Genomic DNA, 62320 nt, shown 5'->3' on the forward strand with positions numbered 1-62320 from the left:
CACACCAGTTGCAACACCATGGTGTGTGTAACACCCACACCAACAGATAGACTATAGACAACTACGCCTACGTGGCCTGCGCAGTGCACACACCAGTAGACAGGTAGCTATGACACCATGGTCTTGTGACACCGACTACGGTCTATTGTAGCTATGACTTAGTGGTCTATGCATCACATCAGTAGAATGCAACTATGACTCTCGTGTTTGTGAAGCTGATGCAGTAGAATATAGTAATGTAGCTGTTGTTCCTCTATTATTATCTCCACACTAGTAGCCCTAACAGATGAATACGCTGTTTAACACGAATCTCTATGTAGCTGTGATTCTAGTCATGTATGTTTGTAGTTATAATGTAACTATGACTTTAGGCATATGTGACACCATATTAGGAGGGTCTGTAAAAATGTAGCAATGACGCAACAACACCATGCGTAAACGGCAGTTACCCTCGAGTTACCTGAAGTCACCGTGAAACCTTGTAACGCCACCGGCGATGGGGTTTAGCTTGTGTGGACCTCGCCTTACTGCATACCTAGAGATGAGATTACATAATATCTTTAGATCTCGCGGGGGGGGGGGGTTGTTTTTATAGAAGTTGTTAATAGGTGGTTGTTTTTATTTTTACTTCAATGGCCGTGATGGAGACTAACTTAAAAGAAAGTTTGGCATAGATGTTATCTCAAAGATTTTTAGTCGAACAAAACTAGAGCAAGAGATGTAGTAAAGTTACATTGATGTACGTATAGAAGTATCAGAAAAACAAACACAAATAGAAGTAAACTTTCGTTATAAATTATATTTTTACATTTACACGAAAACCTCATTTCGACAACTTTATTTCATGTTTACTTTGTAAAGATTTTATAAAGCACTTCTGCGTTGTCGAATATTTCTAATCGTCAAAGTGAAACAAAATTACTTTTGTAATTTTAGATTGAAAGAAAACTAAAACAACAATTGAAGAACCCTTATCACGGATATATATAAGCGCTTAAACAGGCCACAACAGTACACTAAAGCCAAACACAGTAGATGTAATCTTAATTTTCACTACTTTTTTTTAACAACCGCATCGAAGCAAGGAAATAAAAACTATAAGCGTTAAAACGTTATAACGACGAGGTAGTTAAAAACGTCGTCTGCCCTCTCCAACAACATTCCCGACATACCCAGCCCATTAAATCCATGAGCAGACGACCGCTTGCAGCAGTCGACAATGAACGCCAGCATCAAATCGACCATCATCCACCTAATTTCTTTTTAATCTCCCAGCCCCAAAGCCTTAAGCCGTTTTTTTTGTTTTATAACGCAGGTAGCTTTAACACGTCAACTGGCTGTAGACATTTTTGTTCACCAACCTGTGACTTGCATGAATAACTGCTACAGTCACTGTGTTGGTACGCCGGGACTCTAAAACCAGTTAGTTGCTGTAGTTGTGTTGCTGTGTTCAAGGAGTTGTAGAAGTGTCTGCGTGGTGGTGATGATGTAATTTAACTCGAGTCGATTTCTGAATGAGAAATTGTTCGATTTTTATTTGCTTAAACCTCAGTGCAGCTGTCATTTTCATTTATTGGATTTTTATTGATAGTTATGTTGTATGCATTGTTGAAGTCATTACAGTTGTATAATGAAAGTGCTGATAGGGTTAAATATATATTTTTTAAACTATATTTATTTATTCCTTGTAAAAAAGGCTTACATAGTTTAATAGATAAATAAGTCAATTGTGTTGTGATAAATTGTTCGCATTTTTTAGTTAATTAAATTCTAGTAAATTCAGGGTCTGATATTCATAGCGTGTTGCCGTTGTTACTTGGTTAAATGCAGGTTAGATTGTGACAGCTTGATGATTGTGTGTTCAAAAAGGTTGTGTGAATGTGTGTGCATATTCAAATCGGTTGTGTGAATGTGTGTGTATGATTAAATCGGTTGTGTGGATACACGGGTCAGTTTTTGTAATGGTTTAGTTGGATTGTAGTTGAGTTTTTAAATAGGTGGTAAAGTGTTTTGTTGTAGTAGTTGTATAGTGAAATGCTGGTTAACCTTTGTGTGGTGTTGTGGTAAGTGGTTTTGTTACAGGAATAGAATACCATCTTGCGTGTATTCGAATAAGATATTATAATACGATATTAGAAGAATAGGTCTAAAATAAGGTCATAAGATATACAGCCTCATGTACAATACTCACTAAAACATTTACCTAGCCGAACTATTTTTACTTGTGATCGAGAATCCTATGAATCAGGAGTGGGTCTTGACCTCCGCCGAATCCCTAAGACCAAGCCACCGAACCCTTGGGTTTCCATAAAAATCAGATTTTAAGAACCTCTACTCTAGTCTCACATATGATAAGTAAACACTAAAATAGATCATAACCCTTGCTTTAATTAACAGAAGACCTTGCTTTACCTAAATCCTTACCATAAAACTAAATAATGACAATAGCAAACTAACCCACTGATTACATTTTCTTAAAGAAAAGAAAGAAAAAATAATCTCCCCTTCGTGTAATTAAGCTCCACTTTTTTTTAAAGAAAACCCCCGCCTTGAGATTTCCGAAACTGCGTAACGCCGTTAAAACGACAACACTTTGTAATCTCCCCTTACGTTATCGGGTAAGCTTTAGTTGTCCTAACTGCTGATACAGTCATGCAAATGAGGCTACCTCCCCTTATCGCCTAGCCAGGTACGACTCGCCGGTTGTGACCAAATTAAAAAAAGGAACTTTCGATGCTTCAGTGTGCACAAAAGGCGCGCTATTTCCTTTAATGTGTCTATTTGCTCGTACACTGTGAACGTTTCCCGTTGCTGTGTATATAGTTGCAGTTTGTGTGTGACAAAATGAACGGGCATAGTCTGTGGATTGGTGGATTTTTTCAGTGGATTGATCGTTATAGTGGATTAATGAACACGATTTCGGTGGGTTAGTTGTGGATAGATAGAATATTTCGGAGACGTTTATTGATGGATTATTAAAATGGAAATTGTGTCGGTAGTTGTTTAGAATTGTGTATATTTTGTTGAAGGTATTTTTAAAAGTTGGATTCAGTGTCTATTGGTGTGTGACGGTTTCCAGGAAAACGGAGGGTACTGGTAGGTTAATGGGAGCTGACACGCCTTACACATTGCTAGAGATCGTGGGGTAGGGGTGTGTAGGTAGGGGGTCGTGGGGGGGGGGGGGGGTAATATGAAGTGAGATTTCTCAACTCGGGGGGGGGGATTATATTTTATTGATAAGGCTTACAATTTATGATAATCAATACAGTTGTATAGGGACGGCGTGGTCTAGCGGTAGAGCGCCTGACTGTTAACTCTGCTTCATTAATTGCCCCATGGACCATCTGGTTTAAAAAGGGAACTTTTTATACTATAGGATATGTAGGATACTGTCAGATAGCTGTGGCACAATAGCAACTCGTTTATATATATATATATATATATATATATATATATATATATATATATATATATATATATATATATATATATATATGTATATGCGAACAAATAGTTAGAGTAATGTTTTGTTTGTAGATTAATCCTGTAATCCACTAAGTAATCCTTTGATTAAAGTTATGACCCACATGTGTATAGCCCTACTCGTGTATCACATGAATCAATTTTCCCACAACACACGATGATAGTCCGTTTAGATCTGTTTAGGTCTAGGTGAGATGTTGCTCCTCATGGTCAGCTCGTCTTCGTGGTGGTTGTGTCATATGGCGGGATATGTCGATGTCATTTGGTGGACAATCTGGCGGGATATGTCGATGCCATATGGCAGGCTATGTAGATGTCAACTGTTGAGCTATGTGGATGTCATCTGTTGGGCTATGTGGATGTCATCTGTTGGGCTATGTGGATGCCATCTGTTGGGCTATGTGGATGTCATATGACAGGCTATGTAGATGTCAACTGTTGAGCTATGTAGATGTCATCTGTTGGGCTATGTGGATGTCATCTGTTGGGCTATGTGGATGTCATATTGTGAGTAGTATATAAGGTCCCTTTTGGAGCGAAGGCGCAGGCGCAGGGTGAGGGGAGCAGGAGCAGGAGCAGGAGCAAAGGCTATATAGTAAAATACTCGGATGCGGATGTACAATGACATATAGCAAAATACTCACCCACCTGGGTGGAGTGGGTGATGCGGATGTACAACGACATATAGTAAAATACTCCCTGGGGGAGGTGGAGGTACACCGACATATAGCAAAATACTCACCCAACTGGGTGAGGGTGGGTGAGCAGGATGTACAATGAGATATAGTAAAATACTCACCCACCTGGGTGAGCAGGTGGGTGAGGGTGGGTGAGCAGGATGTACAATGAGATATAGTAAAATACTCACCCACCCTAGGGTGGGTGAGCAGGAGCGGGAGTAGGTCACTAGGTCACCACCGGTGACCTTGTGACGTAATTAGTAACATTATGACGTAATCATTGACCTAGTTACGTAATTTTAATGAGTTTTTAATTAGTTTTAATGAGTTTTTTTAAATTTTAATTAATTTTTTAATTAGTTACGTAATTTAATTACTTTGTTTACTTTTTAATTATTTTTATTTTGTTTTTTAAATTTTATAGTTGTTTATTTATTTTGTTTTGTAATTTTTATTAACGAGTTACGTAATTTGGTTTTTTGTTTGTTTTGAATTAATTTGATGTTAATTACTTTGTTTGTGTTTTGTTTGTTTATTTTTAATAAGTTTAATTAATTTGATTTTTATTTAAATTTGATTTTTTAATTAGTTTAATTTTTTAAATTTTAATTTTGTAATTTTAATTTATTATTTTTATTAATTTTTATTAACTAGTTACGTATTTTGCTTTTAATTAGTTTGATTTTAAAATTTAATTTGTTTATTTCTTTTCTTTGTTGTTTAATTTGTTGGTTTGTTTATTTACTTGTATGTATGTTTAATAGTAAACGGATAGGGGTGTTGGTGGATGAGAGGGGGAGTAATGATGGGGTTTGAGGGTAGGGGTGCGTTAGCGTGTACTTTGTGAATAACATACATTAACAACACCTGTTACTCGCTAATGGCACCCGGCACGTATCGATTCACCAGCAAAGTTTTTCTTTTTGTGAGGGACCGTACACTGTCCGAGTTAATTTTGGTCACACCCACTGGACCATCATCAACTTGATAGCCCACCTAATTAAATTTTTTGACACCCGTCATTGATTTATGTGGGTTCGCGAAGCGATCCCACCGGGAGGTATGGTAATTAACGCGAAGCCAGCGTTAAGTGTGGGAACATCTGTTACCACGTTAATCGATTTTACCGATCGCTTTGTTAGCTCCGCGAAGTACATAGGTCATTATGCAACAGCTGTTGTGCGACAGCTGGTGGTGTAATTAGGCCGATCAACCGTATAAATGACCGCGAAAATTTTGTTTTAATCACTTCAACTTCGGACTTCACACCAAACTTCACCGCGACTTATCCAGCCTGAGACCTCTGTTGACTCCTGAGACTAACCCACGCCAGCTTTACCAACCATCACATCTACCTAACCCTATACGGACCACATCTTTTGTGCGTGTTTATTCTATTAAAGGTAAGGTTAATATTACTTTTGTTTTAAGGGCGCTAACCCCGTTAAAATCAAATCTTATTAAATACGTAGTCACATGTTTTTAATTTTGTATCGTACACCGAGGTAAGGTGAATAGTACTTTTTTGTTTTAAGGGAGATAACTCTATTAAAATATTTTTTAAATATTTTCTAAATAAGTACTCACATGTATTCCTTTTTAGTGTACAACCAACCCCTCGACGCAGCCGATCCATCGACTGATCTATTGAGCTACATATCCATCCCCGTTCCAGCCACTAAACTAAACGTTCCAGCTACATCCAACTACACAACCCCAGATCGAACTTAGACGTGCAAACCCATAGGTACGTTTCATTTTCAATTTAGTTTTAAGTATGTATTTTATTTTATGCATTTTATTTTATGTATTTATTTTATTCTACAGCCAACGACCTACCCAAGCCTCCAACTACTAGACACTTCATCAATAAGGGAAGCCGCCCAAACAAGCAGCCACCCAGCCATGACTCGTTTCACATGCGAGATCTGCGACCGAGTGTTCACCCGTAATCAACTTTTCATAAGGCATCAAGAGACAGCACATGGTCGAGGAAGACATCCCTGCACAACTTGCGGGAAAGTATTTACACTACTTTCCAATTTGACAAGACATTGTAAAACAGCACACACCAACCAAACATCACCGACCGACACCCCATCAGCAACCAACAGACAAACACACCAACCCACATTGGTGATCGACACACATACTGTCCAACTCCCATCAGCGAGCCAAACAGCTCGTACCGCGACCAACACTAGCCCCTTAAAACGACAAAGGACGTATGACGACATATCAAACAACAAACGCGTAAAGACTAACAATGACAGTAACATTAATTCACACACCACTATTTATCCTGTAGACGACCTTAGGGGAGATGCAGTAGACTTACACCCGACCACAGACAAAGCTTCACCCACATGCCTTCTTACAGACATTCCTGACTTTATTAAACATAATCACGCCATTAATATGTTACTACAGGATTCACAGTCAAAACCCTACACAGACAATTTCTCCTTTTTTAGATGTTTAGCCAGACATTTAGGGTCACCCACAAGAGATCTTAGAATTCCAACATTACATCTCGCGAAACAGTGGCAAGCACACCAAGGTCTCGGGACCTTGGCTAATTTTAGTGGGGTTAGGTTGGTCGAAATTCCCCTCTTAGAGTCCTGTTTTAGTGTAAATATTGAGATTTTTGAATTTGACGAAAACCAGATCCTTTTTCCGAAACTTAGAAGTAATGATAGGTTTAGGGAGACCATGTATCTTTTAGTTTTTCAAAATCAGTTTATGTACATTAATAATATAGGTGGGGCGGGTCACTCTTTCGCGTGTTCTGTGTGTAACAAATTATGGCCCACCGTTAAACAATTAAACAGACACGTGAAAGGGTGTAATGGGGGGAAACCCGTTGATAGGTATAAGGGAGGGGTTTATCAGACACACCAAACAATCTGGGAGTTTTTAGCGTCCTATGGGGTAGTTGTAAATAGTAACTTTGTTTATCCCTTCCGAGCAACTTACGATTTCGAATGCTATTTCGACCATACCGAGTTACCCCCGTTAGGTAGAGTTACAAAAAGCGTAGCCAAACACGTGCCTTTGTCTTGCTCTGTCGCCTCAAACGTAGATGGGTTCGTCGAACCCATCTGTTTTATTTCGACTGGTGACCCTCAAGAATTAGTGACTAGAGTTATTGACAGACTCCACATAATCGCCGAGGCAGCTTATGGCATTTTGAAAAAACAGTTCGAGCCTGTTTTTAAGCAAATCAGGAAGTTATTTCCACCTAAAGCTAGGGGTAGTGATAATAAGTCGAACGACAAAGGGTTTGATAGCTTTCTTAGCGGTAGATTAGACGAGTATTTGCGACAAATGCCGGTTATAGGGTTTAATTCAGGAAAATATGATATAAATCTCGTTAAGCCGTATTTTATTCAGTACTTTTTAGCTTATTCAAACACAGAAGAGGGGTTAGAGGAGGGACCTAGAGCTAGTTGTAACGATGACGAAGACGACGTAGAAGATAAACAAACACCGTTTAAATATGTAGTTAAAAGAAATAATAATTTTATGTGTATATCAACAAATAAATTAAAGTTCTTAGATATAGTTAATTATCTAGCACCAGGGTTTAGCTATAGTAAATACCTCGCCGCATATAATGTTAAAGAGACCAAGGGATTTTTTCCGTACGAATATGTCAAAAATTTAACCGTCTTAGATGAAACGTCTTTACCTCCGCATTCGGCCTTTTTTTCATCATTAAAAAATTGTAACATTTCAGACGAGGAGTACGCGACGTGTAGCCAAATTTGGGTAGAGAAGGGGATGCAAACGTTTAAAGATTATCTTATTTGGTATAACAATATCGATGTAAAACCGTTTATCGAAGCGCTCGAGCAGCAAACTAATTTTTACAAAAATTTAGGGGTTGATATTTTTAAAGATGCAATTTCTGTCCCAGGGGTAACCTTAAAATACTTATTCAAAACACTTCCCGAAAACGTTTCTTTTTCTTTGTGTTCCGAGCGCGAATCAGAGTTACATAAAACAATCCGAAATAATATCGTAGGGGGCCCCTCCATTATTTTTCATAGACATCACGAAAAGGGTGAAACGTTCATTAGGGGGAATAGTAAAAAGGTGGTACAGGCAATTAAGGGGTACGATGCGAACGCGCTTTATTTATGGTCTTTAATGCAAAAAATGCCGACGGGATTTCCGATTATTAGAAATAGTGAGGAGGGGTTTAGACCGCGTAAAACGAATCATTACGGGGAACAGGCTTTTCAGTGGTTATCGTGGGTTTCAAAAACAAAGGGGGTAACTTTAAAAACCGCGTTTAACGGGGGCGAAGTTAGCTTAGGATCTCGCCATATAAGAGTAGACGGGTGGGACGCGAACACTTGAACCGTTTATCAGTTCCATGGCTGCCTCTTTCATGGACACCCTGACTGCCCTTTAACTAAAGACAGAACAGTAAACCCGATTAGTAACAGACCCTTGACTGAGTTATTTAAAAAGACAAACGAAATTACGAAGTACCTTACCGAGACTGTTGACGTTAAAGTCGTAGAAATGTGGGAATGTGAGTGGGGGAACCAGAAAAAAATGAACCCAACTATTAAAGACTATTTAAACTCTATTGACAAATCACAAAAGACACCGACACCGACCTATGGTAAGAAATGGCCCCTGACTGAAAAACAGATCATCGATTCTGTTTTAGACGACTCGTGTTTTGGACTGATAGAATGCGACATTAAAGTACCGGATAGTTTAAGAGCACATTTTAGTGAGATGACACCTATTTTTAAAAATACGGACGTTACGCGCGATGACATCGGACCTTTTATGAGACAATACGCGATCGATAACAACTTATTAACTAGCGGTAGACGGACTTTAATCGGTAGCTTTACAGGGGAGAAAATTTTATTAGCGACACCCCTTTTAAAGTGGTATTTAAATCATGGGTTGGTAGTCAGTAAAATTTATCAAGTCGTTGAATATAATCCAATTGCATGTTTTAAGACATTTGGGGATACAGTTTCAGACGCGCGAAGAAAGGGGGACATAGACGACAAATACGCGATAACTAGTGAAACAATGAAATTGTTAGGAAACGCGGCATACGGTAAAACTTTGACGGATAAAACACGACATGCGGACATGACCTACTGTAGGGCTAGGGATATAGGGGATTGTATTAATAATCCGCGATTTAAAAAAATGACAAAACTTACCGACGATGTTTACGAAGTAGAAACGTTAAAAAAGAAGATAGTTTGGGATCTCCCTCTTCAGATAGGCTTTTTCGTTTATCAGTACGCGAAACTTAGGATGTTAGAATTTTATTATGACTTTATAGACAAATATATAGATAGAACCGACTTTCAGCTATGTGAGATGGACACTGACAGTTTATACTTAGCCTTAAGTACCGATGACTTGTTAAAAGCCGTAAGACCGGGACTAGAACACGAGTTTTTTGACATTTACGACAAATGGTTCCCCTCAGAAGTATGTGACTCACATAGACCACAATTTATAAGCGGCAAAGGCACGGTAGATAGTCATTGTCTAGAGTGTAGGGCTAGGAAAATTTATGAAAAGAGAACACCGGGGTTGTTTAAATTAGAATATGAAGGGGATGGGATGGTATCTTTATGTAGCAAGACGTACCACTGTTTTGGCGAGTATAATAAAACATCAACCAAGGGATTATCTAAAAATCACAACACACTAGGCAAAGAATCTTTCATGCAGGTCCTCACAACAAAGGAACCAAGTGGTGGGACAAACACAGGGTTCAGAGCATACAACACGGGGATATATACTTACACCCAACACAGAAACTCACTTTCTTACTTTTACATTAAAAGACAAGTAGACGCAGACAATGTGACAACATCTCCCCTAGACATATAAGACCTTTTAGTTTACCAATCGTGCCTTTAATGAGACTTTAATGTAAATATGTAAATAAGACAGAACCTTGACTGTATGCTGATGGGGTTGTTTTTATTCAATAAAAAACTTATTATATAAACGGTCTTTTTTTTTTTTTTTTTTTTTTTTTTTTTAAATTTTTGATGTGAGTTATTGTTTTGTTACTTGTCCCTGAAAGTTATGTAACTCGGTATCCTGTATAAGATGTATGACTGAAATCAAAATCAACCATTTAAAATACTGGATCCGAGTTGGAAATAGCCCTTTACCGCTCTGATCGGTGCCCCAACCATTATCACAATTCGCCCTTCCCCTTCCCTTTGTCAGCAACCCCTTCCCCCTTCTCCCATCCAACCTTGCGTCATCACACTAACCTCAATACCAACCGATAGATAAACACACCGTACCACTACCCACACTATTCCTTGGACAGACAAAGTAACAGACAAACATTTATTCAACTAATGTCACAACCCCCTAGAAACCACTCCAACAGACTGGGATACATAACTTGTAGACACCAATCCCCAATGAATATCCCCTTCCTAAACACATTGACATTTACTCTCAAAAGTGACAATGTTCCCATCCAAACTTTTAAATCTTTTCATATACAAATAAAAACATCCACATCCAACTTTGAAATCTGCCTCGGTGAAAACTTCACCGACCCTAGGATGAACACGACCCCTTAATCAATAAAAATTATTGATTTGTACTTTAGAGTGATTAGATTGAATGATATGTATGCTAACGTCAAATCATATTTAGTTTATACATCATTATTTTGGTGAAATTTAAATGTAGACATTTTAAACTGTGTGTCATTTGACACGACGTACTATAACATTGTTGATTTTTAAAACTTGAAGTTTATAATCTTAAGCAAATTTACCACCCCCTTACCACCACCTTACCACCCCCTTACCACCCCCTTACCACCCCCTTACCACCACCACCTTACCACCACCTTACCACCACCACCACCTTACCACCACCTTACCACCACCTTACCACCACCTTACCACCACCTTACCACCACCTTACCACCAGTACCTTACCACCACCACCTTACCACCACCTTACACACACACGTACACTCAAACACACACACACACACACACACACACACACACACACACACATGTAACAACTTTGAAACATACATCGGTGAAAACTTCACCGACTCTAGTATAAAAACCATCCACCAACCCCTTCCAAAACATAGGCCCTACATGTAACAACTTTGAAACCTACCTAGATGAAAACCTCACCGACCCTAATATAAACTCGGCTGCCATCAATTCCAAGAACATGTATGTGCCAACATGTCTCGGTGTTATCAAAACTCCCCCGACCCTAGTGTAAACTCTGCCCCTAACAATTCCTAAACATACATGGTCTAGCTTCGAACCCTGCCTCGGTGAAAACTTCACCGACCGTAGTATAGACTCTACACCAACCCCTTCCAAAACATCCGTGTACCAACATCAATCGGTGAAAACAAAATCCTTCCCACTCTAGTATGGATTCGGCCCCTAACACTTCCAAAACATGCCTGTATCAATTTTGTAACCTGCCTCGGTGAAAACTTCACCGACGCTAGTTTGAAACCTACCAACTCCAAAGCATGCCTGTAACAACTTTGAACCAATCCATGGTGAAACCAAAACCATACCAACATAGTATAAACTCTACACCTAACAATTCCTAAACATGGATGGTCCGAGTTCAAAACCAACCTCGGTGAAAACTTCACCGATCCTCGTATAAACTCTACACCAACCAACAACAAAACATGGATATACCAACTACATACAACACACCGCTCGACCCGGGTCGATCAATACTATTTCTTTACTCGATGAAAAAACCTATGATACTGTCAGTATAACTGTTAGTGAAAAGCACGGGACCCAACCGGGGGAAAAATCAATTAACGTGGTAACAGATGTTCCCACACTTAACGCTGGCTTCGCGTTAATTACCATACCTCCCGGTGGGATCGCTTCGCGAACCCACATAAATCAATGACGGGTGTCAAAAAATTTAATTAGGTGGGCTATCAAGTTGATGATGGTCCAGTGGGTGTGACCAAAATTAACTCGGACAGTGTACGGTCCCTCACAAAAAGAAAAACTTTGCTGGTGAATCGATACGTGCCTGGTGCCATTAGCGAGTAACAGGTGTTGTTAATGTATGTTATTCACAAAGTACACGCTAACGCACCCCTACCCTCAAACCCCATCATTACTCCCCCTCTCATCCACCAACACCCCTATCCGTTTACTATTAAACATACATACAAGTAAATAAACAAACCAACAAATTAAACAACAAAGAAAAGAAATAAACAAATTAAATTTTAAAATCAAACTAATTAAAAGCAAAATACGTAACTAGTTAATAAAAATTAATAAAAATAATAAATTAAAATTACAAAATTAAAATTTAAAAAATTAAACTAATTAAAAAATCAAATTTAAATAAAAATCAAATTAATTAAACTTATTAAAAATAAACAAACAAAACACAAACAAAGTAATTAACATCAAATTAATTCAAAACAAACAAAAAACCAAATTACGTAACTCGTTAATAAAAATTACAAAACAAAATAAATAAACAACTATAAAATTTAAAAAACAAAATAAAAATAATTAAAAAGTAAACAAAGTAATTAAATTACGTAACTAATTAAAAAATTAATTAAAATTTAAAAAAACTCATTAAAACTAATTAAAAACTCATTAAAATTACGTAACTAGGTCAATGATTACGTCATAATGTTACTAATTACGTCACAAGGTCACCGGTGGTGACCTAGTGACCTACTCCCGCTCCTGCTCACCCACCCTAGGGTGGGTGAGTATTTTACTATATCTCATTGTACATCCTGCTCACCCACCCTCACCCACCTGCTCACCCAGGTGGGTGAGTATTTTACTATATCTCATTGTACATCCTGCTCACCCACCCTCACCCAGTTGGGTGAGTATTTTGCTATATGTCGGTGTACCTCCACCTCCCCCAGGGAGTATTTTACTATATGTCGTTGTACATCCGCATCACCCACTCCACCCAGGTGGGTGAGTATTTTGCTATATGTCATTGTACATCCGCATCCGAGTATTTTACTATATAGCCTTTGCTCCTGCTCCTGCTCCTGCTCCTGCTCCCCTCACCCTGCGCCTGCGCCTTCGCTCCAAAAGGGACCTTATATACTACTATTGTGGTCTATTTGTTGGTAATTTCATACGACGGGCTATGTAGTGGATATTTTCTATGATCATATGAGGTTGACGTAATGGTTAACTTACCTTGTTGCCTACACTGTCGTCTGATCATTCAACCACTGGCCTGTCCCTAACGTATTGATGACTGTCTGTTTATGCTACCTTATGCGTTATGTGTTTCTTGCTCCATGCTAGGGGAGGTGGTGTGCGAGTGTGTGTGTATGGGGTGTGTGTAGAGAGAGAGAGAGGGGGGGGGGTATTTTGAAACAATTGTTGGGTACCCAACTTGTCCTAGTGACGTGTTGATTAATTAAGTCGACTAGCCGTGGTTAGTGTTCCCAGCATTACCTACGTGTAGCATTAGTCTACCCAGCGGTCTCCAAACTTTTCAGCCCGAGGGCCGCATTAACTATCAAATTTCAGTCCGGGGGCCAGTTTCTTCCAGGCATGCCTTTGATTTTTCTGGGCAAAATTCCTCAGCCATCACCAACGAACGTTTTTTCCGTGGACAAAAAGATGAGAGGACCTCGCGGGCCGCATCTGGCCCGCGGACCGTAGTTTGGAGACCCTGGTCTACACATACATATTTTTAAAAAATCGTTTGCGTAAATTGTTAACTGTTCTCACTGATATGATGAGACCATATGGATGCTGTTTATCGTCACGGGTCTAGAAATACTAAAGAGGGTTATAATATTATATTAGACTGTTACGATTGTTACTTTGTGTTACAGTAACTATTTCTGTTTCGATATAACCTGTAAGGTTGTATTGTTAACAGCATTTTCGTGTGCACGAATATATATTTTATACAAGACTAGTATACTCGGCTTTACTGCAAAAGTTGAAAAAATCTTGAAATCTCCGTAGGTTTTATCTTTAATGAGATTAGATGCTCATTTAGATCTGAACCACAATCAACAAAAGACGGTCACCACGTGACATAAAAATTCCAACCTCAACTTCCCGTTTGATCACGTGTTTGTCCACGTGATGACCCAAGATGCAGCCAACCGTGACTGATTCGCCTGATGGACTCCGTCAGATCCTCTGGCTTTTACATGCTCGGTGATTTTATGGCGGGATAAACGTCGACATTTTTTGACATGCTCTTTCATTTTATGGCGGGATAAATATGGACTTTATTGACAAGGACAAAAGAAATGTTTTGTCAATTTTATGTTACATCTTACATGTTTGCGTTACGCTGGGGGTTTTTGTTGTGGGTATAGGTCCACGTAACGTAACGTTCTATCACTGGTGATATTTGTTGAGGGGTGTAGGTCACGTCACGTGACGTAACGTCCGATCACAGGGGATATTTGTTGAGGGGTGTGGGTCACGTCACGTGACGTAACGTAACGTCCGATCACAGGGGATATTTGTTGAGGGGTGTGGGTCACGTCACGTGACGTAACGTAACGTCCGATCACAGGGGATATTTGTTGAGGGGTGTGGGTCACGTCACGTGACGTAACGTAACGTCCGATCACAGGGGATATTTGTTGAGGGGTGTGGGTCACGTCACGTGACGTAACGTAACGTCCGATCACAGGGGATATTTGTTGAGGGGTGTGGGTCACGTCACGTGACGTAACGTAACGTCCGATCACAGGGGATATTTGTTGAGGGGTGTGGGTCACGTCACGTGACGTAACGTAACGTCCGATCACAGGGGATATTTGTTGAGGGGTGTATGTGATCATAAGTATCGGGGACAGCAGTCACTGTAAGAGTTAGTCACATGTTGGAGTCAAGGAAGACTCCATGTTGGAGTCACAAAGTTTGACCGACGCCGTAAATCTGAGAGGTCAAAAAGTGTAACGGGGTGAGAATTTTAAAGATAAATCTCGGAAAGGATTGGCGGATGTGCAACCGGTGTTCAAATGTCCTATTTATAAAAATTTTCAAAAGTCGATGTTGAATTGTCCACTTTTCATTAGTGCTGTTAAAATGTCCCATCTACAACAGCTGCTGTTAAAATGTCCACTTTATAAAAGTCGCTGTAAAAGTCGCTGTTAAATTATCCACTTTACAAAGCGACGGTTAAAATGTCCAACTAACAACTGTTACTGCTAACACATGCAGTAAAGTAATTTAATTTTTATTCCTCCCAAGATCTATGAGATTGCCTTCAGGCCGAAACATTATACAGCAACAGACCGTGGGAGTTAGAGGGTTAATTTGCATAGCTTGTCTGAACTAGTACACACGATTTTGTACTAATTCACCAATGGCTTAAGGGAGGTTATGTTGTGTTTGGGGGGGGGGGGGGGTTGAACACATCTAAGTAGGCCATGCACCTGAAGCGAAATGCTGAACGGGACAGTTAGGTAATAGGTTCAAACAAGTTTGTCTTGGTCGATATGTTGTACTATCTTTCACTGTGGTAGAATTGTGTACTCTATCAATATGTTGTACTATCTTTCACTGTGGTAGAAATGTGTATATCGATATGTTGTAGAAGTGTGTATATCGATATGTTGTACTACCTTTCACTGTGGTAGAAATGTGTACTCTATCGATATGTTGTACTATCTTTCACTGTGGTAGAAATGTGTATATCGATATGTTGTACTATCTTTCACTGTGGTAGAAATGTGTATATCGATATGTTGTACTTCCTTTCACTGTGGTAGAAATGTGTACTCTATCGATATGTTGTACTATCTTTCACTGTGGTAGAAATGTGTATATCGATATGTTGTACTACCTTTCACTGTGGTAGGAATGTGTACTCTATTTACTCTGGTATAAGCTAGAGATACACGGGGTAAAATCAGGTGTTTTGCTATGGTACAAACATGTGTTGTACTATAGTTGAAATAGGTGTTGTACTTTGGTACAAATAGATGATATACGGTGGTACAAATAGATGATATATGGTGGTACAAATAGATGATATACGGTGGTACAAATAGATGATATACGGTGGTACAAATAGATGATATACGGTGGTAAAAATAGATTATATATGGTGGTACAAATAGATGATATACGGTGGTACAAATAGATGATATACGGTGGTACAAATAGATGATATACGGTGGTACAAATAGATGATATACGGTGGTACAATTAGATGATATACGTTGGTACAAATAGATGATATACGGTGGTACAAATAGATGATATACGGTGGTACAAATAGATGATATACGGTGGTACAAATAGATGATATACGGTGGTACAAATAGATGATATACGGTGGTAAAAATAGATGATATACGGTGGTACAAATAGATGATATACGGTGGTACAAATAGATGATATACGGTGGTACAAATAGATGATATACGGTGGTACAAATAGATGATATACGGTGGTACAAATAGATGATATACGGTGGTACAAATAGATGATGTACGGTGGTAGAATAACCAGAGTTTCTTCCAGACTTTTTTCTCCGGGGGGGGGGGGGCACTTGAAATTTTCGGAAGGGGGGGGGGCGTTAGACTTTCTTCGGGGGGGGGGGGGGGCGGCGGACACTGTTAATTAAGCCCTCGATTATTTCGGGGTTAATCCAATGCCTGTATTTGATCTAACCCTAACACATCCACTACCAAATATTTCACCACATTTCTTGTGTATCGTTTCACATAACTCTTGCTAACATCAACGTTATAATCAGTACGTTATATTTGAGCGAATGTCGCTTTATTTACCTATGCCTGTGTCAAGCCCACCCCCCAACCCACCCCACCCCACCCCCACCTCTACCTATACATAGCTTAAAGCAAGTTATTGGTTTAGCTAACTAGGCCAAATTTCTGGTGAATGATTTTTTTCCCTAACATCTTCCTGGTTCAGTCTTGTGTTAAACCCCGGTCGTTCTGGCAAATATTTGTGACGTCAAGTTTTAGTTTTACTTTCTTGTGTCACCCCCACCCCCTCACTCTCCCTCCATCCCCACCCCCCATCGTCAACATTATCACGCGCCTCCCATCTATGAAAAGAATGATTGTGGTAAGTTCCAAGCAATATTCAAAGGGATGTAACCTTCAGCTGTTCAAAGTTATGGTGTATTTGTAAAACATAAGTAGACACTTTTCGCTTCAGGGTACCCGGTAGCCAATGGAAGTGTCGGGATTAAGGCAGCCGTTTAAAGTTTGTTTAATCACAAGTTTAGTTTAGGTTAGAGTTTGTGCTTTTTCATGGTAATTCCGGGGGGGGGGGAGGGAAGTATGTACTCTTGTGTAAATGGGACGGCGTGGCCTAAGCGGTAGAGCGCTAAGCTGCTATCCCGAAAGTCTCGAGTTCGAATCCGGGTCCAAGTCAGTACAACGTCAATGAGTCCACCCAGCTCTGACGGGTACCTAACTCACGTTAGGGAATGTAAAGACGGCATGGCTAATTGCTGACCACTCCTTCCCTACATATGCCGAGGTCAAGAAACATGAACTCTACTTCATCTGCCCAATTGATCGTTAGGTCTAAAGAGGATTCTTTTTTTTACTATTTTATCGAACAACCAAAATATAAACCTATAAAACACTACACATTTATTCTTAAATATAATTGTGTCTACACTTTAATCCACGTGCGTCGAGACTCTCATTAACCTAAAACGGTGATGAAGCTAAACATTGTAATGCAACGAAACAACCTTAACCCTAACTAAAAATACTCAAACGTAATAGCTTTAACTGTTAGGTGTAAGCGAAGATAGGTTTTAAATTATTGTTGGTGTATAGACAAAATTTGCTTAATTGGTAATTGGTTATTCCATAAATCGGGGTACGGCTAACGTATCAGGAACATAAACCAACGTGACAACTATTATAGAAAGGCACTCGTACTGTGCGCACTCTGCTAGGCATCGATGTCAGCATTTCCAAATGTCAAGTGACATTTGAGTTTATCGTTTGCGGCTAAGTACGGCACGACAGGAAGTTATCGATTTCCGTGTACTGCTGGAAATGTGCAGTTAAATATAGCCGAGTTTGTCATTTCCTGAGACACGTATAGAGACACTGCAGCGTTTAGTTTTTGTTTTGTCAGTAGTCAGGTCTGACGGGAGGGGGAAGGGGGGTGGGGTCTAAAATGAGGTCATATAAGTAGTCGTCGTAGGGTGACATTCCACTGCCTGGTAGATCAATACTGCAGTGGTGCTGTTTCAGTGAAGGTGTCTGGTGCATCAGTGGTTCTAAAGTTGGTGGTGTCTGGTGGTCTGGTGCATCAGTGGTTCTAAAGTTGGTGGTGTCTGGTGCATCAGTGGTTCTAACGTTGGTGGTGTCTGGTGGTGCCTGGTGCATCAGTGGTTCATAAGATGGTGTTATCAGGTCTAAACCTGGTTTTTATATTAAAACTGATAAAGTAGATTTATCTGATTCACAACGCTCAATCGTGTTAATTAAGAACCCACTCATTATTTGCGAAAAATACTTTACCGTAAAGTAATAGCTAAATAAAGCAACAACTGATTTTAATTTTTTAACTAACCATCTCTGTCTTGTAACCATCTGTCTAAGTCGGCGCATTTGCCAACTGTGAATGTTTTTAATAAATCTTAAATATTTCATTTCCTATTAGGTTTTTTACGATAAGCAGCCACGATAAGACGAAAGCTGACATCGACAAACAGATTATTAATTTAATCGTTAAAAACGAACGTAACGTACGAGGGTATGAAACATTTACCATAACGCCGTAGTGTTGAGCATTAAAGCCGGATGTAGCGAGTAGCACAACAGCCGAGTGTAGCGAGTAGCACAACCGCTGCATCTAGCGTGTAGCACAACAGCCGCATGCACTCCAACCAAAAAAGAGCAGCCGATTCTCTATTTCATTCATTTCCCGATTGATTGCGTTATCGATCTATCTCAGGGTATTTTTTATCACCGGCGTGACGTGATCAGTGGTCAATGGTTCGAACTGCCTGGAATGTGGAGCCAGACCCTGGTGCCAGAGATCTTTAGTCCACTAGTACTTGTGCTGGTGGTAGGTTCATGTCTAGGTGGCGTCGATGTAGGTTCGTTGGTGTAGGTTCGTCGGTGTAGGTTCGTTGGTATAGGTTCGTCGGTGTATATTAGACTTAAGCCCAGGTTTAGGTGGATGTGTCACATTCATAGTACTTTACCTCAGGAGAGTGAAACATTCATAGTACTTTATCTCAGGAGTGTCACATTCATAGTACTTTACCTCAGGAGAGTGTCACATTCATAGTACTTTACCTCAGGAGAGTGTCACATTCATAGTACTTTACCTCGGGAGTGTCACATTCATAGTACTTTACCTCAGGAGAGTGTCACATTCATAGTACTTTACCTCAGGAGAGTGTCACATGCATAGTACTTTACCTCAGGAGAGTGTCTCATTCATAGTACTTTACCTCAGGAGAGTGTCACATGCATAGTACTTTACCTCAGGAGAGTGTCACATTCATAGTACTTTACCTCAGGAGAGTGTCACATGCATAGTACTTTACCTCAGGAGAGTGTCTCATTCATAGTACTTTACCTCAGGAGAGTGTCACATGCATAGTACTTTACCTCAGGAGAGTGTCACATGCATAGTACTTTACCTCAGGAGAGTGTCACATTCATAGTACTTTACCTCGGGAGTGTCACATTCATAGTACTTTACCTCAGGAGAGTGTCACATTCATAGTACTTTACCTCAGGAGAGTGTCACATGCATAGTACTTTACCTCAGGAGAGTGTCTCATTCATAGTACTTTACCTCAGGAGAGTGTCACATGCATAGTACTTTACCTCAGGAGAGTGTCACATGCATAGTACTTTACCTCAGGAGAGTGTCACATGCATAGTACTTTACCTCAGGAGAGTGTCACATGCATAGTACTTTACCTCAGGAGAGTGTCTCATGCATAGTACTTTACCTCAGGAGAGTGTCACATTCATAGTACTTTACCTCAGGAGAGTGACACATTCTAAGTACTTTACCTCAGGAGAGTGACACATTCTAAGTACTTTACCTCAGGAGAGTGACACATTCATAGTACTTTACCTCAGGAGAGTATCACATTCATAGTACTTTACCTCAGGAGTACAGGAATGTGTCTTGTTCATAGTATTTAAGTAAGCTCAAGGCTATACGATATATAGTATTTAGTTAAGCTCAGGTTTATGGATGCTTTCTAGTCGTGGATATTAAACTCAACTCCTTGGAGTTTGCCAATAATGGTATCTTAGCTCTGAGCTTTTTGTGTTTTTCATTCCGAGTTCTTAGCTCTGGATTTTTTGCGTGTGTTTAACTTCGAGGGCTTAGCTTTGGAATTTTGCATGTGTTTCACTCCGAGGGCTTAGCTCCGGCTTGTGTAAATGTGGCTGTCTTTGCTGTCTGGTACTTAACCTGACGTGTGTGTGGTTGCTGTAGTCAAGCTGTTGTACAGCCCTGTGGTTTGTGCGCCTGTTTATGATACAACTTGGTGTACCATCTGTTTACGTTCGCTAAACTCTATTAAACTTTTGTTCGCTAAGTACATAATCGCTGACTATACACAAAGTGCATAACTCTGAATACTGTATATGTAAGTAAACAGTTATAAAATATTCAGACTTTCTACATTTTAATTCGTGTTTACTTCGATGAATCATGAGTTATATAAAACGATGAGTCAATATTAAAGGCCGTTAACTCTTCTACAATTACTGGTGAAACACCTAATTATTCATTCCCTTGTATTCATCAGTAGATCAGCAATCGATTGTTCGATCTAGAAGTTGTCTCTCAATAATCGTCTCCTTATTTAAAATTATTTTCTGAAATTAGAAATCCGTAGATATCCTGTTTCAAAAAACAACACCTTTAAAAATTTTTTTTTTTAGTTTATTTAAAAAATGCACAACAAAATGCTGACTGTGCAATTTTCTGTTGTTATATTTTTAATGCCTGATGTAATCTTATTGAATTCTTCTTTTAAAGTCGCAAGCGACTATACCGTCAGATCGAAAAAAAAAATAATGCGATGGGGAAATTCCGATCTATTTTTAGCCGTAGATACTGAAGCTGTGTTGTATTGATTTGCTGGATAACAGACGCGTGTAGCAGATGTGGGTGGGGTGTGTCCAGTTTTAATTCAATCAAACTTACACGGGAGGGTAATGGGTACACAGGAGGGTCAAGATTGGCGTCTAGATGTTGATGTGTCTAGATGTTGATGTGTCTAGGTTGAGATGTGTCTAGATGGATACATATCACCAGCTTAGATCTAGACAAGTGATTGTTACAGTTTCTGTGACGTAATTACATTATGGATCGTTTACCGTGTGATTAATACTTTTACCTCATTGTTTCCGTGGATGTTTATTTCCGACGTCGCGGTAATTTCCGACAGGTAGGAAAGCTAGATTAATGTGGATTATGTTCACAATTTTGTGATTGATAAACGTTAACATCGATTATCTGCATACTCATGGTTAATGAAAGATAGCGAGAAGGATTAGTTGTTCATTAGATATCTTTACTGGTTTATGTAATGGTACAAATTTAAAACGGTATCTTTAAAAATATGTTTTCTATAGCGACTTTCTATAAAATGTTTCTAATTATATTATTCGATTAGTATTTTTTTTTTCTTAATACCTATGTGTAATAAAGAACTTCTAACACAATGTGAATGATAAAACGAGGCATTTGAACATTTGTTCATATAACAGGCGTTATATCGATAAACGATTCAGGTTAGCAAATAATAGCTGGCAAATAATGGATAGTAAATAAAGGCTGTAACCGATAATGAAGCAAAAAAGACATTGTTCGATATAACATTTTTAGGCGAAATCTTTACCTAACTTATTTCAGGACAATGTAAATTTTAAAATTCCCGCAAATATTGAATATTTTAAACTTGTGAACATGAGGTCCATAATTCATCTAGCTCGTCTAGCTCCTATATACCCTCGCATTTTAAAGGCACACCTACGTGTTCATTGACTACCATTTTGTTACGAAGGGTTCTAGTTCGGGGAGTTTGATGATCAATTTCAAATCTTTTGCTGAATGCGCACAATTTGATTGGTTGATAAAATCAAAACAAGGGTGTCACGTGTGCCTTTGGGCTATGTTCGCATTCGTGTCCAAGGGAGGTAATTGTATTAGGCGACGTCAGTTTTTCAGGGGATGTAACTGTTTTTAGGGAGCGTGTTTCATTGATGTAACTGTTTTTAGGGAGCGTGTTTCAAGGGATGTAACTGTTTTTTGGGGCGTGTTTCAGGGGAAGTAACTGTTTTACCGTAAGTGTTACGTGATATAACTGTTTTAGAGGGGTAACTAGTTCTTTGATACAATTCTTTTACTGGGGTTAGAAGTTTTCATGTTTTGGGGAGTGCATAAGTTTCTTATTTTATCCCCCTTTAATGTCTTATTTAATTAAATTAGCGTCACATTATTTCTGCAAGAACATTGCTGTCACATGTTTCATAAAATAAGCATCAAATATTGAACCCTTTCATGTGTAAAGAATTAGAGTACATCCCAGAAATGTGACCCCCCCGGGCACACGAAGACTCGCCGGTTGACTCACGTTGAGTCAGCCGGTAAACAAGGCGACACCAGGCTGTAAGCACTCACCCACACCATCTGTTCCCACTCACCAGACGCACGTGCAATCGATATCCCCACACACACACACACCGCACACAACACTCGCACACCGTCACGCCTCACTGCAAGCGTGTGGTGTTTTAAAATTGTTTCACGGCTATCCGGATTAAAGTTTAATACTTAATCCTAACTGACGAACAAATTAGTTAGCGTATTGTGACATGAAGATTAAAAACTGACCTGAAACTGTTGAATCGATTATTCATTTTATTATCGATACCCTAGAACACGCTGTAGTTTTTTTACATTGAAGTTACATGGATTTGATAACAGATGGTGCGAATACGATTCCACGTGAATGTAGAAATTCAATATGGGATAAATCATAATAGTGGTAACACCATTGTATAGAATGTTTTATAAAGTGTAAAACGTGGTTATAATAACAAGATATCTATGTGTTTGTGTCTGTGTTTTTTATCTGTGTTAATATTAGCATTTTTTTTAGCTAGGCGGGCAAATGTAGTTAGATACACTTCAAGCTGGGGAAGACATAATTTTCTAACGAACACTGTGTAGTGACTACAAGCAATGTGTGTCGGTGTCACCCCCCACCTCCCCCATAGCTAGCACTGTGTAATGACTGCAGCAACGTGTGTGTGTGTGGGGGGTGTCACCCCACCCCCACCCCACCCCCCTAGCTAGCACTGTGTACTGACTACAAGCAATGTGTGTTGGTGTTACCCCCACCCTCTAGCTAGCACTGTGTAGTGACTACATCACCGTGTGTGTGTCGGGGGGGGGGCACCCCACCCCCACCCCCACCCCCCTAGCTAGCACTGTGTAGTGACTACATCACCGTGTGTATCGGTGTCACCCCACCCCACCCTACCCCCCTAGCTAGCACTGTGTAGTGACTACATCACCGTGTGTGTCGTTTCACCCAGGATGAATCCTATCAGTGTGTCGCCAGTTGAGTTGTCAGTGCCGTCTAGACTGTGACAGATATGTTATGACACTGATAAGGATTAGGATACGTTACGTTTGATAAATGTTACATACAACCCCCCCCCCCCCCCCAACACACCCAACCAAACTCTGAGGAGATGTGTCAACCAGTCTTAAAGATGTGTAGGCGTTTTATATTTTGTATCCTCTCTGTTATCAGTAGAGAAAGTAGAAACGGGATGTTAAAAACATTTTATAACGTTAGTTTGGGTCGTAAGGTGTTGTGATGTATGGTGTTGTGTTGTGTTGTATTGTGTTGTGTTCCGTTAGGTTAAGTTAGGTTAGGTTAGGTTAGGTTAGTTAGGTTAGGTTAGGTTAGGTTAGGTTAGGTTAGGTTAGGTTAGGTTAGGTTAGGTTAGGTTAGGTTAGGTTAGGTTAGGTTAGGTTAGGTTAGGTTAGGTTAGGTTAGGTTAGGTTAGGTTAGGTTAGGTTAGGTTAGGTTAGGTTAGGTTAGGTTAGGTTAGGTTAGGTTAGATTGGTGTGTGTATGTATACATATGTATATATTTATATAAATATGAGGTTCAGACTTGTTAGTTTGTTCCTTGTGCCGGCAGAAAACGCTACACCTCTGTATCAAGATTTAGTTGTTTTTTTTTATCAGCACACCGTTTACCTTCACGCAAATCTAGGGATGGGTATAGGAGTCGTTTGTCGGGGGTCGGGGGGGGGGGGGTAATCTGTTGGACGGGAAACCCCGGGGTCTTGTGACATAAGCCACAAGCCGGAAACAGATGTAACGCGCTATTTCCGCTGCAGTCACGTTGCATTTGGGGATTCGTCAAGGGAAAACGCGTCATAATCGATGTAAACTTAATCATATTCGTCCAGTTGTCACAGATGAACGTTAGCCAACTTGTTGCAAATTATTTTTTTTTATGTATTGGTAATCTATCGCCATTTATTTATTTATTTATTTTTGGTGGATTGCATGTCTTTTCTTCGCAATAGTACTTAGTTGATGCGGGAAAACATTTGATATTTTTGGAAATATTTTGATATTTTTGGAAATAATTTGATTACTTCTTGAGTCTCCGAAAAAGTTGTGTTTTTAATATTTGGAAAGTGTTCTTTAGTCAAAATGCTTTTTCTTATTAGGGAGGATAGTCTGAGTGATTTTAAGATTACAAAAACAGATGGAGTGCAGTACCATTTTGTTGTGTTTTCAGTGCGTGTTAGATCACAGCATTATAACTGACAAAAAATTGTGCTGAATGTTCTGAACTTGGAATAATGAGTCTAAGCAGAGCGAAGCAGAAGCTGATTGGCTCGTTTTCAAAACGGAAAAAATTGAAATCCGTCCCCATTGACCTTGACATTCCGCCTCCGTTACCAAAGTCAAGGCCACCGATTCCAGACTTCTCCCCGCGCGATGAGGAAACAGTGTACCTCGTGTCTTCTACGTCACTTCCGTCTCTACCCACCCAGTCTCCGACCTCGGACATGCAAACATGCAGGTCAGCCTCCATATCGTCGCTCGACCACGCCCACCAAAGTGTTTTCCGGTTCGATGAAGCGGCTACCCTCGGCTACACTACGGGTCAGATGTGGCCGATAGACGAAACAGCAACTTCATCATACTCTATCTCAGCACATCAACCTAGTCCCTATGGTCATCAACTTAGTCCCACCGAACATCAACACAGCCCCGCCTCCTATCAACATAGCGGCTCTGTTTATCAACACGGATTATCAACTCACCCAAGCCAAGCTCCGCCCTTACCTACGTCATGGCCCCTACGTGATATCGCTAACACGCTTGAATTCCAAGCGTCGACCGGGCAATGTACCACAGACCATCAGAAAACTCCAAGTACCCCAAAATCATTCACCACCAATTCTCACACCGCCACCACCCCTCCTGCATGTGTAAAAGAAAAAGTCTTATCCATTCATAAAGGTCACTACACGCTGCACGACAGTTCAAGCGTGAGTACTCCACCGGTCAATGGATTAAGGTACCACAACACCACGCAATTTCCCACCGACGATGTGTTCCCATCTGTTTCGTCTGGCGGTTCTGACGTAACTAGTTCGTATAATGACAATGTTTTCGAAACTGATTTCGAGAGGGAAAATTCTAAAGATGAATTCGGAATGGGACGCTTTACAGTATCTAGTCTTTCAGCTGGTGTTAGTGGTAGTACTAGCACCAATTTTCCAGAAACTCGCATTGGAGAAACATTGTATGGAGAAACGGAATCAGTCGAAACGACAGATGCTCAGAAATTAAACGATTCTTTTTCGGAATTGCCTAAAATTCCCCGGATGGACAGTTCGGTTTTGAAAAAAGTTCAGTTTTTCGAGAATTTTTTCGACTCCAGTCCTACGCTCAGCCCAGGGGTCAGTCCAGGTGTGACGAAGAACGTCACGCCGCCGTCGTCTGCTAACCGATGTCTCTCGCCTGACACCGTTCAGACAACCCGCTCCGGAAAAGGTCACCGGAAACAACTTTCGTTATGGGTCAGCCCGAGTTCGAAAGCCGTCGAGACGGTGTCTAACTCGTGTAGACTGAACCCTCTGGTCGAGACGGCATCGAACCCTGTTAGACCGAACCCTCTGGTCGAGATGGTATCGAACCCTGCTAGATCAAACCCCCTGAAAACTGGTTTAGCACCAAGAGTCTCCCAAGACTCAAGTCTTCGACTGAACTTCAGCAAGTTCCGGAGGTCGGAATCCATCCCGGAAGCAGCCATCTTATGTACCTGTGGGGAGATTCGCGAGACAAGTTCAAGGCCGTCGTGTTCGTGTGCAATGGATTACCCTGATCCCAGCGGATATGTTAATGGATTTGTGACGTCACCTACACAACAGGTAAACGAGGTCGTTAGATTTTGGTTAATTACTCACCTAAACGTAAACCAAGTCTTTTGTTAACTTATACATGTAAAGTGGGGTTTGAAGATGAAAAATACGTTCATGCCTTTCAGAATTATTGCGTTCCGGTAGTTCATTTTTAATTCCACAGGTATAGAAATAGTGTTAGAATTATTCTAGTGCTAAACGTCATTACTATGCTTAGGGTTAGCCTAAGCATTTGCTTGATGACTAGCCACTATACATAAATTATACAGGATAACGCGATTAAACCTGCAGATCAAATATATTTCTCTTTAAACTACCATCATCATTTCCCTTTTGTACACAAGACACATGGGGCCGTCACAGAAAGCTCCCTCAGCTTTTGTCGGTCACCAGCAAATTTTCCTGGCAGTCCCCCATGACAGTGCTGCCTCTGCCAGCTGCTTCCCCACATCTCCGTTGGCCTTCCTGCTTCCATTTTTCTTGAGGCGTCCAGTTTAGCGCCATTCCTGCGATATCATCTGGACTCGTTCATAAGACGTGCCACATCCAGCGCCATTTTCTTTTTCGTTGTTTTGGGGAAACTGCTTCCATTTCCATCTCTCCTTGTAGTCTCGTTAGAGCTGGTGTTGGGTCAGCAGATTAGTGTCGAGGTCGGGTGTCACCCCCCCCCCCCAGAGGCGTAGCACCCCCGTTCAAACTTTTTTCTTCTTCTTCTTCTTCGTTCTTAATTATTAGTGTTGAAGGGGATCGAGATTTATCTGCCAGTGGGTTTGAACTCGAGACTTTGTTCGAATTTATCAACCATGTGCTTTTTTTTTTTGCCGACTCGGCCACGCCTCCAACACAGTTAAGCGTTACGTGTCAACTGGTTATGCGCCATTGAGGCCATTGACTCCGATTTCAGCCTGCTTTTCTTTTTGGATTTGCTTCCATAGCCTTTGTCCAACCAAGAACAATCTACAAGGCAGCAGTTGTTTAATTTTGGATTTGTCTCTCCTAGAAGAGTGGCTGTCCCCAGCTAACGAGCCTCATCCGCCCGAGGGTTCGAACTCGAGACTTTTCGGTTTAGCAACCATGAGCTTTACCGACTCGACCACGCCGACCCCCTGTTCAAACTTTTGATTTGCACCTTCGCCCCGCCCCTCCCCCCCCCCCCCCCCCCCCCCATCGTCAAACTTTCGATTTGCACCTCTTAAAACACTATTTCACACTCGAATGAATCACTTATTTAAGTGGAATTATCATTTTTCTCTATATATTTTGCTATTTTTGGCCTTAGTGTCACCCTCCTAAATGGTGTCACCCGGTGCGGTCCGCACCCCCGCCCCCCCCCCCCCTCTCGCTACGCCTCTGCAGTAGATGTCTTTTATCTTTCGCAAACATTTAGTTTGGGCAGAGTCCAGTGATCTGCTGGTGGCCGTTGTTACTTTCCAGCATTCGTTGAGGTCATTTTGTTTAAAGTTTGCAATTGGTATTGGACTAATTGGAGGATATTTTATTCGGTAGCAAGGCTTGCCTAGTTGTTTAGATGCGTGTTTTAATTTCAGGGATACAGTCTCCTTCATAATTGACAATGCTTCCTAAATAACTTTAAGCCATAAAACATCAAAGTTTATTGTTATAAATGCACATGGACATCACGATGTAATAGTTATCTATTTAATACCTTATGGATTTAGTTTTTGTCTCTAATGCCAAATTCGATATGATACGTCGCTTAGTCTGATTTTGTCCATTTCATTTTCTACTTCACTATTGCGTGTACTTGCGCGTGTGCGAGTGTGTGTGTGCATATGTATGTGTGTGTGTGTGTGTGTGTGTGTGTGTGTGTGCATGTGTGCTTTGTTAAAAACAGTTAAAATGGTTTTACGTAAATAATAATTTTATAGCTACTTCCCATGTACAAATTTATTTTAAATAAGGGAGACAATTACTAGCAATGTTAAAAAACGGGGCTAAAGAGTCATATGTTGCTTACTTTTCAATTAAAACAGAAGTTCACTGTCTAATATTTAATTAAAATGAATACGCTTATTATGGTATGAATATTTTTATATAGTTTATATTAAGTCGAAGGAATTATATTAGCATATAACTATATTTTAAATAGCGAACCAATAGCTTTATGGAATACATAATTTTACATACTGGAAGGTTCATGTTAATCACAGTTACTTTTAATTTGATAGTCTGTCTATATGCTTTTCTTAAAAATCCCTAATCTATCACAGTTCAACCTACCCAGCCAAATTGCCATGTAATTACACAATTGAATATTCAGGTTAAAAAATTAAATTGCTATTAGACGTTTTGTATAATATATAAATAAACCATCTTAAAAGAATGAAAGCACATGTCAGAAACACGTATTACTATTGTAAATCTGAATCAGTCCTGACCAACCGATGATGAAAACTAAAGCGAATATGACAAGGCAAACTGACGCTATAATTGCTGTAAATTACATGTCTGAGGCACACAAAAAAAAGAATAATAAATTACCTTCTGGATCCATGAGCAAGATGGCGACTTGCCGATCAATTCAGGTGTGAGTTAAACAGGTTAGGCCTATGCTTTCTAATCATCGTTCAGAAGTTAAAGAAACAGAAGTTAGAGAAACAGTTTTTAATTATTACAAACCTTGGCATAGTCGAATGGATATATATATATATATATATATATATATATATATATATATATATATATATATATATATATATATATATATATATATATATATATATATATATATATATGTATATATATATATATATATATATATATATATATATATATATATATATATATATATATATATATATGCTGCATGGTGATGGATACCCAACTCACGTTAGGGAAAGTAAAGGTGGCTGGACATAGTGCCAAGGTCACTGGTGAACTCTACTTCATTTTAAAAAAGGTGAAACACTACATCAACAAAATAAACAATTAAAAAATGTATCTACTGGATAACGACGGTAGGCGTGGCGATGGTACCAGTAACGTGGACATCAATAGAAATGTTTAATCTTTTAACAATTACCCTCCACGATTTTTTCTAATTGTTGTCCTCTGTATCTTATTATGTCTAGTCAATAGCTTGTTGTTCCTTAAGGACTTTAGCCGCCGCCATCATCCATCGGGAATGTTCGGTTCTGGTATAGTTTATTCCACTGCCCCCAGTGGTAAAACATTTTCTTGCACTAGTTCTTCCAACTGCCCCCAGTGGTAAAACATTTTTTTGCACTAGTTCTTCCAACTGCCCCTGTGGTAAAACATTTTCTTGAGATATTAATTCAACTGCCCCTGTGGTAAAAAATTTTCTTGAGATATTAATTCAACTGCCCCTGTGGTAAAAAAATTTCTTGAGATATTAATTCAACTGCCCCTGTGGTAAAAAATTTTCTTGAGATATTAATTCAACTGCCCCTGTGGTAAAAAAATTTCTTGAGATATTAATTCAACTGCTCCTGTGGTAAAAAATTTTCTTGAGATATTAATTCAACTGCCCCTGTGGTAAAAAAATTTCTTGAGATATTAATTCAACTGCCCCTGTGGTAAAAAATGTTCTTGAGATATTAATTCAACTGCCCCTGTGGTAAAACATTTTCTTGAGATATTAATTCAACTGCCCCTGTGGTAAAAAATTTTCTTGAGATATTAATTCAACTGCCCCTGTGGTAAAAAAATTTCTTGAGATATTAATTCAACTGCCCCTGTGGTAAAAAATTTTCTTGAGATATTAATTCAACTGCCCCTGTGGTAAAAAATTTTCTTGAGATATTAATTCAACTGCCCCTGTGGTAAAAAATTTTCTTGAGATATTAATTCAACTGCCCCTGTGGTAAAAAATTTTCTTGAGATATTAATTCAACTGCCCCTGTGGTAAAAAATTTTCTTGAGATATTAATTCAACTGCCCCTGTGGTAAAAAAATTTCTTGAGATATTAATTCAACTGCTCCTGTGGTAAAAAATTTTCTTGAGATATTAATTCAACTGCCCCTGTGGTAAAAAAATTTCTTGAGATATTAATTCAACTGCCCCTGTGGTAAAAAATTTTCTTGAGATATTAATTCAACTGCCCCTGTGGTAAAAAAATTTCTTGAGATATTAATTCAACTGCCCCTGTGGTAAAAAATGTTCTTGAGATATTAATTCAACTGCCCCTGTGGTAAAAAATTTTCTTGAGATATTAATTCAACTGCCCCTGTGGTAAAAAATTTTCTTGAGATATTAATTCAACTGCCCCTGTGGTAAAAAATTTTCTTGAGATATTAATTCAACTGCCCCTGTGGTAAAAAAATTTCTTGAGATATTAATTCAACTGCCCCTGTGGTAAAAAATTTTCTTGAGATATTAATTCAACTGCCCCTGTGGTAAAAAAATTTCTTGAGATATTAATTCAACTGCCCCTGTGGTAAAAAATTTTCTTGAGATATTAATTCAACTGCCCCTGTGGTAAAAAATTTTCTTGAGATATTAATTCAACTGCCCCTGTGGTAAAAAATTTTCTTGAGATATTAATTCAACTGCCCCTGTGGTAAAAAATTTTCTTGAGATATTAATTCAACTGCCCCTGTGGTAAAAAAATTTCTTGAGATATTAATTCAACTGCTCCTGTGGTAAAAAATTTTCTTGAGATATTAATTCAACTGCCCCTGTGGTAAAAAAATTTCTTGAGATATTAATTCAACTGCCCCTGTGGTAAAAAATTTTCTTGAGATATTAATTCAACTGCCCCTGTGGTAAAAAAATTTCTTGAGATATTAATTCAACTGCCCCTGTGGTAAAAAATGTTCTTGAGATATTAATTCAACTGCCCCTGTGGTAAAAAATTTTCTTGAGATATTAATTCAACTGCCCCTGTGGTAAAAAATTTTCTTGAGATATTAATTCAACTGCCCCTGTGGTAAAAAATTTTCTTGAGATATTAATTCAACTGCCCCTGTGGTAAAAAATTTTCTTGAGATATTAATTCAACTGCCCCTGTGGTAAAAAATTTTCTTGAGATATTAATTCAACTGCCCCTGTGGTAAAAAATTTTCTTGAGATATTAATTCAACTGCCCCTGTGGTAAAAAAATTTCTTGAGATATTAATTCAACTGCCCCTGTGGTAAAAAATTTTCTTGAGATATTAATTCAACTGCCCCTGTGGTAAAAAAATTTCTTGAGATATTAATTCAACTGCTCCTGTGGTAAAAAATTTTCTTGAGATATTAATTCAACTGCCCCTGTGGTAAAAAAATTTCTTGAGATATTAATTCAACTGCCCCTGTGGTAAAAAATTTTCTTGAGATATTAATTCAACTGCCCCTGTGGTAAAAAATTTTCTTGAGATATTAATTCAACTGCCCCTGTGGTAAAAAAATTTCTTGAGATATTAATTCAACTGCCCCTGTGGTAAAAAATTTTCTTGAGATATTAATTCAACTGCCCCTGTGGTAAAAAATTTTCTTGAGATATTAATTCAACTGCCCCTGTGGTAAAAAAATTTCTTGAGATATTAATTCAACTGCCCCTGTGGTAAAAAATTTTCTTGAGATATTAATTCAACTGCCCCTGTGGTAAAAAAATTTCTTGAGATATTAATTCAACTGCCCCTGTGGTAAAACATTTTCTTGAGATATTAATTCAACTGCCCCTGTGGTAAAACATTTTCTTGAGATATTAATTCAACTGCCCCTGTGGTAAAACATTTTCTTGAGATATTAATTCAACTGCTCGAAGTTACCGTGTGTAAATGTGCATTTTTTTTTATTACTGGTAAAGAACATAAATAGATTTGTAAGATAAAACTGGATGCTTTTAACAAAAATAGTATTTACTAGAACAAGTTATTCTTATAAAATCGAAAATAGAAAATCTGGGAATCGTGTCTAGAAAATGTTTTTGTATTTCTAGCTTATAAAACTGTATACTAATCAACATTCCATAATTATGTATTTAGGTAATTGATAAAAATGTAATTATTATTTTAAGTCTTATATCTGCTAACGAATATCGTTTCATTAATTGATGCTTGAACGTACAACAAAATTTACGACACTTTAATAAACAATTATTATACCTTGATGCTATTAGCTAAATTAAATTTATAAACGTTTACTATTTAACATTGCTAATTAAGTTATGTTTTAACGTTTTATATGTAGTCATGTTTACCATGACAGCACGTTATAAAATTGGTGAATGTAGTCATGTTTGCCGCTAAATGTAGTTACATTTGCCGCCAAATTTAGTTACATTTGCCGCCAAATTTAGTTACATTTGCCGCCAAATTTAGTTACATTTGCCGCCAAATTTAGTTACATTTGCCGCCAAATTTAGTTACATTTGCCGCCAAATTTAGTTATATTTGCCGCCAAATTTTGTTACATTTGCCGCCAAATTTAGTTATGTTTGCCGCCAAATTTAGTTACATTTGCCGCCAAATTTAGTAATATTTGCCGCCAAATTTAGTTATATTTGACGCCAAATTTAGTTATATTTGCCGCCAAATTTAGTTACATTTGCCGCCAAATTAAGTTACATTTGCCGCCAAATTTAGTTATATTTGCCGCCAAATTTAGTTATATTTGCCGCTAAATTTAGTTACATTTTCCGCCAAATTTAGTTATATTTGCCGCTAAATTTATTGGAAAATATATCCCTGGGCAGATGAGGCTCGTTACCTGGGGACAGAAACCCGTCTAGGGGAGAAAACACAAATATCAAACAACTGCTGGCTTGTAGTTTGTTCTTGGATGCACACATTGTATGTCAGCAATACTAGACAGTGGGGCGGGCTGAAGTCTAAGGGTGATATGACACATAACATGTTGACATGATACACTTGTGTTGGATGGAATCCCGTCCAACAACACAATGGAGAAGATGATGATCCCGTGTAATCAGGCTGATTAGCGTGAATTGAATGACACAAGGATTAGATCCAACATAGTCCAATCGATCCTCAATCTACTCACAATTAAACGTATCGACTGATTTGATAACAATCTAGACATGCGCAGTTAACTGGAAAAACACGTAAACAACACAACACATAAGTTTGTCCGCTCTAAAATATTTTCTTTGTTCAAATGTTCATGAACTAAAATCTATTTATGTTTCACTTTACTGAACTCAGGGTTTTTTTCTAGTGTAGTAACTATATTGTTGCTCTTGTCAAGACTGCCCATACTAAACTTTGTTTTTATTGATAATGGACCTACTCAAATCTTCTTTTCTCAAGTTGACCACTAGTCTTCGCACCCATGACCCCATGACTCCTCACGGCAACGCATACCGACCCCTCATCCGACCCCCCTCATCACGACATATTTCTTGATACCCCACCCCGACCCTTTTCACGACCCCTCCTTAAACCCCTCTTCATAACCCCTGCATACGATCCCTCCCTCCCGACGAACAGAATATCTGTCTCTCAGTCCTGACTTGAAAAGATTTAGCCACGTGTTTATCCTTCTCCACATATTGTAAAACACACAACACAGGCTAGTATAACACTTCATATAACGTTAATCTTACTTAAACTGGTCGCAGGATAGTATAACATTTGATATACCGCAGGATAGTATAACATTTGATATACCGCAGGATAGTATATTTTTTAAATACAGTACTTCTTAAAATTGTCACAGGATAGTATAACATGACATCGCATGTATGTAGAACACAGATCCATAGAACAACAACTCATATCGTTAAGGCTGATTACATGTGCACTAAATGCATTAGGTGAAACCTTTTGTGTTAGAAGCTATTGTGTGGTTTATGTTATTATAGGGGTTACTGTTAGGGTAAACCTTATGACTAGTTAAAACCTGCTGGTGTTCTATAACCAAAACCTAACATATAGAGTGTCTTGTTTTGTCTTACTTTATCGATTGGATCCAAATCTGTGTCGTAAATGGTTATTTTTGTACATGCATTGTGGCATTTCTATATTCCTTATAACATGCTAGTAATGTCAGCACACAATAAATCCTATACATGTACATCCATTCATTCAGTCATAGACTACATACACAAATATAAAAAACAAGATCTGTTCAGAAATCGTATTCATGTTTATATGTATATTTTTACTTCATGAGTACCATACAATGTTTATATTTCTGCTTCAGATCTGCCATACAATGTATATATATATATATATATATATATATATATATATATATATATATATATATATATATATATATATATATATATATATATATACGTCTGCTATCAATTTTCTATTTCTGCTTCAGGTCTGCCACCACCCACAATGTATGGAGGGAAACGGTGACCTCCCTTTGTTGCTATGTCGACCATGTGACCTTGACATCCACAAGCAGCCCGAATACAATGGACATCTCGTACTGGACAGTCTTAAAAAACGTGAGTTGGTTTCATTAACACACCCCAATCTCTTTTCACCACATGTCGACCCCCACCACAACCACAAATGTGGGGTGGGCTTAATCCCCACCCTCCTATAATATATTTTAATTGCTACCCACACAATATGCTCTTGTTTAATCCCCCTTGGAACTATACCATTGATATACCATTGATATTCTATTGATATTTTTTGTGTATTATATTCTCAGTTCTACTAGTAAACTACATCCCCATACCTGATCCAAAGTGTTGTACCCCCCCCCCCCCACTAGATATAGTTGTACCGACCAACTCTAACACTTTGTTAATTAGAATACTGAGTTCGAATCCAGGCAGGTACATGTTAGGGAGGGGGGTAATAAATTGTTTATTTGTTTTTTAGTCATATCATACAACTTGCAAATTAGAGCATTTATTTTAAGGTATACAACCACACACGCAAACACACACACACATGTATATATATAATGTGTGCGTGTGCGTACGTGTGTGCGTATGTACGTGTGTGTATGTGTACGTGTGTGTATGTGTGTGCTAATCAGAACGCCCTCTATCTTCCACAAACCAGGTGGGCCAGTAGTTAAAGCACCTGTGACGTCGCTATCGAACGAAGGTGAGAGTGACAGCGACACCCCAGACACACCCCACAACCTCAGCGACACTCCAGACACACCCCACAACCTCAGCGAGGATCAGGTGGACGGGCTCTTTGTCAAACACAACTCCAAGTTCAGGTCAGTGCAAGGTCATCAGGTCTATGACCTAACTTTAACACAACTCCAAGTTCAGGTCAGTGCAAGGTCATCAGGTCTTTGACCTAACTTTAACACAACTCCAAATTCAGGTCAGTGCAAGGTCATGAGGTCTATGACCTAACTTTAACACAACTAAAAGTTCATGGCACTGAAAGGTCATGAGGTCTACGACCTAACTTTATCAAACCAACTCAAAGTTCAGGTCGGTTCACAGCACGATGTCAATGACCTAAGGACCTTTACTTCCTCGCTTAACTCGTTTAATTAATTAAGGGGTGGACTTTATTAATTACAACTTTTTAAAAGTTAATGTGTTTTAGAAAATACGGACCATTGTTTCTTGGCTTAAATAATGCATCTGTGCATTAATTAAACTGCACTGAGATTATTTAAAGGTATTATTCGACGTTCTAATGAGTTTTGAATTTTAAAAAGTAATATAACTTGAAATACAATTTTTAAAAACTATTTAACTTACTAAGACCTTGGATCATGAGCCATCTAAATCCCGGGTATACCACATACATTTTTTTGATCTGCTCATGAAATTAATAGCATATCCTCTGTATGTTAAGTTTAAATTGTTGTTCTCTTAATTATCAAATTATTAAACTAATCACTCTTAAACCAAAATATTTTATTGAATTAATTACATTTTTCTCCAAAGTTACTATATTTACAACCAATAGTGCATTAAAAAAATTGAGTTTCCTACATCCCTGTTCAATGTAGAAGTTCAGCATTTTTGTATCGATTAAAGTGTTCAGGATTAAATCGTTGGTATCCGACCTTTTGGGACTTTTGATTGATACATCAATAATCAACTTTGACGTCTATGGTAGCAAAAGGTACTTAAGTAAAGTAAATTCGAAAACCTGAGATTACAACTCAAAACTAGTTCTTGTGAGAGACTTTAGAAATATAGTTTAAATCTTTAGGCTAAGCTAATGACTTAATCACTTAACCGAAGTGATCAAATTAAAAAAAAAAGTTTTCAAATTAAGAACATTTTAAAGCTTTCTCTTTTTCTTTTTTAGCAGTGAAATATTTACTGAAAATATTTTTGAAATATCTTCTAAATTAACTCTTGAAAATAAGCGGGGGAATTGAAAATTTTGCTAATAAATATATTTAAAATGTTTGTAAGTCTGCAGTGTTTGCATTAGATGCAATCTCCAAGTCAATTCGGTGAAACACGCCACGTTCATGCCCATCCATGCCCGTCCATGCCCAATTATGCCCGGCTGCTGCGTGAATATCAGGTCCAAACACCGTCAATGTTCTTCTGTGTTATGTTCATGCCCCTTTCATGCCCCTTTCATGCCCCTTCCATGCCCTTTCCATACCCATTCTATAACCCCATTCCATGGCCCATACATCCATACCCCGTCCATACCCAGACTATACCAATTCCATGCCCATTCCACGATCCGCCCATACATCCATACCTACTCCATGCCCATTCCACGATCCGCCCATACATCCATACCCCGTCTATGCCCCGTACCTGTCCCGTGCATGCCCCATCAATACCTATTCCATGCCCCGCCTAGGTCCCTTGCATGCCCTGTCGGTGCCCCTTCCATGCCCTATGCACCTCGGCTATGCCCGTCCATTTAGCGGTTCTCACAGCTGGGTTATTAGGGTCTAGGTTGTTTACAACTTACACACACCTCACACCTTACACCATGTGTTTAACACGCTAACATGTGCTGATTCTAATTAATAATTAATGAGACGCTATTGATTGCATGCGTGTGGCAGGTAGACAAAAGCACGCTAGTTTTGTTTTGTTTTTGTTTTGGCCGCGGGAAATAGATATAAAAAAGTTAATGAAATGACAGTTAATTTAATTGATTTGTAATTAAATATGTTTGGTTTGATTGCCGATAGCCTAAGACGGCAATTACAATAATTACATTAATTAGCCTTAACATAACACTAACCTTTATAATAATCAAACGAAGTGCATTATTGTTATCAAACATATACTAACATTCCCCTCAAATAATGTTTAACAGCTATTTCTTAACATTTTTACAAACTTAACCCAGGATTAACAGTAGGGCTGACCTGGCTATAGCAAAGGGCCCCGAACGTTATTGAACCATACATTTTGATCTTGTAATCATAGTGCATTTCAATGTCTAACCCACAACTTATGTTCTGCAAAAATCTAGCAGCCGATGTGTCCATCATGCTTTACCCACACCTTCCTTAACCATAAACTAGCCCTAGCCCTAACCTTGTCCCTAACCCTAGCCCTAGCCCTAACCCTAGCCCTAGCCCTAACCCCAACCCTAGCTCCAACCCTGCCCCTAACCTAAACACTCCGTTTTAACTAACATTACATAGAATCCTATAAAAAAGTAAATGTTTCCGAAAAAAACCAAACTACAAACCGTATCACGTACGTAACGTACATCTGAATTAACAGAAACCCAAAACAATCCATATCATCTTCTCTGAATATTTCTTTCAAGTTTCAACAAAACTCAATTTTTTAACTTCCCTTTAATAAAACTAGTTTATGTATTTCTCCCCGGTATGGAAACATTACCAAACACAAACCTCCAATAACTGATGTATTTGTTCAGTTGCCTCGATGATGGAACAATATTTGTATACATGTACGCCCATAACTACCCCGTGTTTTTGCAAACATGTTTAACAAGGGCAGACAAGCGATTGTTGTGATCGGCGTTATCTCCCTTCCTCAACAGAAACAAGTCGCCCAGCGAGCTGGAAAGAAAACTCAAGCGGAAGAAAGCGCTGAAAAAGAAGGGAAATAACTGGCTGAAACAGGTACGTTTTTAACTATGAATCATCTCCCTTTTATTTTCACCAGTTTCAGGGGTTAATTAATTACTTTTTTTTTAAATACTTGTCACATAATCTTGATGAGCATTAATTAACTTGTGTTAATAAAGATAACTTTAAAACTAAGCTCTAGTCCATAATAATGCAAATTAACACCACCGTATCATCTTCTTTTTTTTTTTCAATTATATATTTTAGCTACTTCTAAACTCATTAATTATTAAATGCTACTAGGACTAGAAATAGCTCGTATTTCTAGTTGTCATAAAAACACGTTTATTAAGAGGTATAAATATGTCTTTATTTGCTCCTTTAGAATTTGATGGGTTTATAGGCCTGCGTATAGCGTAGAAATCATGTGGTTTCACAAATCCTTATTTTTATATTTTACTTACATTGTTAATAAAAATCTGTAATGCTTTATAAGCCAAAATTAAGCCTTAGATTACACATTGCTGACATTTTCAGGGACTACTTTTTTATACAAAACAGTATTAAAAAAATAGCGAGCAGTGCAATGATTTGACTTGCTGATGCGTGCTAGTATTTGATTAATATTGGGGTTTTTAAGTTTCAATTACAGCTGATATTTTTAAAGTGAAAAACAAAATTCTTCAAGATTGCTGCAATTGATCTTTAGCACGGAACTTTGTTTTGTTTTAGTGATCAGGCGGAATGAAAACATTTGTTTCTTTATTCGAGTTGTAGTTTTTAACACACTCTCGGCACAGTTTTAGGCAAGAGGGCAAACTAACACTCGCAGCCCATTACAAAAGGACCTGGCCATTTTAAATGACGTAGCATCCGGTAACGTAGTGCACATTTTACGTCCGCACAGCATTTGAGACTGTATGTCATGAGGTACTTTCAGTGGTGTCTACTGATGCAGTAACTCAAAGGGTCACCTTTCTTCCCCCCCCCCCCCCCTAATTCCAGAATTTTAAACTGTAGCTGTGTTGTTGGACAAGATAAATCATTGTGCTGTTAATTTATTTTGCGATGCGTACATTGGGTGTCACCTTCTAAGTTGTGTCACCTTTTAATCGTGTCACCCTTTAAATCATGTCACCCTCTAACTGGTGTCACCCAGTGCGGACCCCGCCGCCTCCGCCTTGAGGTGCAACTAAGTATTGTGTAGATTATGTATGTACTTTGCTTTGTGTATGTTGTAACACACAAATGATATTCGAACAAGTTTGCTATTAGTGAAGGTTCTAGTGCCCAGTTGCCGTAAGTTAACGTATGTCAAGTGATGTATGTGTCATTGATGAACGACAGTATTGCTAACACCCGCCCCACCCTCAACTGTGCAGTGATGGTGCACTACTTGTGCAGCTTGCTCGCGACTGTACGCTAGGTTATGATGTACACTAGCTATGTGTACTGATGTTGTTTCACCTGTTATGGTTACAGTGTACACTAGCTATGTGTACTGATGTTGTTTCACCAGTTATGGTTACAGTGTACACTAGCTATGTGTACTGATGTTGTTTCACCAGTTATGGTTACAGTGTACACTAGCCAGGTGTACTGATGTTGTTTCACCTGTTATGGTTATAGTGTACACTAGTCAGGTGTACTGATGTTGTTTCGCCAATTATTTAACCCCCACGTTAAGACAACAATGTATTGACCCCCGTTCTTCTCAACCTTTTTTTTTATTTTAACTATACGTTTCACCTCACTATTTTGAACACAATATTTTGACCCCTATGTTTTGACCCCCTAAAGTCCCCCCCCCCCCCCCCATGTTTAGACCCCCCTATGCGTTGATCCCTAAATTTGACCCCTATGTTTCGACCCCTCTAAAGTCCCCTTCCCCCAATGTTTAGACCCCCCTATGCTTTGATCCCTAAATTTGACCCCTTTGTTTTGATCCCTAAATTTGACCCCTTTGTTTTGATCCCTAAATTTGACCCCTTTGTTTTGATCCCTAAATTTGACCCCTTTGTTAACTCTCGCAGGATGGCCTAGAAGCAGCCCTGGCTCAGATAGCCGACCCAGAAGGTTCCGATTCGGATCCGTTTTCTCGCAGAGATTCGGATCCAGAATTTAGGTAAGTGTTGTGTCTAGAATTTAGGTAAGTGTTGGGTCTAGAATTTAGATAAGTGTTGGATCTAAAATTTAGGTAAGTGTTGGGTCTAGAATTTAGGTATGTGTTAGGTCTAGAATTTAGGTAAGTGTTGGATCTAGAATTTAGGTAAGTGTTGGGTCTAGAATTTAGGTAAGTGTTGGGTCTAGAATTTAGGTAAGTGTTGGGTCTAGAATTTAGGTAAGTGTTGGGTCTAGAATTTAGGTAAGTGTTGGGTCTAGAATTTAGGTAAGTGTTGGATCTAGAATTTAAGTAAGAGTTGGGTCTAGAATTTAGGTAAGTGTTGGGTCTAGAATTTAGGTATGTGTTAGGTCTAGAATTTAGGTAAGTGTTGGGTCTAGAATTTAGGTAAGTGTTGGATCTAGAATTTAGGTAAGTGTTGGATCTAGAATTTAGGTAAGTGTTGGGTCTAGAATTTAGGTAAGTGTTGGATCTAAAATTTAGGTAAGTGTTGGGTCTAGAATTTAGGTAAGTGTTGGATCTAAAATTTAGGTAAGTGTTGGGTCTAGAATTTAGGTAAGTGTTGGATCTAGAATTTAGGTATGTGTTTATTTATTAAAATGTCCATTTTTAATTGAACATGTTGTATTAAAATTCTACAATGTGTATACAATGTCAATTTTTACGACTATTTCTTTCTTTAAAAAAAAAACCAAGGACCTTAACCCGACTATTGTTTAGAGTTGTCCCCCATGTTTACCTAACGCTGCCTGAGTTAATCCTGTTTCCAATCTCCAGGATGTCTAAAGATCCGTTTGGCCGCCGGGATTCTGGACTTGGAGATTTCGGAAGCGTGACCTTGGGCACGGTGACCTTGATTCGACAAGACTCCCAAGACAGCCCAACGGAAAGTTTAGCCGGAGGGTTGGGTCGGAATCCGGTCCGGCGTCAGTCGAGGGTAGGTGTGGGGACATTGGGTGTGATGGTTGTGGGAGTGGGTGTGGGACATGTGGGGAGTGTGAGGGTGTGATACGTGTTAAGTCTGTGTGAGGTATTTGTGGGGGTGTGGAATGTGTGAGGTATTTGTGGGGGTGTGGAATGTGTGAGGTATTTGTGGGGGTGTGGAATGTGTGAGGTATTTGTGGGTGTGTGGAATGTGTGAGGTATTTGTGGGGGTGTGGAATGTGTGAGGTATTGTGTGGGGGGAGGAATGTGTGAGGTATTTGTGGGGGTGTGGAATGTGTGATGTATTTGTGGGGTTGTGGAATGTGTGAGGTATTGGTGGGGGGTGGAATGTGTGAGGTATTTGTGGGGGAGGAGAATAGTATGTGATGAATATGTGCGGATGTGAAACTTGTGAGAACATTGCATAGTTTCTGCACAGGGTTGTTTTTATTAGAGTCACCATATTATATACAGCATGCAACCATCAACGTGCATGTAAAACACACATTCACATATACGCATAATGTATAAGCGACGTTCAAATGTATGCTCATGTAATAGACCGTTCTCTGACTTTGTCAAACAACAGCTTTAGAGACAAAGACAAAACTTAACATATTGTGTGTCACGGTCTGGGAAAATTAATTTTTTTTTTAATTTACAAAAAATAACTGAAGACAATTATTCAGTGTTTTGATCCGTCATGGAATAAATTCTAATTCCAAAGACTTATTTTTATTCAAGTTAAAAAATTCATCAAATAATGGATCAATCTAGTTTTGGTGAACAATGGGTACTATGAGCTCTATAGTGTGTTACGTTAAACAACACAAGCATTAACATGTGACACGGCATACCAACACACGCCGTGCAGTTACCAACACAGTCACTGTGGCAAATACTTGCATCTGGGGGGGGGGGGGGGGAGTTGGGGTAGCTGCGGGGGCGATATTGGTTGTAGCACCATGCCCCAACCATCCATCATATCCCACAAGCCCCTAGCACCAGCTGTGGTCACGGCCCTTAACTCCTCACGTTCCGCGAGTTATCCTATTTACGCAGGAGTTAGTCGACTTTTTTGTCTTGGGGTTTCGGGACCGGAGGCTGAAAAAAAATATTTCTTGTCTCCCTTATGTTAGGTCAAACATTAGTTGTCTCCCTTTATATTGGATCAAACACGAGTTGTCTCACTTGCAGGTGACCGGCAACGACAATTGTTTCACCCTGAAATTTGCTAGGGAAGTCGATCAGAAAGAAGATTTTGAAAACATAGCGGCTGTTCCTAATCAGACTTTAAGGTAAGTTCATTTTGTGAATAGTTATGTACATAAATTTATATATATATATATATATATATATATATATATATATATATATATATATATATATATATATATATATATATATATATATATATATATATATATATATATATATATATATATATATATATGTACATATATATATATATAATTTTTTTTAATTCATTTAATTTATAGTTACAGCCTTTAATTTAATTTTAGAATCAGACAAGAGGTGGGGATGCGGGGGGGGGGGGGGGGGGGGTTGACCGTTGAATCTCTCCGGCTCACGTTAAAATTAATTAGCATTCACAGGGATGTCAAATACATGTAAACGAAGCGATTATAATGTAATGTCATACTGTAAATATGCCAGTATGTCTCTATATACCCATCTAGACTGATCTATGACAACTGAAAATAAATGACAAATCCTACATTTAGGACTAAATTGAGCGTTCATTTGTAGGAATGACAAACACAATTGGAATATAGTGATGTCCGGGCTTCTAATTGACTCAGCTTATCTATATCAATACTTAATTAACACCCAAACATCTTGTAAAAAAATTAAATATCATCAGCTGTTACTATTTAAACATTAAAACTCGACTGGAAAAAAAAATGTTAAAAAATTATTTGTTTCGCCCCGGTAAACTGATTCAACTGTACATGTTTTTATTTCGTCGTATTTCATATCGATCTTACTTTTGCATGGTTCGTTTCCTTTCGCCAGAACACCTCACATTCTTAATTTAAAAGGAAAAAAAAATTAGCATTTTAATTCTCCTAAAACAGCTTTCATCGAACCGGCAGATTTCCATTTTAACTCAACACATAAACAAAGATGGCGCGGCGTGTAGTTGTTCCCTACGACAGTCTCGTGTCTCTGTCATCTGACCAGCGGGAAATAAATTTGGTGATTTTTTTTTTAAAATTGTGTTTCAAACAAACACAATGTTTTGTGGGGAGCATGGCCAGACGACAGGTGAATAAATGTGTACTCTTAGCCGTGGTTTCGCATAATTCCTGTTGGTTTATTTCTTTTAGAAATAGTTTCGCATAATTTCTATTGGTTTATTTCTTTTAGACACAGTTTCGCATAATTTCAGTTTATGTATTGCAGACGCAGTTTCGTATAACTGGTTAATTTCTTGTTAAGTTGTAGACAAAGTTTTGTTTCATTTCAATTGTTTTGAACAACGATTCGCATAAGTTTGCATATTCAATAAGTTTGAAGGTTATATGTTTTTTTTTTTTTTTTTTTTTTTTTTTGTAAACAAAATATCAGTTTTAATTTACATAGGCCAGTGGTTGTTAACCTGTTTGGAGGTACCGAACCCCATCAGCTTCATAATCGCATTCACCGAACCCTCCGTAAAAGGAAAACTAAAATCAGATTTTTTTTAAAATTCAAAACATAGGTAGACCTACATACTTTTACTGGTGCACAAAATGAACCATGCATCAAAATCACTGTATTCAAACAACAAAACCGTTAAAATACAAGTATCACACCAAAACAAAAACATAAGAATGAATGTTTACAGCAAATCAGTGTGACTTCTGCTGTTGCCTTTCAGACACGTTCAGAAATGCACTGTTTCACCATGCATTGAGCGAACTTTGTGTTCTTGTATTTACCATCTCCATGCAGCTTAAGGAAGTGTTCTCTAAAGTTTGCCGGTGCTAGACTAGAATTGCTCAACTAGCAAATCTGCTGTTAGTACTCTCCCATCAAGTTCCGTTATCCACGTGAATCAATATTGTACTTATTCGCCCAACCGCTTCCTATTTTTGCTTGACATTGTATGAAAAGGTTAAAATATTAAGTAAGAAACCACACGACGTACCATTACGACAGTCACAAGTTGACTACTGGACCATGATATAGAAATAAAAAGTATGTGCGTCACATTAGAAGCTTTATAATACTGAAAGACCAGAACATTTACGTTTTTTGCAACATACATAAAATTTCGAATAACCGATAACCGTTTAACCGATGACGGAATAACCATCGCCACTTTCTGCATCTAACCGATACATCAGTGTCTACTCATATTGATTTGAACGCAGTGACCCCTCCCCCCCTTCCCCCCCCCCCCCCCCTACCAGTATGTTTACCACTTTGTCCGTGCAGTTAATTGATATCTGCCTTCAACGTCTGTTGATAACCCAATCAACGGAGATTGTAGCGACAAACAGTTCGGATCCGTCTTGCCGTTGGACAAGGTTGGGTACGCCAATATTACGAGTTACTCTGGTTGACTTGAAGATTTCTTTGGTCCATAATAAATTCCTTGAACCAAGATACCTGGGCCTTGCTTGAAATACGACTAACAATTCTTGCTTAAATCTAGTTAATTACCGTTTTCTTACATATAGTCTATCACCATTGTATCATATTTTTCCATTTGCTTACACTGTGTCTATTGTTTATCATCTATTTACATCGTGTCTTTTACTAATTGCGTACATCTTGTCTATTAACATCTGCTTACATTACATCTAGTCTTTACCATCTGCTTACATCAGTTATCCGTTGCTTACACCTTGGCTATTAGGCGGATATTATATCAAGTATCTTCTATATTACTTACATATCGTAACATTCACATTACACATATCATTACATGCTTGCCGACAAAATCTTACGTTTGTAATTACATATCTTAATTGCTCGGGTCGGAGTTCTTGCATTCTGCTTTTTCCACCATTGAATAGGAATCTAATGCTAATATACTTGACCCCCGAACTTGACCCTTGACTCTAGGGAGGTCGTGGCGTTTGGGAGCAAAATGTTTGTAAATTGAGAGAGTCGGGAACTTTCAGAATTGAAAATTGTTTTATTGAAATTCGTTAAATCGGAAATCAAAAGGCCGTCGACACTTGTGTTAGCAATGATTTTTACAGGCCTCGTTTTAAAAATTCGGACACGTGAAAATTGTATCTGTCACTTAAACCACCGACTAAATGATGTCTACAGACGTCTACATGGTCTGGTGAGCTGTGGTTCACGCTAAATGTTTACAATCGAAGAGCCGGGTTTAGTGACGGCTATTAGGGGCAGATAATTTATTTTGAAACGATTTTAAACTTAGGGGAGGTAACTAACAGGAGGCTGCTTTCACGGATGGGGGATGGGGAGGAGGGGGGGGGGGGGGGGGTATCGTCCTTAACGAGCTACAGATAGTGTTTTAAAGCAAATATATTCAGGTGGCAGCATTGGTAGGTACTGTCGAATTCACAAATTATGAATTACTGAAAAGTAGAAAATAAAACAACTAAATAGCGGCGTATAATACGCCGCGGGTCGTCTCGTATATATATATATATATATATATATATATATATATATATATATATATATATATAATCTGGGGTGTGTTCAAAGGTTCGTTATCCTTTGGATAACATGGGTTGTCTAGTATCCACGCAAGTTATAGTAATAATTTGTTACTGTACAAAGCGCTAGTAAAAGAATATAAGAAAGTTTCTCGAGGATAATACATCAGCCAATACGACTGTCAAAAATTGATCTTTTACTTATACTTTATTCTTGCTGTTAATGTGCAGAGGTGTGTGTATGCGGGGGGGGGGGGGGGGGGGGGGGGGTAAGATGTGCTATTTTTTTGTGCTTTTCCGTTGGATTACACGGATGCCCAATGCCTATAATATTTTGGAGAAAACAATTTTTATTTTAAATTTTCTTTTTCTTTTGATTTCTTTTTTTTTTTTTTTTTTTTTTTTTTTTTTTTTTTTTTGGAGAAAACAAATTAACCTCAATACCTCTCCCTGCATCCAGATCAGTTTAAACAAAGTAAATTTTCATCAGTTAATACTTTAAGAGTTAAAAACTATTAGCGTTTTAAAATATAAACTAGAGCCAAAAAAATATTCTATTATCTAACAAATAAAACAGAAGGTCGGGCAACGTTTTAATATGCATATTAGTTAAATAACAAATAAGCATTCTTCTTTTGATTGTATTACAATGATATATCTCTGTATGCTTTTACCACTCATGGAATAATAGATATAGGTTATTTCCCCTGATAAAATCAAGTTTATAAATAGAAAGCTAAATAAGGTAATATTGAATAGTCAACAACAAATGAAAAGCATCACACATGTATTGTCTGAACTAGCTGAAAAAAAAACAAGCCTAAAAAGTGAAATGCATAAAACAAATAACTGGCAATGAGCTATGAGAAACATTCTTACAGAATAGAATAAAACCAAATGAAAACAACCTTAGCATAATTTACGTATTTGATTAATCTGGTCTAAATGTGTTTTATGGCTAACTATATGTGCATTATGTACCTGCCTATATAGGCTAACATTCAAATACCTGGTCTAAATTAGCGTTGTGTACTAGCCTATATGGCTAATTAGAACCTAGTATATATGTGCCTAATGCTCTAGCCTATATAGCTAATTAGAACCTGGTCTATATGTGCCTTATGTCCTAGCCTATATAGCTAATTAGAACCTGGTCTATATGTGCCTTATGTCCTAGCCTATATAGCTAATTAGAACCTGGTCTATATGTGCCTTATGTCTTAGCCTACATGATCTAACCAGTAACCGATTCACAGCAATAAATATACGCGACACACGACACATTAACTTCTGGCGGCCGAGCGACACACGACACAGTAACTTCTGACCGTACGACACACTACACTGGCCGTACGACACAAGACACGGTAATTTCTGGCCGAGCGACACACGACACTGGCCGTACGACACACGACACGGTATTTCTTGCCGTGCGACACACGACACATTAACCTCTGGCCGTACGACACACGACACATTAACCTCTGACCGTGCGACACACGACACATTAACCTCTGCTCGTACGACACACGACACAGTAATTTCTGGCCGAACACACTGTAACAAAAAAGGAATGCAAAGAAGGCGTGCTAGCACACAGCTGAGCTACAATAATTACGTATTGTTTTTTGTTTTTTTTGTTGTTTTTTTTTTTTTGCTACATTTTATCACACGAACTATGATTAATGATAAAGTACTTATTTTTCTCTCGAATACAACGAAATAAAACTCTGCATTTAATAACATATTTTCGCCAACTTCTGTCACGAGTTTGATGACTGCCAGCATAATTTTTTTTTTTAAAAAGAGACACTGTTGAATATTCTGATCTCTATCTCCTATAGCACAGCATGATCGTGTTGACTGTTTCTTTAGAGCAGTGGTTCTTAACCGTTTTGTAGGTACCGAACCCCACCAGTTTCATATGCGTATTCACCGAATAGTTAGTTCTATCGTTCTCACTGTCAAAATCCGATCGTGTGTCGGGTGTGTGTCTACCGAACCCCTGAGACTGATTCACCGAACCCTTAGGGTTCGGTCGAACCCTGGTTAAGAAAAAAAATGCTTTTGGGACTTTGTAGGTTGCAAAATGGAACTAGGAAGTTTGCCTATTGCATGACTTTTGTCATGAATTTTTAATGATTATTTCATATGACTTTTATGGTAGATGTTCTTGCTATCAAATGACCTGATATTCAACGCTCGCAGATACTACTATGGCTGACTACAGGGAAATGCTTTCAATGCGCTATTCAGTTACATCTACAAACTATACTTTCCATAGCATGGGTTGAAAATTAAATGATATTATTTGGTCCAATTAGAATTTCATAAAATAAACATGGTTTTATTTTTACAAAATGGGATAGTCTGTCTGATTAAAACAAATTAAATTTGTTATCAATTGTGGGAAGGGGGGGGGGAGCGGTTAAAACCCAAACGAAATGCATGTTGAAATAAACAGATAAAGAACATTATTCAGATGTTTAGAAGATCTGTAAATAATTTTTTTTTACATAAACCATTATCAACCCATTAGGGTGAGCATTTTTCTAGTCATTATTTTAAATAAACTTTGTGGAACTTTAAAAACAAAATCTAAACGAAACAAAATATCTGATTTTGAACAATGAAGTAGGGTTAGGCGTGGGCGAGTCAGTAAAGCTCAAAGTTGCTAAACCACTAAAACTTGGGTAGATGAGACTCGACAGCTGGGGGCAGCAACTCTTCAAGGAGAGACAACTGTCAATCAAACAACTGTTGCCTTATATGGCGCATAACAAGTTGACACATTATAATACTTAATTGTCTTTGGTGGGAATCGCGTCCAACGCTAGAAATTACAGAATCAAGAACGAAGAAGAAGAATTACATGAACAACAAAGCTTGACTGAACTGTAGCAATCGCTTCACTTTCATACTGTATCAACAATTTCAAAGCAAGTTCATAATACCGATGTCAAGACTTTAATGTTTTCTTTAACCTCGGCAAATGAAAACAATACATGGCTGTGGTTATATCTATGTCCAGGGGTATTAGCCCGAGCCTAGTAATCTTAAGACCTGGGGTGAGGGGGGGGGGGGGGGGGGGGCGCAGTCTGAAATAGAATGACGCATGTGAGCGAAAATGTAAACCAATGTTAACGTTTTTTTAGCTGCTACACAAATGAGGGTGTGGTTGGCTTACTCAGTTAACTGATCATAACTAGGTTTTGTTTAGGGTCAGATTTAGTTTTTTAGTTAGAAAAAAAGAGCTAAGCGGTATGATTCAGCGGGGCCTACAACTCACGATTTATTCCAGTGCTCGTTTCTATAGCGACCCACGCGGCGATCAGCGCGTGAAGTCAAGTACCGCGACACCTACATGCACGGGCGACGTGTCATTAGCGCACAGCCTTGACCTTAACATTCCCGCCCTCCACCCGAGTGTTGGCACAAGAGCACGCGCCACAGACCAGGTCAGACCCGGGTCCTCTCCTACTATTTACATACACCCCCCCCCTCACTCCGTTCCAAGCGGAGTTTAAACTCGCCCTCAACAACACGCGGTGCCAGAGTTTCATGCTCACCAGCTCACGTGCGCTGATCGAGTCAAAAACCCACTCCAAACTAAACGGTTGCTCCCTGGGTGAGACTCACACACCGGGACCCACACACCGCGACTCACACCCTCACCACGTCGTCAATCTATCTAGCTATTGGATCATTCGGTGCCTTGGATATATTGGATCCACTATGTCAACAGCGGGGACTTGATAGTAAATATCCATTTCGTTTGGCTTTGTTGATTTCTTGGTTTCTCTCTCTCGTTCTCAGCCATAATAATAATTCATAGAACATCTCAGTGCTTAGAGGGTAGTGACTGTTCTTTAATTATCTGGTAGGTACGATATATATATATATATATATATATATATATATATATATATATATATATATATATATATATATATATATATATATATATATATATATATATATATATTCTTGTATATACATATATAAATATGTATATGTATATGTATATAATATATATATATATATATATATATATATATATATATATATATATATATATATATATATATATATATATATATATATATATATATGTAGCCATAAAATGCGTTGTCGTATTTTTATCGTTTGGATGAGATATTGATTTTGGCCGTAGAACTGCCGACACTGGAATGAACCCGTACATTACCCAGTGCCTGCTATATGACCAGCAGACGATTCTTCTGTCGCCTGTGTGCCAGTCTGGTCCTACTACGGCCACAGGTCAGAATTTCATGCCGGCGATTCCAGTTTTAGGGGTCAGTTATGGACTTTTGATTATTCCTGCGTTCAGCGACTGTTTAGTGTCCTATTAGTTTATGGCTTCAACTGACATTATATTTTCAGTGGCATATAAGTGTTTCACGGAATATAATTAGCGAAATTCAGGTTATCCTAAATACTTCATTCACATTATGTTTATATACATATATATATATATATATATATATATATATATATATATATATATATATATATATATATATATATATATATATATATATATATATATATATATATATATATCTGAACTAATGCAGCATCAATGTAGAACAATATTTTCATATCACACTATGCCTCGCTCTTATGTAGGTCTACGCTAACAGCTCACAAGATTTTATTTCTTAAGCTTTAACCAAAGAAAATGTAGGTATAGGACCTATTTTTTAAACATTTAGTTTTTCCTTAGTTATTTTTATACAGTAAATTAAGCATATTCTTGTGTATTTATGTGGGCAGCCGTTACCTTGGAAACGAACTACTTTTGCTTCTAGCGTTTGCTGCAAATGAAAGCTGAGAACCCTATAATGGATTTTTTTTATTTGTGATTTTCGTCTTTCTATCTATGTACACACACATTCACACATACAAACATATATATATATATATATATATATATATATATATATATATATATATATATATATATATATATATATATATATATATATATATATATATATATATATATATATATATATATATATGTATATATATATATATATATATATATATATATATATATGTATATATATATATATATATGTATATATATATATATATATATATATATATATATATATATATGTATATGTATATATATATATATATATATATATATATATATATATATATATATATATATATATATATATATATATATATATATATATATATATATATATATATATGTATGTATAATAATATCCGAGTTTATATTTTAGCACATAATGCAGTGTTTAAAAATAGACGGGCTTTACATTAATGTTAATCTTTTGTTTGTTATTTCCCATTTATAGATTCCAAAATTAGCAAGGGAAAGAATGCATAACTGTTCCCAAGACTGGTTAAAAAATATTTAGAATTTCAATGTAGTAAAATTTAAGTAGAGTTGATAAGATAATGCTTTACTGGCCATAAACATATTCAATTTTGTATGCCAACAATGTTTAAATATTTTAACTGGATCGATTTTAGAGTTATACTTAACCAGTAGTTTAAATAGAAAAGTATTAATTGCTACACTTTCTAAATTAAAATAAAATTGAAATATACATTTTATTTATAATTAACACACTAAAATGTGGTTTATATTTTTTCATAAAAGGGAAAATTGATACGCATTTCTGATAGTTTATCTTACAAGTGTAAATTTTGTTGTTTAAGAAAAACAATTTTTATGCCTATCTTGGGGCATTCTTTGTAAGTTTTTAGTGTCTGAGCTCCTTAGAAAACTGGAGGAGTAAAGTAACGCGGAATATACAGTTTATAATGGCCATAGCATAGACGCTACTGGCACAAATGTTGACGTTGATGACGCTGGGAGCCAAACAAAGTTTAAAGAAACTTTTAATGTTGGTATTATCAGCACTAGCGTAATGAAACAGAGTTTAATGTGGTTGGTATTGATACTGTGGTAGCTAATGGAATCAGGTGGATTCTTTGAGTGGAATTAGATTCTTTTAGCCGAGTTCCGCTCGTTGCAACAGAGGCTAAGTATATAGAGCAGCTTTACTATCATTCAAGACGATGTTCTAGCACAAGTGATGTGGAATGGGTCAGGACAAGATCAACAGATTAGTAAAAGCATGCGGCAAGTTAATTATAACCGTGTCAGTATTGTTACCCATCCCACAATGAACAAAGAAAACAATTTACTATGAGATAAACTATGGGTGTAATATACCCAGTTGCCAGGAATCAGAAGAAATAGTATTTCCTATTATAAAACGTGTACGGGTGTAATCCACCCGGTTGTCGGGGACAGGGTACCAAATATGTTGTGGGGGACAGGGTACCAAATATGTTGTGGGGGACAGGGTACCAAATATGTTGCCGGGGACAGGGTACCAAATATGTTGCCGGGACAGGGTTAAGAAACATATTGCAACACGTAGGCCAGTCAATGAGCTTGCCATACATCTAAACTGTGCTAAAGGCATGAGCGAGGATCGTGCTCAAATTTTCAACAGTTTTTACAGAACCGTACACATCTCTGCCTGAGGTCCGTTTGCTTTTAAAATTGTATGATGAAATGTTATGTTGAAATTGCTGGTCAAACCACACAGTATTTTTTTCCTGGGGTGATTGAACTAATAGAAATAATAGATGGTAAATGAGTTTATTAAGTGAGGAGCTAATGATGGTAAATGAGTTTATAAAGTAAGGAGCTAAAGATGGTAAATGAGTTTGTAAAGTAAGATACAAAGATGGCAATACGTGTTGCTAAAGCCAAGCATGCACGTTGAAACACGATTAACCGCAATGCTTTCGGGTATGAAGCTAAAAAAAAAAGCATGTAGTACTTCATAAAGTCAAAGATAAAACATTTTTCTGTTGAGTCTACGGGTACCACACCACCTGATATTGTTGTAACTTTGGCTATCAAACTTCTGATAGGGAGAATCCAAAGATTTGTAACGACCTATAGGAAAAGTGCAGTAAGATAGCCAAACTTTAAAAAAAAATCCTGCATTTGCGTACATAACAACAAGCTTTAAAAAAAATATCGATATCAGAGGGATAACAGTCGGTTTACAAATCACAAGAAATGTTTCTCTTTGTACGCCTGTAGGTTGCTGTTTCTCGTGAGACGTGTTATATTGTCTTATTATTGTGTTCGTGGCATCTTGGGCCCCAACATCAAACTACAATGGCAGCCAGCTATTGGGTCGGGGAAAAGTTTTTGAGTTCCGTGATTTCTGAGGTGTTAGGTTTCAATGTTTGGGTTGGGATAGAAATAATCAGTAAATAATATCACATGTGTATATTATTTTACTCGTATTCTGGTGCGAATATTGACTAGCTTAATGTTTTTTTGTCTTTAATAATGTATACTGGCGACGCCACGTCTGATAAGCGATTGTTTCAGCACTTGACTTTACTCTGATGACTTGTAACACATGTATAACACATGTATTACACGAGTTTTAATTGATTACCATTTATAGTTCAACTGGTTAACCTTCGCAATTTTAATTTATTTAAGTTTTACAGTTTCTCCATTCTAATTAGGCATACCAGCTTTTAAAATTCAAACTGCGTATATATATATATGTAACGAGCGAACAGTTACCCTGCTCGCAACGCCACATGTTACGAGACTATTTGCCTGTAGTGCCAAATGTAACGAGTTTAACCACTCATGCTACACAACATCGACTACAGTAGAAATACTCGAAGATGCAGGTTCGCTATTGATCCTTTTATTACATGAATCAAGAAATGCTTCAATATAACACAATGAATCAACAGGAATGCTTCACAATAATAGTCTGAATCAACTGACCCCTAACAGTCCTCACTAGGCTTCATATAACTGAATCCACATGTCTATTGTCCTTCTTAACACAATATAACCAACTTGATATGTCACACAGACTGACTGATCTAAAGCGAGCGATGAAGAGAGCGGGCGATCGAAAAGGGAAGAGCCGCGAGTTCAGCCGTCCCCTCCTATTTATCCCTTGTATTCGTACTCGTATTCGTACTTGTATTCCTCCGTAATCGATACTTGTACTCGATGTCTCCGACTACTAGTTGCGCAGTTCTAACGTACAGTCCGTTTAATAAAACATCTGCGTCCTATCAATCAAAGTTGACAGGCCGTCTGAATCCCCTCGTACCGTTTCCCAAAATAGCACGCGTTGGCTTTGAGATTGTTATCATTCCGATCTAATAAGCCACCTGCTATCAGTTGCATCAGACTGTAATACTGCGTCTCGGCTTATCGTTCGTTATCAGTTGCATCAGATTTGTAACTAGTAGCTAGGCCTACCCTAGTTACATATATATATATATATATATATATATATATATATATATATATATATATATATATATATATATATATATATATGTTGGGCAGACAACCTGGATTCAATAATTTGCATTTGGATTCAATAGTTTGCTTGTAGTATCGTCTGTCAGTTTAAAACCGTAATGTTGTTTTCAGTGGGTAGAAAAAAAAGCCTTGTTAATCGATAATTAATCAATTGCTAACCACTAGCCTATCGTCACATCTGCGGTCAAGGTCATTCAAAATCCAGGCCAACTCTTGCTTTTTTAAATTAAAATGTCAGTGTTGGTTTATATCACTGACATTATATGACAGAGGAAAAAAACATAATTTGGCTAGGGTCGTTTATAATAAGGAATGGTTATATAGGGCAGGGGACACTGAAGTAGGCCGACGTAAAATGTATGTTTTGTTTTCATTCACAAGTTAAAGTTTTTAAATTTTTTAAATAATCACCAGCAAACCAAATTTATACTTGTACTGCATACTCTGGTACTGTCCTTGCTGGTTTATGGATAGACATTATGCGTAAAATTATGATTATGTGGTAATAGGACTCATTATCTCAAGGACAAATTATCTCAGAGACAAAATTTCTGAGGACAAAAGACATTATGGACAAAATTTCAGAAGCAAAATATCTCATGGCGAAATATCTATCGGATTTCCGATTTTTTTTACACGAGACAAAATGCATAAAAAAAATTGCAGCCTAATTAATTTATCTTTCAATTGCAATTTAAAGAATAATAAATAACCTAGAATAAATAAATACATTTATGTAGCCTAATTGATTTATCTTTCAATTGCAATTTAAAGAATAATAAATAACCTAGAATAAATAACCTAGAATATATATATATATATATATATATATATATATATATATATATATATATATATGCACACAAATGTATATATTTATAACATTATCTCTACTTATCCACCATTAGCAAAACGAACAATCTGGCACTCAGCTCAATAACTATTTAAACCGGAGACAGTACGCCGCCATACAATGACCCAAAGGTTAATTACTTGTCCCCTAATGAACACTGCCGTCATTTCCTGTTTTTGTTTCTCCCCTCTCCCCCAGGGATTCGCTAGAGGCGGTGCTTGAGAGACGGAACATCGACATCAACGCCGTTCATGTCTTCGTAGAGAAGTCAAAGACGCCGCTACCAATGTCATGTGACAGTGGACATTTGGCCGGCGCTACGCTCGAGATCAAAGGTAGGTGGCGCTGTTAGCGGGGACAGGTAGCTATGACTCTATGTGGCGCTGTTAGCAGGTACAGGTAGCTATGACTCTATGTGGACGGTGTATACAATACATAGGCACAAATAGAAGCAGCTATGACGCTATGTGGACAGTGTATACAATTCATAGGCTCAAACAGAAGCAGCTATGACTCTATGTGGACGGTGTGTACTATACATAGGCACAAATAGAGGCAGCTATGACTCTATGTGGACGGTGTGTACTATACATAGGCACAAATAGAGGCAGCTATGACTCTATGTGGCGCTGTTAGCAGGATTAGGTAGCTATGACTCTGTGTGGACGGTGTATATTATACATAGGCACAAATAGAGGCAGCTATGACTCTATGTGGACGGTGTATACAATACATAGGCACAAATAGAAGCAGCTATGACTCTATGTGGACGGTGTATACAATACATAAGTTCAAATATAGGCAGCTATGACTATATGTGGACAGTGTATACAATACATAGGCACAAATAGAAGCAGCTATGACTCTATGTGAACACGATAAAGTATTCAATACACGAGCACATGTAAAAGCTTTTATTCTAAGTGGACAGTGTATACAATGCATAAGCACAGATAGAAACAGCTATGACTATGTATGGACACTACAATATATGCATAATACACATACAAGCACATATGATTTTTTATGGACACAATGCACTCAACAAGCACAACGACATTATGTGAATTAACAATAAATGTAATACAAAAAAATTACGACACACAAACACATATACACATAGTTATGTGTCTTTTATAAACCCTATACAGTAGTAAAAACAGCATAAAATACAAATATACTTTGAACTATGATATAGATAGTGAACATAACAAACGTTTATAACGTAAGCATAAGCACTTGGACTGTGGTGGCATGTTGCCTCACATATCATAAATGTACCGTGATTTCAGGTGCTAAATACACAATACACCAAAACATAATGTACTGTTTCTTTAATTTAGATCAGTGTAGGTCTACACTATTTTTTTATTGAACATTTTCCGAGCTTTACTGGGATAAAATATAAAAATAAATTCATAGAACAAAGTCAGCTACCAGTGTTTTGAGAGTCGATGTAAATACAACTCATTTACCACTGTGTATCGTGACTTAGTGTAAATACAATGTATTTTCCACCGTGTATTGTTACTTGGTGTAAATATGATTCATTTACCGCCTTAAGAGCATAATTTGACAAGATTTGGCTTCTGATGCACTCATTTATTAAGATTTAATTCAGCGTTGTCCCCACATATTTCGTCAACAGGCTGCCCCCCCCCCCCCCCAGTCATCTCGTGCCCTACCTAAATATTTATAAAGTGAAAATCGTTGCCCCCAATACCGCGTTTATTGCCTTGTTCAGAGTAACAAGGACATCTTTTATTTTAAACTCCAGGCTTTCCCCCCCCCCCCACCTCATTATGTTGTCCCGAGCATGTAAAAAACATCGTTGACTCATGACAACACAATTCCCCACCCACCCCCTCATCCACTCACCCCCACCACCCTCATCCACTCACCCCCCCCCCCCCCCCCACCACCCTCATCCACTCACCCCCCCCCCCCCCACCCTCATCCACTCACCCCTTCTTCCCACCCTCGGGCAGTCTGCAGATCCAATAGGAAATCCTTAACACAATTTGCAGGAAAATATTGGCACTCAGGACTTTGTCTTACCCCTGGGCGTATATACACGGCTAGCTTTGGTTGACTATGGCTGACTGGACTATGGCTGTGATTGACTATAGCTCTATGGCTGTGGTTGACTATAACTGGCTGGACTATGGCTGTGGTTGACTATGGCTGGCTGGACTATGGCTGTGATTGACTATAGCTCTATGGCTGTGGTTGACTATAACTGGCTGGACTATGGCTGTGGTTGACTATGGCTGGCTGGACTATGGCTGTGATTGACTATAGCTCTATGGCTGTGGTTGACTATAACTGGCTGGACTATGGCTGTGGTTGACTATGGCTGGGGTTGACTACAGCTGGCTGGACTAAGGCTGTGGTTGACTATCGCTGGCTGGACTATGGCTGTGGTTGACTATGGCTGAGGTTGACTATAGCTGGCTAGACTATGGCTGGCTGGACTATGGCTGGCTGGACTATGGCTGGCTGGACTATGGCTGGCTGGACTATGGCTGTGGTTGACTATAGCTCTATGGCTGTGGTTGACTATAACTGGCTGGACTATGGCAGGCTGGACTATGGCTGGGGTTGACTAGAGCTGGCTGGACTATGGCTGTGGTTGACTATCGCTGGCTGGACTATGGCTGTGGTTGACTATGGCTGAGGTTGACTACAGCTGGCTGGACTATGGCTGGCTGGACTATGGCTGGCTGGACTATGGCTGGCTGGACTATGGCTGGCTGGACTATGGCTGTGGTTGACTATAGCTCTATGGCTGTGGTTGACTATAACTGGCTGGACTATGGCTGGCTGGACTATGGCTGGGGTTGACTAGAGCTGGCTGGACTATGGCTGTGGTTGTCTAGAGCTGGCTTGACTATGGCTGTGGTTGACTATGGCTGTGGTTGACTATCGCTGGCTGGACTATGGCTGAGGTTGACTATCGCTGGCTGGACTATGGCTGGCTGGACTATGGCTGAGGTTGACTATAGCTGGCTGGACTATGGCTGGCTGGACTATGGCTGAGGTTGACTATCGCTGGCTGGACTATGGCTGAGGTTGACTATAGCTGGCTGGACTATGGCTGGCTGGACTATGGCTGAGGTTGACTATCGCTGGCTGGACTATGGCTGAGGTTGACTATCGCTGGCTGGACTATGGCTGGCTGGACTATGGCTGGCTGGACTATGGCTGGCTGGACTATGGCTGAGGTTGACTATCGCTGGCTGGACTATGGCTGAGGTTGACTATCGCTGGCTGGACTATGGCTGAGGTTGACTATCGCTGGCTGGACTATGGCTGAGGTTGACTATCGCTGGCTGGACTATGGCTGGCTGGACTATGGCTATGACGTAACTGTGGCAGGAAGCTGTACTATGGCTAAACTATAGCTTGTATTATGGCTGTGAACGTATATTTAGCTAAAATACAACGCGCACAAAACCAGACTTGTGTCTAACAATGAAGACAACTCCCAATGAATACTAAATGAGGGGGGTGGGATGGTGGGGTGGTGGGGTGAGTAAGAATTATCAATAAAGTAAACACTGAGACAGTTATAAATAACCATAACAGGCGACGCTTTTTTTGATAAGTTTTTGTCAGAATATTTTCTTTTTTTTTATCTTCTCAGTTATTTTCTTCCATTAGGAAATAAGGGCAAAAAGAAAAACCCCACAAAAATAATGGATCTCATTTTTTATCCAAGAAGAAAATGGTGATATGAAATCGATAAGCGTATGTGATAGTTCAATCGAGATCAACGCTTGGTCTTAGTTTTAGGACGCCTGTTCTTGGTTTGATCTAGTGGGATACTTAACGCCCGGGGGTCGGGGAGATTGACTGGGGGGGGGGGGGAGAAAGAAGGTCCTGGGGTGACTATGTGGCCCCATCAATTTTATCCCACAATTTGTTTTGGTGTGGTCGGTGGCCCCTTTTTTTCAATCTTCCACTAGCACTTGTTATTGTTTTCTCAATTTGAGAATGGCGTGGTCGGGATCTAGAGCTCATGATTGCTAAAGCTAAAAGTGCCGTGTTCGAAACTCGGGAAGATGAGGTTCTTTAAGCTGGGAACTGCAACTCGTCCGGAGAGAAAATTAAAAAATTCAAAAAACTGCTGCCTTGTAGTTTATTCTTGGTTGGACAAAGACTATGGAAGCAAATGTAGAAAGAAAAGCAGGCTGAAGTCAGAGTCAACGGGCGAAACGGCGCATAACAATTTGACACGTATTACTTAATTGTGTGGGATGAATAATCCGATATTAAAATAAAGATCGAAGAAGAAGAAGAAGTTATCGATCTTACACCATCACTGGTTGGTATGTGCTTTAGATGGATCTGGACATCTGCATGTTGATTCATATTAACCCCCAACCCCACACCATCTCTCCCCTCAAACTCACAAACGCCTTTTTTTTGTACAAATAGCAATTCTTAAAATAATTTCATTATTTTTTCTACTTGTTATAAACTCCAATGTAATTATCATTTCAACCATTTTTTGTGTGTTTATCCAGTCTATTATCGATTTAAAAATTTAGAGGTTTTTTTTTTAATTCAAAGAAAAAAATCTCTTTAAAATCAGTCCAATTTAGGTGTGACTGAAAGTACACTAGTTAGACTTTATAATAAATAAGTCACAATTTTTGTTTTACTTTAACAAAAAAAAAAATTAAAATCACAAAACTCTGTCCAATTACCACTGGTCTGAAGACGCCTCAGTAAGACCAAAGAGGCAACCTTTTTTGTTTGGCTAACGAGGTTAATAATTGGGGACATAGACCACAAACCCACTTGGTCACGTGACCGTACTCCAGACGAGGCTGGGGCGTGGACCGGAAGTCTTCTTGAAGTCGCCTAGATTAACACGAGCTGCCCCCACCCCCTCTCCCTCCTGGCCCAGACTACCTTCCCCCCCCCCCCCCCACCACCCCCAAATATCTAGCATAATTTTCTTACAGTATAAACCCAAGACCCACTCTACATACTATTAAGTTTTAGCTTCTATTTCCGAAATATTCATCCACGAGACTATCTTCACCATTCAGAAGATGTTGTTTTTTTTATTTTCATGTTAGAATATTTTTTTCCTCCCCCCCCCCCTTCTCCACAAACACACACATACACACCATGCTGACGACCGTTATGTTTCTCCCAAATATCCCCCACCGCCCAACCAAGTTTAGCATGCCTGTTGAATGTTGATGATAGTGAGTCCCTGTACGTATAATGATACCCAACATAAAGCTCGTGCAAGCGTCTAGACTCGTCGTTCTATTTTTACGAGGTCCTCTCTAAAGCCAAGTGCTCAGCTAGAACCTAGATATGACGTCACCACCCACCCCCCACCCACTCCTTCCCGTTGTCGCTTGACTTCTCTTATGTCTTTCATTCGTTCATAAGACTCAGACGATGACGTCATTGAATTAAACCGTTCGTATAACAAATTTATAAATACACTTCAGGAATTTTTTGGGTATTTTTTTTTCCTTAAACTAAGTTTTAATTCTAGCGTCATGTTGTAGAGATAGAAATGCCTACATCACTCAGCTATGAATTAAGTCCAAGGCAGAGTTTCTTCCAGGCATCTCTTCGGGAGGACGAGCTTTCCCCCCGAATGGAATTTATATTATATCGAAAATATACTTTTACCAATGTCCCCCCCCCCCCCCCAACCGGAGAAAAAAAGTCTGGAAGAAACACTGGTCCAAGGTTTCTCACACAGATTACACCTAAGGCTTTGTATCTCCTACTCATACTCTCATAACTTAACCTAGCTTTACCACTTGGTTTCGACTAGCATCACCATCGTTTTCTTTCGATGCTCAAGTCATATGGGACCCCCACAGTTAGTTCTCTCCACTTCAGCCCGTCTTGGTCAACTCAGCCTATGCTTTCAGCCATGGTTCGTCACGAATGTTCTCAAGGACGGCTTCGTTTGTCATCAGCGGCTCCTGGGTGATACTCTCATCTATGACTTGTAGCTATGAGTCTCAACAATGGCTCTCAATGTACTGCCTGATATCCGGGTTCACAAAGACCAATGTTAACTACACCCCCTACCCAACCTGTCATACCCCTCACCTCCCCACACACGCTTAGTATGTAAATATTGACCAATCCACCCCACCCCCAGTCCACAGTGTACTCAAGCCCGTAGCTGGGAAGACATTACGTGCAGGCTAGTTCTACAACTTAATCTTGGTCCAGCTGAATCGCCTCGCCACACTTCCTCCCCTCCCGACCACCCTCCCCATCACTCCCCACCACCCTCCCCACCATCCTCCCCATCACCCTCCCCAACAGTCCCCACCACTCCCCACCATTCCCCACTACTCTCCACACTTCCTCCCCTACCCACCGCTCCCCACACTTCCTCCCCTTCCCACCACTCCCCACACTTCCTCCCCTTCCCACCACTCCCCACACTTCCTCCCTTCCCCACCACTCCCCACACTTCCTCCCCTCCCCACCCCTCCCCACATTTTACCACCACGATTCACGAACGGCCTTGTAAAAAGAAATCTGGATAATTGACAATACCGGAACTGATGACTTTTTTAGGAATGCAAGGTCAAGTCTAAAAATAGACACACGTTATCTTTTGAGTCCTAACCATGGACGGCTTCGTGGGGTGATGAATCCGTGAGCGCCTAAAATAATCGTGACACTTCACCTGCTCATGCGACAACCTGCTAAATTTAAAATACGTGTAAAGATCATTACGCGTGATGTTTGAGCGCTCATTAACGCGAGTGTAAAAATCATGCATGTGAGCCAAGAAGAATGCAGAGTACTTGCTGTTCAAAAATAGAACGTCTCCTTTACTTCTCATACT

At 38.6% G+C, this 62320-nt stretch overlaps 1 protein-coding gene across 1 annotated transcript; it reads left to right on the forward strand.

Annotated features, from left to right (window-relative positions):
* Positions 1-25917: 25917 nt before the first annotated feature.
* LOC131957078 (uncharacterized) lies at positions 25918-58005 on the forward strand. Its single transcript, XM_059321778.1, has 9 exons — positions 25918-26634; positions 34883-35012; positions 35584-35749; positions 38494-38575; positions 40555-40646; positions 41421-41580; positions 42765-42865; positions 55669-55805; positions 57929-58005. Exons 1-9 carry the CDS (start codon positions 25918-25920, stop codon positions 58003-58005), a joined length of 1662 nt encoding a protein of 553 aa, XP_059177761.1.
* Positions 58006-62320: the final 4315 nt, after the last annotated feature.

The sequence above is a fragment of the Physella acuta genome, unplaced genomic scaffold (genome assembly GCF_028476545.2).
Source record: "Physella acuta isolate Inbredline_101_S28 unplaced genomic scaffold, ASM2847654v3 ptg001204l, whole genome shotgun sequence".
Lineage (NCBI taxonomy): Eukaryota > Metazoa > Mollusca > Gastropoda > Physidae > Physella > Physella acuta.

What these genes read in the sequence shown, in the direction of transcription:
- LOC131957078 (XM_059321778.1), top strand. Translation starts at nt 25,918, where the DNA reads ATGGGACGCTTTACAGTATCTAGTCTTTCAGCTGGTGTTAGTGGTAGT. An exon ending in GAAATAACTGGCTGAAACAG is followed by an intron (nt 38,576 to 40,554) that starts GTACGTTTTTAA and finishes TAACTCTCGCAG; the next exon opens with GATGGCCTAGAAGCAGCCCT. An exon ending in GTTCCTAATCAGACTTTAAG is followed by an intron (nt 42,866 to 55,668) that starts GTAAGTTCATTT and finishes CCTCTCCCCCAG; the next exon opens with GGATTCGCTAGAGGCGGTGC.